At 43.9% G+C, this 67,823-nt stretch overlaps 3 protein-coding genes across 4 annotated transcripts in view; 1 reads left to right on the top strand and 2 right to left on the bottom strand.

Moving 5' to 3' along the window:
- Window positions 1-9,218: 9,218 nt before the first annotated feature.
- Window positions 9,219-16,023, bottom strand: LOC115191774 (zinc finger protein 330-like). The gene is made up of 10 exons (XM_029749678.1): window positions 15,930-16,023; window positions 15,385-15,530; window positions 15,213-15,232; window positions 14,763-14,833; window positions 14,477-14,553; window positions 13,860-13,986; window positions 13,592-13,696; window positions 13,280-13,326; window positions 10,185-10,302; window positions 9,219-9,858 (listed from the first exon to the last, which is right to left on the bottom strand). Exons 2-10 carry the CDS (start codon window positions 15,502-15,504, stop codon window positions 9,581-9,583), a joined length of 963 nt encoding a protein of 320 aa, XP_029605538.1. The 5' UTR covers window positions 15,505-15,530; window positions 15,930-16,023; the 3' UTR covers window positions 9,219-9,580.
- A 3,180-nt stretch (window positions 16,024-19,203) lies between these two features.
- Window positions 19,204-48,075, bottom strand: LOC115191773 (RING finger protein 150). Its single transcript, XM_029749677.1, has 7 exons — window positions 47,230-48,075; window positions 33,605-33,855; window positions 32,024-32,095; window positions 31,492-31,574; window positions 31,130-31,226; window positions 30,784-31,009; window positions 19,204-23,009 (listed from the first exon to the last, which is right to left on the bottom strand). The coding sequence occupies exons 1-7, from the start codon at window positions 47,684-47,686 to the stop codon at window positions 22,891-22,893; spliced, it is 1,305 nt and encodes a 434-aa protein (XP_029605537.1). The 5' UTR covers window positions 47,687-48,075; the 3' UTR covers window positions 19,204-22,890.
- A 9,706-nt stretch (window positions 48,076-57,781) lies between these two features.
- LOC115191772 (TBC1 domain family member 9-like) overlaps window positions 57,782-67,823 on the top strand; it is a 29,167-nt gene continuing 19,125 nt past the window's right edge. Inside the window, exons 1-2 of one of the 2 annotated variants that reach the window (XM_029749675.1) lie at window positions 57,782-58,741; window positions 67,022-67,132. In XM_029749675.1, the coding sequence (XP_029605535.1) occupies window positions 58,621-58,741; window positions 67,022-67,132 (232 nt within the window). In that variant the 5' untranslated portion in view covers window positions 57,782-58,620. The remainder of the gene's footprint in view (window positions 58,742-67,021; window positions 67,133-67,823) is intronic. The other variant, XM_029749676.1, reaches the window with a different exon arrangement.

The following is a 67,823-nucleotide window of genomic DNA, read 5'->3' as shown; positions in this document are numbered from 1 at the left end:
AAATACAATCAGATCCTCTCTGCTAAAATTGCTAAATCTTTTCTCTATGCCAAGCAAAAATATTTTGAGTTTGGTGACAAACCACAAACTATTCGCCAGACAACTTCGTAAGAATGTGAGTGACCGAATGATTCACAAAGTTAAATCTGCATCTGGGGAATTACTCTCTTCCCCCAAAGACATAAATGACAGATTCCGTCAGTTTTATGAGACTTTATATACATCTAAAGCGGATCCTAACCCCTTAATTATGCTAAACTTTTTGGAGGACTGTAATCTTCCTGCCCTGAACCAGGAAGACTCTAACTTCCTGAATAAGGAAATATCTCTTGAAGAAATTAGAGAAACAATAAAATCTCTAAAGAGTGGCAGATGGATACCCGGGAGAATTCTACAAAACATTCAGCAACATGCTCTCTCCCTACCTACACAAAATGTTGGTTCAGGCCAACGAGGATGGAGTGCTCCCATCCACTTTGGATGAGGCGTTTATTAGTGATATACATAAGAAGGGTAAGGATCCGGAAGAGGTAGGGTCATACAGACCAATATCCCTCCTTAATTCAGACCAAAAGATTTTAGCAAAAACTTTGGCTAACAGGCTGAGCACTTTAATTGGCAAATTGGCCCATTCAGACCAGACCGGCTTTATCCCTAACAGAAACTCATTCTTCAATCTCAGGCGCCTATTCAACATTATGTATTCTCAGAGGTTACCTAACGTGGACCTAGCCGTTATATCTCGACGCTGAAAAGGCCTTTGACCAAGTTGAGTGGCCCTATCTATTCAAGGTCCTACAGAAATGTAATATTGGAGATGGGTTCATAAGGTGGATGCAGCTTTTATATAGGAACCCCTGTGCAAGAATACTCACTAACCAATCATTGTCGCCCCGATTTAACCTTTACAGAGGGACAAGGCAGGGTTGTGCGCTGTCGCCTATGCTCTTCGCCCTAATTATTGAACCTCTCGCTCAAGCGATCAGATCTCATGCAGCAATACACGGCTATAATACTAAAGATACGCTAAATAAGATTTCCCTATGCACAGATGACATTCTCCTCTATGTAACAGAACCCCAAGATAGTATTCCAGCTATTCTGGAGGTAAATTTACCTACCTTGGAATTGTAGTAACCAAACAATACTCCTTACTATTTAAAGAGAATTTCCCCTCTCTGATGCAAAAACTTAAGGCAAACATACAATTTTGGAGAACTCTCTCTGCTCGGAAGAATTAATGCCATTAAAATGGTCTTCCTCCCACAACTGCTCTACCTATACCAGAACATCCCAATATTCATACCTAAATCCTTTCATAAACAACTGGACTCTATTATCAATCCTTTCATCTGGGATTATAAAACACACAGGATAGGTAAAAAACACCTCTGTAAATCCAAGATGGAAGGAGGATTGTCTCTCCCAAACTTTATATTTTACTACTGGGCCGCCAACCTCCGCGCTGTTACGTTTTTGCTGGATGACGCACACCCGCCACCCTGCTGGCTTAGTATGGAGCGAGCGGAGTGCCACCCCTTCTCTATTGGTGCTGTGATTTTGTCACCTGTCAATCTGGAGATGTCACTTTACCGTAACAATCCTATTATACATAGCATAGTCCGAATCTGGAAGCAAATTAAAGTCCACTTTGAGCTTAGACCAATATCATTCATGCTTCCTGTTGCCAGGAATCCCTCCTTTGCCCCCTCTAACCTTGATAACACCTTTGAGCGGTGGGGAGAGTTGGGGATAAGTACCGTAGGGGATTTATATATAGGGGGAACCTTTGCTTCCTTTGAATCGCTGAGGGAAACTTATCATCTTCCCAGAAGTAACTTGTTCAGATACCTACAGATTAGAGACTGTTAGAAAACACCTCCCAACATTTGGGAATGCTAAACCTTCCACGTTTGACGGAGGCATAAAAATAGGCCCCACCTCAGACAAACTGATATCTCGTATATATGATGCTTTTCAATCTGTTAGCGCACCCTCTACTGATGCCATTAAGGCAAAATGGGAGGAAGAACTAGGGACTGATATTTCGGTGGCAGACTGGGAGGACAGCTTGGAGTATATCCACACCTGCTCCAATTTGTAAGTCGCTCTGGATAAGAGCATCTGCTAAATGACTTAAATGTAAATGTATTAACTCCAGACATCATCTCATACAATTCAAGGTATTACACAGATTACACTATTTCAAAACCAAACTACATAGGATATTTCCTGGTACATCCCCTATGTGTGATAAATGTCAGGCTGAGCAGGGTACACTACTCCACTGCTTTGCCCTATGCTCTAACTTGCATGGGTATTGGTGTGGAATTTTTGGGGTCCTCTCTGAAGTTCTGGAGACTTCAATAGACCCAGACCCGCTTCTGATAATCCTGGGAATGTCCGATTCCCTAAACGGATTAACCAACTCCCAAAAACAACTCATCTCTTACAGTCTCATTTCGGCAAAAAAATTTATCTTGTTCTGGTGTATATCTCTCTGGTCACCCCCACACTTCTCACTCTGCCCCTACTCGGATGGTATTGCGCCGTCCCAACCTTCGCTCTCTCTCTCCCGCTACTCTCTCCTCTTCCATCCTATCATCTCTTCCCTCTGCTCAAACCTTCTCCAACCTATCTCCTGATTCTGCCTCCTCAACCCTCCTCTCCTCCCTTTCTGCATCCTTTGATTTTCTCTGTCCCCTATCCTCCAGGCCGGCTCGGTCCTCCCCTCCTGCTCCGTGGCTTGACGACTCACTGCGAGCTCACAGAACAGGGCTCCGGGCAGCTGAGCGGAAATGTGGGGAAAACTCGCCTCCCTGCGGACCTGGCATCCTTTCACTCCCTCCTCTCTACATTCTCCTCTTCTGTCTCTGCTGCTAAAGCCACTTTCTACCACTCTAAATTCCAAGCATCTGCCTCTAACCCTAGGAAGCTCTTTGCTACCTTCTCCTCCCTCCTGAATCCTCTCCCCTCCCCCCCCCCCCCCCCCCCCCCCCCCCCCCCCCCCCCCCCCCCCCCCCCCCTCCTCCCTCTCTGCGGATGACTTCGTCAACCATTTTGAAAAGAAGGTTGACGATATCCGATCCTCGTTTGCTAAGTCAAACGACACCGCTGGTCCTGCTCACACTGCCCTACCCTGTGCTTTGACCTCCTTCTCCCCTCTCTCTCCAGATGAAATCTCGCGTCTTGTGACGGCCGGCCGCCCAACAACCTGCCCACTTGACCCTATCCCCTCCTCTCTTCTCCAGACCATTTCCGGAGACCTTCTCCCCTACCTCACCTCGCTCATCAACTCATCCTTGACCGCTGGCTACGTCCCTTCCGTCTTCAAGAGAGCGAGAGTTGCACCCCTTCTGAAAAAACCTACACTCGATCCCTCCCATGTCAACAACTACAGACCAGTATCCCTTCTTTCTTTTCTCTCCAAAACTCTTGAACGTGCCGTCCTTGGCCAGCTGTCCTGCTATCTCTCTCAGAATGACCTTCTTGATCCTAATCAGTCAGGTTTCAAGACTGGGCATTCAACTGAGACTGCTCTTCTCTGTGTCACGGAGGCTCTCCGCACTGCTAAAGCTAACTCTCTCTCCTCTGCTCTCATCCTTCTAGACCTATCTGCTGCCTTTGATACTGTGAACCATCAGATCCTCCTCTCCACCCTCTCCGAGTTGGGCATCTCCGGCGCGGCCCACGCTTGGATTGCGTCCTACCTGACAGGTCGCTCCTACCAGGTGGGGTGGCGAGAATCTGTCTCCGCACCACGCGCTCTCACCACTGGCGTCCCCCAGGGCTCTGTTCTAGGCCCTCTCCTATTCTCGCTATACACCAAGTCACTTGGCTCTGTCATATCCTCACATGGTCTCTCCTATCATTGCTATGCAGACGACACACAATTAATCTTCTCCTTTCAACCTTCTGATAACCAGGCGGCGAATCGCATCTCTGCATGTCTGGCAGACATATCAGTGTGGATGACGGATCACCACCTCAAGCTGAACCTCGGCAAGACGGAGCTGCTCTTCCTCCCGGGGAAGGACTGCCCGTTCCATGATCTCGCCATCACGGTTGACAACTCCCTTGTGTCCTCCTCCCAGAGTGCTAAGAACCTTGGCGTGACCCTGGACAACACCCTGTCGTTCTCCACTAACATCAAGGCGGTGACCCGATCCTGTAGGTTCATGCTCTACAACATTGGCAGAGTACGACCCTGCCTCACACAGGAAGCGACGCAGGTCCTAATCCAGGCACTTGTCATCTCCCGTCTGGATTACTGCAACTCGCTGTTGGCTGGGCTCCCTGCCTATGCCATTAAACCCCTACAACTCATCCAGAACGCCGCAGCCCGTCTGGTGTTCAACCTTCCCAAGTTCTCTCACGTCACCCCGCTCCTCCGCTCTTGTGGGAGAAAGGCTTGCTGAGGGAGGAAAAAATAGAAGCACATAGGCTAGCGGAAAAGGAGACGGGCCGCAGGCTCTGAGTGAAGGTGACAGGTGGTTATGATGCTCTAAGCAGAAAACATGCAAAGGCTAGGAAAGCTATATGTATGACCATGACGAAATGTATACCAAGCGTAAGCATGCAATGCAAGCATTATTTCATATCCATATGAGGAGGCTAGCCCATACTATGTTAGAGCTAAAAGAAGATACGGGCGTTATCCATTGGGTGGAAAGGAAAAGATGGCAGAACCAATAGGGGGTTTTACTTCATTTGCATAAAGGATGGACCTATGTTTTGTATATGCATAAAAGCAGAGCCGGGGCCAAAAGAAGGCAGTTGTTTTTCCGCGGACCGACTCGGCTTTACTACTCTGTATTAAAGTCTATATTGAATTTACAAGTTCTTGTAAGAAGTGTTATTCTTAAGACAATTTTCCACCACACTCTCTCCACTGGCTTCCAGTTGAAGCTCGCATCCGCTACAAGACCATGGTGCTTGCCTACGGAGCAGTGAGGGGAACGGCACCTCCATACCTTCAGGCTCTGATCAGGCCCTACACCCAAACAAGGGCACTGCGTTCATCCACCTCTGGCCTGCTGGCCCCCCTACCTCTGAGGAAGCACGGTTCCCGCTTAGCCCAGTCCAAACTGTTCGCTGCTCTGGCACCCCAATGGTGGAACAAGCTCCCTCACGACGCCAGGACAGCGGAGTCAATCACCACCTTCCGGAGACACCTGAAACCCCACCTCTTTAAGGAATACCTGGGATAGGATAAAGTAATCCTTCTAACCCCCCCTCCCCTTAAAAGATTTAGATGCACTATTGTAAAGTGGTTGTTCCACTGGATATCATAAGGTGAATGCACCAATTTGTAAGTCGCTCTGGATAAGAGCGTCTGCTAAATGACTTAAATGTAAATGTAATGTAAATGTTTTGGAAAAAGAGGGAAGCGCCCTCTACCAAATTATGGCTCAGCGAATTGGCAAACACTGTACACTTAGAAAGAATGATATATATTCTGAACAATAAATTAGCAACATTTGATCAAATCTGGCAGCCTTTCCTCTCTTACTTGGACCAGGCGGCGCTGTGAATTTGCACTTAACGCACTCTCAATAGTCATACGGTAATCTACCTTTGGGCAGCATGTGCTGGCCCCGCCACCCGAGCAGCTGGGAGCGGAATAGGGTGGAATAAGGGGGGATTAAGTGGGGGGGCTACATCGACCCTTTTTTCTTTCTACCTGTCCTTGTTTTGTATGTCTTGTTTTGTAATATTTGTTTTGTGCCCAGAATTCTGGGTCTTTTGATTAATGTCTGTGCTCTTATGTTTAGATAAGAACTGTAAACTTGTCTTTTATACCTATACACCATTCGTGTATGTGTTCAATAAAAAATATTTGAACGTAAAATTATGATTGTGCCATTATGTGTCAAATCGGATGGCCTGTTGTCCGGGCCTCTGGTAGTCTCTATGGGGGTGCCACAGGGTTCAATTCTTGGGCCAACTCTTTTCTCTGTATACATCAATGATGTCGCTCTTGCTGCTGGTGAGTCTCTGATCCACCTCTACGCAGACGACACCATTCTGTATACTTCTGGCCCTTCTTTGGACACTGTGTTAACAACCCTCCAGACGAGCTTCAATGCCATACAACTCTCCTTCCGTGGCCTTAAACTGCTCTTAAATACAAGTAAAAACTAAATGCATGCTCTTCAACCGATCGCTGCCCGCACCCGCGCGCCCGTCCAGCATCACTACCCTGGACGGTTCTGACTTAGAATGTGTGGACAACTACAAATACCTGGGTGTCTGGTTAGACTGTAAACTCTCCTTCCAGACTCACATTAAGCATCTCCAATCCAAAATTAAATCTAGAATTGGCTTCCTATTTCACAACAAAGCATCCTTCACTCATGCTGCCAAACATACCCTCGTAAAACTGACCATCCTACCGATCCTCGATGATGTCATTTACAAAATAGCCTCCAATACCCTACTTAATAAACTGGATGCAGTCTATCACAGTGCCATCCGTTTTGTCACCAAAGCCCCATATACTACCCACCACTGCGACCTGTACGCTCTCGTTGGCTGGCCCTCGCTTCATACTCGTCGCCAAACCCACTGGCTCCAAGTCATCTACAAGACCCTGCTAGGTAAAGTCCCCCCTTATCTTAGCTCACTGGCCACCATAGCGGCACCCACCTGTAGCACGCGCTCCAGCAGGTATATCTCTCTGGTCACCCCCAAAGCCAATTCCTCCTTTGGCCGTCTCTCCTTCCAGTTCTCTGCTGCCAATGACTGGAACGAACTACAAAAATCTCTGAAACACTTATCTCCCTCACTAGCTTTAAGCACCAGCTGTCAGAGCAGCTCACAGATCACTGCACCTGTACATAGCCCATCTATAATTTAGCCCAAACAACTACCTCTTCCCCTACTGTATTTATTTATTTAGCTCCTTTGCACCCCATTATTTCTATTTCTACTTTGCACTTTCTTCCACTACAAATCTACCATTCCAGTGTTTTACTTGCTATATTGCATTTACTTAGCCACCATGGCCTTTTTTGCCTTTACCTCCCTTATCTCACCTCATTTGCTCACATTGTATATAGACTTATTTTTCTACTGTATTATTGACTGTAACTTTGTTTTACTCCATGTGTAACTCTGTGTTGTTGTATGTGTCGAACTGCTTTGCTTTATCTTGGCCAGGTCACAATTGTAAATGAGAACTTGTCCTCAACTTGCCTACCTGGTTAAATAAAGGTGAAATAAAAAATAAATAAAAAAAATACAATACATAGCCTGCCGCTTATTATGCATGGCAGAAAAACATAAAACAAAACAGATTTATGATGTCTTTGATACATAATGTGGAATTTCTTTCCTTAATGCATTTGAGCCAATCAGTTGTGTTGTGACAAGGTAGGGGTGGTATACAGAAGATGGTATTTTACCAAATAGGGCTAAGTCCATATTATGGCAAGATCAGCTCAAATAAGCAAAGAGAAATGACAGTCCATCATTACTTTAAGACATGAAGGTCAGCCAATACGGAACATTTCAAGAACTTTGAGTTTCTTCAAGTGCAGTCTCAAAAACCATCAAGCGCTATGATGAAACTGGCTCTCACGAGGACCACCACAGGAATGGAAGACCCCGAGTTACCTCTGCTGCTAAGGGGAAGTTCATTAGAGTTACCAGCCTCAGAAATTGCAGGCCAAATAAATGCTTCAGAGTTCAAGTAACAGACACATCTCAACATCAACTGTTCAGAGGAGACTGTGAATCAGGCCTTCATTGTTGAATTGCTGCAACAAAAAAACACTACTAAAAGGACACCAATAAGGAGAAAAGACTTGCTTGGTCCAAGAAAAACGAGCAATGGACATTAGACCGGTGGAAATCTGTCCTTTGGTCTGTTGAGTCCAAATTTGAGATTTTTGGTTCCAACCGCTGTGTCTTTGTGAGACGCTGAGTAGGTGAATGGATGATCTCCACATGTGTGGTTCCCACCGTAAGGCATGGAGGTGATGGTGTGATGGTGTGGGGGTGCTTTGCTGGTTTTATTTCCTATTCAAGCCACACTTAACCAGCATGGCTACCACAGCATTCCGCAGCGATACGCCATCCCATCTGGTTTGGGCTTAGTGGGCCTATCATTTTTCAACAGGACAATGACCCAACACACTTCCAGGCTGTGAAGGGCTATTTGACCAAGAAGGAGAGTGATGGAGTGCTGCATCAGATGACATGTCCTCCACAATCACCTGACCTCAACCCAATTGAGATGGTTTGGGATGAGTTAGACCGCAGAGTGAAGGAAAAGCAGCCAACAAGTGCTCAGCATGTGGAGTTACCGCAAGTCAGCACAAAGACAACAGGAGCACTGTCACTGTTATTCCAGCACATTTCAGCTAAAATATAAAATAATTGAATACGCTGAAAACCAACTTAAAGAGACCAAAAACAATTTAGTCCAATCAATGTTGCTAAATATTATGTGGCTGTCCTTACTGTTTTCTGTCTGTGTGTGCGTGCTCAAGTAAAACTAAACATGGACTCACCCACTTGTAGAACACCAGTCATCCTCATCTTTTTCCATGTTGGTAGAACAGTCTATGGCTTCGTCATAGAGTACACTTTTAGTTTTTGTTGTTATAGGCTACCTAGCTAAAATGCTTACTAGCCTAACTTCCTCGCATTGGCAACAACGAACCAGCTAAGTTAGCCAGCTAGTTAACATGAGCCTACATCTCAGGTCAGTGGCACAACATTCATTTATTGTTAGATCAGAATCGCTGTCATAATCATTGGCCTGTTCAGAGAATTAAGTCAAAACCACAAGTCCAAATCCACATCCATGGCTTAAAGGGCCGATTTTGCAAGCTAGTTACTGCAGGACATCAACAGAAGCAGACCAGAAACAGACATGTTTTTGTGAAAATTATGTTTTTCTTAGAAAGTGATTTGATTGGTATGAAGCCAAATCCAAACTGGCCTCCTTAGGAGGGCGTTTTGCTGCACCAGGACAATCCACAGTTGAGCTCAGCAAATGCTGATTGGCTAATTATTATTTATTTTTTAATCATCAAGGGAGGCCAAAAGCTTGCAACATGTCACACTCTTTTGGTCCAGACAGCATCAGATACATGGGCTACACATACTGAGACAGAGGGGTGCTGTTTCCCTCGCTCTGATGATGTCTCTGGTGAGATTCCAGCCCCTTTGGAATTGACGGAAAATATTGAAAACCCTGAGACGAAAAATAAATGTAATAATTTTAAATGTTTTATTAGTCAAATATTTGGGGAAGCCTGGCTTCCCTTGGCGTCCATGAATACAAGCCACTGTTAACCTGTCTGATAAGTTACATTATTTTAGCCTAAAACTTAAAAAGGATATTTCACCAATGTTAGGCAAGAGCCATACAGAAGTTCTGGATTACTGACCGTCTTTTTTAAACGGGCTAATGTCCAAATACAGAAACAATCAAGCAGTAAACATATGATGAACTATCACTTTAAACATCTTATTACAGTGTACTGCAACGCATTGCACACACCCTCCTTGTATATATCTAGCCCCCTCTTCTTTGGGAGGTGGAGAGGTGACGGGAACCAACCTCCGTCTAGGGGACTGATTCGATCAAAGGGGTCCCTTCAATTTTAAGACCGGCCAGAGAGTCAGCTACCTCTTCTTCCTCCTCCTCTTCCTCATCATCCTCCTCCTCCTCATCTTCCTCCTCGTCATCATCATCATCTCCGCCATCGTCCTCCTGGTCTCCCTCCCCTCCTCCGGACGATGACACGTTCTTCCAGTAGGAGTCGTAGCCAGAGGCTCCATAACCTCCATAGCCGTAGCTATCCTCGTCAGCACCACTCTGTCGGCCAAACTTCGTCGTACGGGCTACAGGGCAAATACAGGAATAGACATGAGCTGAGAATCTTGAGTATTAATCCCGATCCGGGGAGTGCATATACACAACAATTAAAAGGTGATGAATGTGGCGGGATATATTTGAGGTTTAAGATCTGACATCTGCTACAAGACAAGAGTATGAAAACGAGTGACTTGTAATGATGCAAAAATGACTCAATCAACAACTAAAATGATGATATTACAGTATACATACAACTGCACTGCCATCAGTACTCAGTTTTCCTCTTAATGACTGAAGAGTTTTAATCCATGACTGACTTAAGCACTGATTAGATGTTAGATGGTGGACTCACTGGACATGCTGAGGTCCTTAGTCTCCTGGGTCTCATGGCCACACTTGGGGCAGGGAGGATTTTTACCCTTGTCCTGTTTGAACACCTTACTCTTCACATGGTCATCACAGAAACAGGCCTGGGGAGGGAGAGACACAGTTCCACCCAAATGGGCCTTGTTACTATAGGTTACAGTCATGTGTCAAATCCAGGAAATGTATTCCCTGTCCCACTGGTAAATGGTTGTAACTAGAGGGAATACAGCCATGACTGGAAGTGACTTTTCATAGAAGATTAGAACATTTTATTTTAGCTAACCCTAACCCTTTTCCTAACCTTAACCTAATTCTCCTAACCTGCTGTGTTAATTCTCCTAACGTGCTGCGAAAAAGTAACCTCTAGTTGTATCTGTATTCCACTTAGTCAGAAGCCTGGTAAACAGGTACTTATTTACCGGAAAAAAAGACTAATTTAACAGTGCAACTGGGAATCTACACATCTCCCCCTGAACTAACACCCTTGCCTTTCTTGCAATAACACTTTTCTTACGAGCACTGACTTTGATGGTAGCTGCTTTATAACGGTGATATGTGGTTCTCTCACCTAGTTACCTTAAGATGAATGCACTCAATGTAATGCCGAACGTACACGACACGACTTTCAAAACTCCTAGCAACGCTGAGCCTCGAGCATTAAACAACCGTATTTCCTATAGTAAACAGAGCAGGTGGACGACACACCACAACATTCTCCACACCACGCCTTCTCGCCAAAACGATGTGAATAGGTTGTTAACGTAGCTAGCAACGAGCTGTGGCTCAAAACAGCCTCAAAAGTTCAGTCAGACATTCACACTTGCCCTACAGAGTTGAAATATCTCGCCAATACATTTTGGACTGAATAACATTGGGTGTGAACTTCAGAGCTGTAACAATTTTACATTTGGTTAAAGGCGAGTGCAAACGCATACTAGTAGTAGTCCTCGCTCCTGCACATGCTGGGTGAGGCGAATCAAGATCTTGGTCTTATTCCCTGGCTAGCTCTCATTTGGCTATTGCTGATCGCCGTTCTCCAAAACTGGTCGTTGCACATCTCACATTACAAGAGCGTTGCAGATTTTGTGCCGATAAAAATCAAACACGGGATCGATCGGTAGCCCTCAGATTGTGTCTCTGACCTGCTCACATTGCATGAGCGTTCGGTGACAGCTACGAGTAGGCAACATGGGGATTTTGTCTCCGATCTCAAAAAGTTGTCTGGGTCAGCTAAAACCAGGGCCAAAAATCATGTAGTGTTCGCACGGCTTACGTCGCTCTGGAGAAGAGCGTCTGCTAAATGACTCACATGTACGTCTCTCGGTCAATGTGTATAGAGAGGCAACAGCCGTAACACTGGCATGAGGAACAGTGGGAGAGAGACAATTGTTTACAACATAACACATTGTGTTGATTTAATGCCTTAAAGTATTCATAGCACTTGAATTTCTAAACATTTCATTGTGTTAAAAAGTGGGATTAAAAAATATTATATTTTTCTCAACAACCAAATGTCTAACATTTAAGATGAATAGAAATGATAGTTGTTGCTTAAGTATTCAGCTCCCCAAGTCAATACATGTTAAAATCACCTTCGGCAGCATTTGGGAGTCTTCTTGGGTAAGTATCTATGAGATTTACACACCTGGATTGTGCAATGTTAGCCCATTATTCTTTTCATAATTCTTCAAGCTCTGTCAATATTTTGGGGATTATGGCTAGACAACCATTTTCAAGTCTTGTCATAAATTTTCAGCAGATTTAAGTCAAAACTGTAACATTCACTGTCTTCTTGGTAAGCAACTCCAGTGTAGATTTGGCCTTGTGTTGTAAGATATTGTCCTGCTGAAAGGTGGATTTGTCTCCCAGTGTCTCTTGTACAGCAGACTGAACCAGGTATTCCTCTAGGATTTTGTCTGTTCTTAGATCAGTGGTTCTCAATCCTGGTCCTGGGGACCCTGAGGGGCGCACATTTTGTTTTTAGCACTCAACAGCTGATTCAAAATTATCAACTCACCATCAAGCTTTAATCATTTCAAACAGCTGTGTAGTGCTAAGGCAAAAACAAAATGTGCGCCACTTTGGGTCCCCAGGATCAGGATTGAGAACGACTGGCTTAGATCCATCCAGTTTCTTTTCATCCTGAAAACTTCCCTGGTATTTGCCGATGTCAAGCATACCCATAGCATGATGCAGCCTGCACCATGCTTGAAAATAAGGAGGCAGTTACTCACTGATGTGTTGTGTCGGATAGCGCGCCAAACACAAGGCTTTGTATTTAGGCCAAAAAGTGAATTCCTTGGCCTTTTTTTCTTCAGTTTTACTTTAGTGCCTTGCTGCATACAATATGCTTGTTTTGTAAATGTTTTTATTCTGTATATTTGTATTCTTCTTTTCACTGTCATTTAGTTCATTATTGTGGAGTCTCTACTATGTTGATCCATCCTCAGTTCCTCCATCACAGCCATTGAACTGAAACAGTTTTGAATCACCAATGGCCTCTTGGTAACAGCCCTCAGCAGTTTCATTCCTTTCCGGCAGCTCAGTTCAGACGGATGACTGCATCTTTGATGTGTCTGAGTGGTTTAATACATAATCCACAGCATAATTATTAACTTGACCATTCTTAAAGAGACATCCAAAGTTTGATTTGTTATTGTTACCCATCTACCAATCACTGCCCTTTATGAGGCTTTTGAAAAGCTACTTGGTCTTTGTAGTTGAATCTGTGCTTGAAATTTGACTGAGGGACCTTACAGATGTTTTATGTATGGGGGACAGAGGAAGGGTTAGTCATTGAAAAACCATGTCAACCCCTATTATTTCACACAGAGGGAGTCCATGTAACTTATTTGTGATTTGTTAAGCCAAATGTTACTCCTGAGCTAATTTAGGATACTTCTCATTTGTAATAACCTTTTTTTTTTATATATGTAAGTTACAATTGTTATTCCACTGACATTACAGAGTATATTGACTAGATTGTTGACAAAAAATTACAATTAAATCCATACTAAATCAGAACATTTTGGGGGAAGAAATCCAAGGGGTATGAATACTTGGATCTCCATTTTCCATTACCTTGCAACGCAGGCAGGAATGTTGTCCTAATCTGTTGCAGGAAGCACCTGAAATGAACATGGGGGAAAACACAGTATATATTAACACATTGAAAATGTTTATTTAAAATCACTATAGCTAGGGGTTAACCTTTCTCTAAACTTTCAACTGGCAGAATGCCTACTTTTCTATACGTTATATGGTGTTCCTCATGTCTGCCAAAGTATGCCCTAAGGCTAAACGTCAACAGGTTATAGTGTTGAAACCTCTTGATTTCTCATGATCCAACACAATGTGGATGATTCACGGGTGAGAGACACCCTAATTGCTCACATTTGTAAGTTTCTGCCTCCAGGACTTGGCAGCTGGCTTGGTGCTCAAACTGGTCATCCTCACACAGGAAGTTGTGGCAGAAGGAGCAACGGTATACTCTTCCCCCTGTGTCAGATAGGAAAAAAGGGGAAATAATTACAAAAGGGACACAAGGTGGATGGCAACCAGCATTGGGTGCATGTATTGACATAAAAAAAGCAAATTATAGGCCTTGTTTAGTTTTGCAGACCAGGCAGGTTGGATAATATTATACATTGGCATAATTTACCATGGTCCCATACACAGCGCTCACACTCGATACAGTCGGCATCCATGAGAGGACATGTGCAAGCGTGGGTACTGAGGCACTTTCTCCCGTGGCACACCCAGGCCTCACAGAAGTCACACACTGCCCCCTTGTGGACAGAGACAGCATTTCACATTACACATATCATAAAGACATCCAATGATAAACTCATGACTGTGGACAATCTGGGCACATATCACAATGTTAAATAGATGTAGGTCTACCCCAGGGGTGTATTCATTACATCTTGCAACGGAAACCGTTTGCCATTTAAGAATCAAACGGAAGCAAACAGAGCAAACGAAACGGTGAGGGACCTACCTTCAATTTGTGCAATAGAAACAAAACATTTTTCCTTTGGAGTAAATGGTTACAATTGCAGAACCTTTTGCAACAGAATCGGCATAATGAATACATCCCATGGTCATATTCACTAGAAACCAAAGGAGGCAAACTATCGGGGGCTACCTGAATTTGACCGATAAGAAACACTTGTTTTCCATTGTGAAACGTTTTGCTGTGGTGTGCATTAATGATTATTACTGAGTATGTATTACTCCCATCTCAATAAAGTTTTTCAAACGGCTCTCATCTCTTACCACCATGCCCATCCCCGTAGCGTGGATCCCTGGGTGCTTGATGACACAGTCTGATGACTTCATGCATTTGGTTTTGCCTTTAGTTGGAATACAGGAAGACAGTATCACACCACAACATAATACATGGTTCTTGCACTCCTATACAAATATCTTACATGTAACATTGTGCAATATCTTTCTTTGCCACTTGAGGGGATAAATGAAGTTGTATGGAATTAAGTTGGGCTCAAAGACCTCAAGGGATTTTAAATCAGAAACATGTGTCCCAATGCATCTTAAGACTCACCACATTGACCACACTGGGGCAGCTTCTGAACGTTTGCACAGAAGTAGCAGAAAGCTCTGTTCTTCTGCCGTCTTGGAAACAGGGGAACAAAGTGTCAAAGCCTCCATCACCTGTAGATTATAGTTGCTAATAAAGAAATAATGCATCTTGTTCAAATAGTTGAATTGTGTTCACACAATTTAACCGGGCAACTCAGTTAAGAACAAATTCTTATTTACAATGACGGCCTACCCCGGCCAAACCCTAATGACGCTGGGCCAATTGTGCGCTGCCTTATGGGCCTCCCAATCACGTCTGGTTGTGATACAGCCTGGAATTGAACCAGGGTCTGTAGTGAGATGCACTGAGATGCAGTGCCTTAGGCCGCTGCGCCACACGGGAGCCCCAATGTTAGCTAGTTAAGTTATCCATTAAGATGAATGTAAAAAATATTGATTGAAGATATCTTACCTCTGGCATTTGTCACATTCCTGCAACACAAGATGAGGACTACAGTAAGTATGAGGACTACAGTAAGTATGAGGACTACAGTAAGGACTAGGGAAATAATCATGATTTACAGTCATTGTTAGCTATCCATTTCATATTGTGCTGTGATGAGAACATGTATATTATTCCATACCATTGCTGAATTGCAAGGGGATTTTGCAACGTCAACAAACCCCTTGTTGGCTCGAGTCTGTTTCTCCCGTTCCTTGCGGTTCTCTGCCTTCTTGCGTGCACCAGTCTTCTTTTTCGGCATCTTTCAGTTTCTGTAGCTGGCTTTACCTGAATGCATGTGTGGGATTAGCAAAACATAGCAATAACTAACTAACTAACCAACCAACCAAGCCAGCTCAGTCAATGGCATCACATCTTGACAGGCTGGACACACATCATTAGTCTAGGTCCTTATGAAAATATAAATGTTGTAAAACTGTATTCGTTTGTTAAACTAGTTATCTACGTAAAATATGAAAAAAGGAAGTTATTTAGCCATCTATACTGTACGTGTGCTGAGCAACACAGTTCAAACACGCGCTAACTAGCTTGACTTCAGGGAAATACCAGATGCAGCAACGACATGTAATAGAAAGTAATTTTATAATTAACAGATAAAAGCCTTAACCGATATGTGCTGTTTATAATTTTTTTTAACACATTATAACCCAAAATGTAAAGACTTACCCAGGAATGTTGCAATGCACGGCTGGCTCAGCTGAAAACGGAAGTTACAGAACGGATATTTAGTCCGACTGAGTATTCTTCTCGCCTGAATTGTGATCCCACTTTTCGTTCCTATGTGAGTTCCTATATTTCTATTGTACATGAATTTCCCTTGCGCTCAATGTTATATTAAGGTATGAATTGTATATTACATCATGGTTTGGCCAATTAAGGCTGTTATTATCAACGCTAGTTCAAAAATAGATACTTTTTTATTTATATTGTATTCTAAAGTCACTTCAGTCACCTGCCACCATGACCCATGAATGTTGTTAAAATGAATTGGGCTTTACCAAAGAAGCCTTTGCAATGTTTCTGTAACGTCAACTACGGTGAATGGGTTCACAATGTCCCAGAACATGGCAGTAAACCATTCTTTTCATCACACATGCTTGAGGTCTTTGAGGTTTCTTTAGCCTTATCAATCAGTGGAGGCTGGTGGGAGGAGCTATAGGAGGGTGGGTTCATTGTAATGGCTGGAATAAAATGGACAGTATCAAACACATCACACATATGAAAACCACATGTTTGACTCATTCCATTCCAGCCCTTACAGTGAGCATATCTTCCTATAGCTCCTCCCACCAGCCTCCTCTGATGTCAATGTTTTACACCAGTAGTTCTCTGTACCCCCCGCCCCCCAACCCCATTTTGTACCTCGATATTATCTGATGGGGGGACAGACAACCATTGATGGCTGATGGTGGAACAGTATCTGCTTAAGAACCATACAGGGGAATGTGTGATGGAAGCACTAACCTCTGTTCTGCAGCCAGGAATGAGTGAATGTTTCACTGTATCCAGGACAACATAGGCTAACTGCAGTGGTGCAAAACAAGATCTCACCATTATAACACAATGGGTCAGCAAGGCCCTTGGAACTTAAGTCTACATCTTAATTAAGGATACGTCCCTTTTTTCAATTTTCTTCTAAAATGACATACCCAAATCTAACTGCCTGTAGCTCAGGCCCTGAAGCAAGGATATGCATATTCTTGGTACCATTTGAAAGGGAACACTTTGAACTTTGTGGAAATGTGAAAGGAATGTAGGAGAATATAACAGAATAGATCTGGTAAAAGATAATACAAAGAAAACCAAAAACGTTATTTTGTATTTTTTTGTACCATCATCTTTGAAATGCAAGAGAAAGGCCATCATGTATTATTCCAGCCCAGGTGCAATTTATATTTTGTCCACTAGATGGCAGCAGTGTATGTGCAGCATGTTAGACTGATCCAATGAACCATTGCATTTTTGTTAAATGTTGTATCAAGACTGCCAAAATATGTTTATTAATAACTTTTCATGTTCAAAATTATGCACTCTCCTCAAACAATAGCATGGTATTATTTCACTGTAATAGCTACTGGACAGTGCAGTTAGATTAACAAGAATTTAAGCTTTCTGCCAATATCAGATATGTCTATGTCCTGGGAAATGTTCTTGTTACTTACAACCTCATGCTAATCGCATTAGCCTACGTTAGCTCAACCTTCCCGTGGAAGGGACACCGATCCCAAAGAAGTCTACACCTGGTCTGCAGAACACAGGCCTAACACACCTTCACAGCAAAGGAAATAGGCTACAGTACTAGGCTACTACATGTCTGTAAATGTATACTAGACAAAAATATAGACGCAACATGCAACAATTTCAACGATTTTACTGAGTTGCAGTTCACATAAGGAAATCAGTCAATTGAAATGAATTCATTAGGCCCTAATCTATGGATATCACATGACTGGGAATACAGATATGCATCTGTTGGTCACAGATAGCTTCAAAAAAGGTAAGGGTGTGGATCAGAAAACCAGTCCGTATCAGGTGTGACCAACATATGCCTCATGCAGCGCCACACATCTCCTTCACATAGAGTTGATCAGGCTGTTGATTTTGGCCTGTGGGATGTTGTCCCACTCCTCTTCAATGGCTGTGCGAAGTTGCTGAATATTGGAACACGCTGTCGTACACGTCGATCCAGAGCATCCCAAACATGCTCAATGGGTAACATTGTCTGCAGCACAAGGTGCACCTGTGTAATGATCATGCCGTTTAATCAATAAAATAAGGTTTTTGTGCATATGGAGCATTTGGAATATTTTATTTCAGCTCATGAAACATGGGATCAACACTTTAAACGTTGCATTTATATTTTTGTTTAGTAATCACTTACACATGTATGAGTTTTAGCGGTGTTCCCATGTAGGCTAAGTAGTACTAAAACATAATTATCTCTCATTCTTTCCACTAGAAGTATCCCTCTCTTCCCATGAGTGCCCTCAAATTTCCCAGCTGGTACTCCTTTCCAGAGAGCCATTCTTATGTGTCGGGCTCCTGAGTGGCGCAGTGGTCTAAGGAACTACATGTCAGTGCTAGAGGCGTCACCACAGATCCTGGTTTGATTCCAGGCTGTATCACAACTGGCTGTGATTGGAAGTACCATAGGGCGGTGCCCAATTGGCCTAGCGTCGTCTGGGTTAGGGTTTGGCCGGGGTAGGCCGTCACTGTAAATAAGAATTTGTTCTTAACTGACTTGCCTAGTTAAATAAAAACATTTAACTAGCCGTATTAGGTGGCTCAAATTACAATGCTATGTGAGTGGGTGCGACGGCATCCGCCAAACAGATACATCCGTCGACTGCCAGATGGTAAAGCATAATTCATTACTCCAGAGAACGTCTTTCCACTGCTCCAGAGTCCAATAGCGGCAAGCTTTACACCACTCCAGCCGACGCTTGGCATTGTGATCATAGGCTTGTGCGCGGCTGGGCCGTTGTTGCTCCTAGAAGTTTCCACTTCATAATAACAGTGCTTACAATTGACCGGGGCAGCTCTAGCAAGGCAGAAATTTGACAAACTGACTTGTTGGAAAGGTGGCATCCTATGACGGCGCCACATTGAAAGTTACTGAGCTCTTCAGTATGGGCCGTTCTACTGCCAATGTTTCACTATGGAGATTGCATGGCTGGGTGCTCAATGTTATACACCTGTCAGCAATGGGTGTGTCCACATACTTTTGGCCATGTAGTGTATGCTAGTGTTCATTTCGTAACGAAGCATCAGCGACCAGCTTATATCATTGGAACATATGATGGTCATTTACATATCGGCCAATGAATCATGTCAGAATAAATCATTTCAATAGCATTGGCTCACCCTAACGGTATCAGAGAGGGTTGCCAAAAACATTATTGACAATAACGAAATAGAAACCAGACAGCTTCACCACAGCTGGAAAAACTTGCAATAAAATGTATTGTACCTCACAATCATTGACTCACACACGTGCAACATTGTACCATAGAACTGTACTGTATATCATTAACACTGGCAAAAATATTGACATATTCCTCTATATAACAAAATAGCAATACTGTAGAGTTCTGCTGGATATAGCGTACAACATTTTGGTAACATTCCCCAAACCCACAGCTGGTACACAAGTCTAGATAAAAGAACACAGACTCTTAAACAGCACACATACAGTGACAATTATGTCATGTGCCATTTCCAATATTGTAGCCCTCTCTCTTAAAAACAAGGTTGTGTCAACTGTCAACCGCATTCAAGGTCAACCGTATTCAAAAGACGTTTTGTGCCATTTCGTTGTAGTACACAGAACTCTCCTTCAAGTGAAAAAGTGCATTCTAGGTAGGGTGGGTACACAACCAGTTAAAGAAAGAGAACTAAAAGCTACATTTAAATGATGAGTTTCTATTATGTCATTTTATGTATACCTGACGTCATTATACCATCATTGGGGTAAACAAGAACCTACTATAAGATTATAATATGTGCATTCATTACTTTATATTTGGAAGAACACAACGGTTTCTATAAGTGTTCATTACGAATATAACAGATATTCATTCGAATTATGTTCAAATCAAGGCCTTTGCTTCTTCATGGTCATTAAAAAAAAGAGTTGTTGGAATAAGTGGACGTAAGGAGTTTGAGAATGAGAGAATGACCTTTCAGGAAGTGAAGTCAATTAAACACGAGCCCTTACATGAAACATGAAGCAATTAAAGGCTTTTAAATGTTCTGGCTCCACGCCAGTGAAGATGTCAGACACACACACAGTACAATCAGGATCTATCTAAACCCTCCTCTGGTACAAAATGCCCCCCAAGCTTAATTGCTTCCTCTTATCTTGCCCCCCTGTGCAATACAAACAAATGGGCACATGGAAACTGTGTGGTGTGGTGTGTGTGTGTGTGTGTGTGAAACCAACCCCCAGAGGGAAATCAAATGCTGTTAGTTGTTTCTAGGGCCCTCAGCCCATAGTAACAACTGTAGAGCTGTGTGTGGAGAGGCTAGATGAGACTACCATATTTTAATGGATCTCTAGTATTCTGGCCAAGGATGCCATGAGTTATGGTGGAGCACTTAACACCTCAATGACTCAATCACCATTCTCTTCCCTTCTCCCATACCGTGCAGGTCCCATCACTGATTTAAAAGCACTGGATTGGTGTAAACATTGGCTGGAGGGCGTTTCCACCATTATAAAATCCATTATGTGAAGTGTGCACACTTAGTGAGAGGTGTGGAGAATCGGAACGCAAAAAGTGACCATAACTGGGGAGAATATGCTTTTAACTGAGCCATGTTCAATGCATGACGCACCCACTCTTCAGTCTCCATTCAATCGATTGATCAAATATACATTTATGACGCTTATACAATATTAATCACACAAATGTAGTGTATTTCACAAACTGATACTGCAAAACAAAGCTAAACGTAATGAGTCTGACACACTAGGAGGGCATACAGATGTACCTAATGCATAAGCATGGGAGATTTCAACATTCTCCCATAGATTCTGTAACCCTTCTCTGATTGACAAGGACAGGGGGGGATTATGGGTAATATGAGCTTCTTACATAACTGGGAGTTGATTGGTTGGCGGCCTAAAGGAACCAATGATTAAATGAACGAACACATAGTAAGGAAGAGAAACCCAGTATCAAATAGTAGACGCTCGATGACAACAGTGGCCTTGTGCCATTTCATGCAGATTTTAGCCCGAAAATCAAATCTAAGTTGCATATTAAAGCAATATAAGATTATCATCTGTTAAGGATGAAAGTACACATGTGTAAATAAATCAATGTGTTGAGGACCTTGAGGGGACTCCAAAGGAGAGAGGAATCAAACTCAAATAAAAAATGGCCTTTGACACAATTCCAGCACAGTAATCAAAATCGGAGGAGGAAGGACATAAACCATGAGTTAATACGTCATTCAAAATGCATTAGCACTACCAGTGAGCTCTTGAAACCAGGCAACTATTCTCTCTGCTCCATTTCTCCTTGACTGTAAACATTTACCTCCATTTTCTTTTTCTTACAAAAATAAACTTATTTTCATACTAAAATAAATGCTGTTCGTCAGACTTTCGTTTCCCTAAGCGAATGTACAAGAAAAAAACTGCCATTTTGAAATTCATCATAGGAACAAAAAAAAGTTTTATCCTCAGAAGAAATGACTAAGAGGTACAAACTATCTGCAACAGGGTTTAGTCAACTCTTTCATAACGAATTCACAGTTAACCAAAGCCACAGCCAATGCATGGTATTCCTTCGTCAGGGGCTATCTAGTCTCTCTAGATGGACCAATTGCCTCCCACAATGCACCAATGTTCCAGCATACTAGTGCTGTTGCCCTAGGATTTCCCAGACTAGTGGCGATCTAATACACCGAGTTCAGATATAGTAAACGTTTAATTTACTTTTATCAACAGACAACTTCGATGTGCTTTTCACTATCCAACCAATGGGTGAACTCAACACCCACAATGCCATCTTGCTTTGTCTTCTAGAAACAGAAGCAACATCAATACAAAAACTAAAACTGCAAGAACTTGGCACAGAGCAAATGCAGAGCACTGCAGACACACGTTATGTTAGGTAACAGAAGACTTCACCACATGCTATTGGGTGGCTCGACTGGGAGATGACATGACATTAAAACTGAATTAGCTTCCCCATCTGTTCTTCATGAACAAACAGCCACTACTATAGCCTCCTGTGTTGTGTTACTACTGGCGGTTCTAATAAAGCTTTAGCAGTTTGAAACAGGGCTGTAGCTGACGTCATCACTACAGACCTCCATTACTATGGGCTGTGATTGTCACCTGGTAAAACAAACTCGTAGTTGGTCCGCACAACACATGGTGTACAGTACTTCAGAAGTGGAAATAAACGATAGTCCTAAAAACCTCTAAATGAAGGATAAGGATGCAATTTAACAATCTGATATTCAGAAATGCTTGACAATATGTGCATAGTATAAATGCTACAATACCAACGGCGTTGAATGTTATCGAAATGATTTCAAGCAGAGATGGTGAATATACATCAGCTTCAAGTTTACCACAAGTAAATGCTGGTCACTCAGAACACGCACTAACTGTTTTTGACACTCAAAGCCCATGCTGCAGGAGGCTTATATTGACCATATACAGTATATATAGATATTCCTATAACTAGGTGTAAAGATTTCCGTGTTTCGTTCTGAAATAGGTTGGCAGTGATGATCTCGTAGAAAGAAATCAAAATGTCACATGTCCAAAGAGTCAATAAAGTGATGGTGACGTGGAGACAACTAACAGAGGTGCTAAACTACACCCCCAGTCCAGAGGCTAATGACAAGAGCTGTGATTGGCTGCCTGGTTTCCATGGCGACTGAACGTGACAGTAGTCAGAAAAGGGAGGCAGGACAGGAGGAACCTGTAGATGAGGCAGTGGGGACAGATAGGTGTGTTGCACTGCTATGGGCTCTATTGCTTGGTTTTCTCCTATTTATCTGGAGCCACTACCTCCCATCAGGGGGCCAGGCGCTGCCCCTTCGGTCCCGTTTCTCATCTCCATGGCGACCCCGTGAGCTTCCTTCCTACTTAGCGCCGATTGGCTCAGGACTTGACCTCGTCATGGTCGTGCCCGAGGGAGAGCTCCATGTCGGACAGACCCACCTCCACAGCCAGGATAAGGGAGGTGTCCGAGTCGCTGCTCAGCGGGGGCTGGTGCTCACCTGCAGGGAGAGAGAGACCGGTCAGCACAGACACAACATGGTGGTCACCTTTAAAGAGAGGGTGATACAGGTAAACCTGAACGGACCCAAAATGGCGTTTAATGTGCAGTAGCAGAGACAAGATGAGGCGACTGATGAGGGCACAGCAGGGAATCTGACAAGAGATGTAAACTGCTCTGTAAGGGCTGTGGTGTCCACTACTAAAGACAGACTGCACTACACCAGGTCTTAGGAGATAGCAGCGCTACACCGGGTCTTAGGAGATAGCAGCGCTACACCGGGTCTTAGGAGATAGCAGCGCTACACCGGGTCTTAGGAGATAGCAGCGCTACACCGGGTCTTAGGAGATAGCAGCGCTACACCGGGTCTTAGGAGATAGCAGCGCTATACCGGGTCTTAGGAGATAGCAGCGCTACACCGGGTCTTAGGAGATAGCAGCGCTACACCGGGTCTTAGGAGATAGCAGCGCTACACCGGGTCTTAGGAGATAGCAGCGCTACACCGGGTCTTAGGAGATAGCAGCGCTACACCGGGTCTTAGGAGATAGCAGCGCTACACCGGGTCTTAGGAGACAGCAGCGCTATACCGGGTCTTAGGAGATAGCAGCGCTACACCGGGTCTTAGGAGATAGCAGCGCTACACCGGGTCTTAGGAGATAGCAGCGCTACACCGGGTCTTAGGAGATAGCAGCGCTACACAGTCAGATGAATAGAAAACAACTAGAGCAGTACAGGGGACCATCAATCTACTTCACATATGTTCTCTATGGACAAACACCACTCCTGTCCCACTTTCCAGTAGCAAATCAGGCCCTTTTTTTGGCAACACGCTGTAGCACGGTCCAAAGTGAAGGATAACCGTAATAAGTTAACAGACAGCGCTCGTTGTTTACGCTGGCGGGCACGGCATGCACCGCGATCTGTCACTGCAACACGGCAATTCAGCAGAACACTGATAGATCAGATCCTTCATCTCGGGACGGTTGTCAGGCGACACCGTGAGCTAGTTAGCGCCGCGACAAACAACAGAAATCCCATTAACTCCCAGCTAATTGATGCAGGAAGAACACAGACTGTGTGACGGGCTGATAATGAGAGTCTCGCTTGACAACCAACACAACAGAACTAAACAGTGTGTGTGTGTGTGTGTGTTAATTACACATCATCCATTTCCAAATACACTGGCATAAGCTATTTGAATTACTTAGTAAAAGTAGAACCAATTTTACAACCATACAAGTTGCAAGCAGGCACCAAACATGAGCTGCATCCTCAAGGAGGTAAATGCCAACCTAATACTAATATATAACAGTTCAATCCTGTCTGTCCATGGCTCCATTCTGTCATGGTTACATAAAGACTTGGAGGGAGAGAGGGAGGGAGGGAGGGAGGGAGGGAGGGAGGGAGAGAGGGAGGGAGAGAGGGAGAGAGAGAGGGAGAGAGAGAGGGAGAGAGAGAGGGGGAGGGAGGGAGTCTGAGGGCGTGTCCTGAAAGAGAGGGAGGGATAGGGCAGGGAGTCTGAGGGCGTGTCCTGAAAGGCTCTGGCATAGCAGCAGGAGTTCAGGCTCTAAGTGATGCCAGCTGCTATTCAGACACAGAGACTGGTGAGGTACAGAGAGAGAGACTGGTGAGGAACAGAGAGAGACTGGTGAGGTACAGAGAGAGAGAGAGACTGGTGAGGAACAGAAAGAGAGAGAGACTGGTGAGGAACAGAGAGAGAGAGACTGGTGAGGAACAGAGAGAGACTGGTGAGGAACAGAGAGAGAGAGAGAGAGAGAGACTGGTGAGGAACAGAGAGAGAGACTGGTGAGGAACAGAGAGAGAGAGAGACTGGTGAGGAACAGAGAGAGAGAAAGACTGGTGAGGAACAGAGAGAGAGAGAGACTGGTGAGGAACAGAGAGAGAGAAAGACTGGTGAGGAACAGAGAGAGAGAGAGAGACTGGTGAGGAACTAAGAGAGACTGGTGAGGAACAGAGAGAGAGAGAGACTGGTGAGGAACAGAGAGAGAGACTGGTGGGGAGCAGAGAGAGACTGGTGAGGAACAGAGAGAGAGAGACTGGTGAGGAACAGAGAGAGACTGGTGAGGTACAGAGAGAGAGAGAGAGACTGGTGAGGAACAGAGAGAGAGAGAGAGACTGGTGAGGAACAGAGAGAGAGAGAGAGAGAGAGACTGGTGAGGAACAGAGAGAGAGAGAGACAGACTGGTGAGGAACAGAGAGAGAGAGAGACTGGTGAGGAACAGAGAGAGAGAGAGAGAGACTGGTCAGGTACAGAGAGAGAGAGAGAGAGAGAGAGACTGGTGAGGAACAGAGAGAGAGAGAGAGAGACTGGTGAGGAACAGAGAGAGAGAGAGAGAGACTGGTGAGGAACAGAGAGAGAGAGAGACTGGTGAGGAACAGAGAGAGAGAGACTAGTGAGGAACAGAGAGAGAGAGAGACTGGTGAGGAACAGAGAGAGAGAGAGAGAGACTGGTGAGGAACAGAGAGAGAGAGAGAGAGACTGGTGAGGTACAGAGAGAGAGAGAGAGAGAGACTGGTGAGGAACAGAGAGAGAGAGAGAGACTGGTGAGGAACAGAGAGAGAGAGAGAGAGACTGGTGAGGAACAGAGAGAGAGAGACTGGTGAGGAACAGAGAGAGAGAGACTAGTGAGGAACAGAGAGAGAGACTGGTGAGGAACAGAGAGAGAGATGTGCGAGGAGGAGAGGTTAAGGCTTGCGTTAGGAGAGCTCTAGTCTAAGGTAGAGAGAAAGAAAAAGAGGGAGATTGGTAAAGAGAGAAACTGACAGTCTGAATGTTATTGGGAGAGAGAGAGGAAGGAGGCGGAGGGAGGAGAGAGAGGCAGGGAGGGGGAGAAAGTGTGTGCCTGCCCCTGTAACCATGACAACCCCTCCAGATGGGTTGATGTGTGTCCAGTGGGGGTAAGCCGTCACTGGGAGGAGCCAGAACCCTGTCGCAGCACTGCAGACTGTCTCTCGCAGACAGGCAAACACACATCTCATCATCTATTCCACCCACACACACACACCTCATCATCATCATAATCCTCTTAGAAGCCAGGCTGACAGGAGCCTCTGTTAGCAGTGCTACCTATCTATAATAACATCACTAGGGAGATCAAACAGTTATATATCAGGTAGGAAAGACCAGGATCACTTGGCATGACTCAGCTACTTAGAGGCTTAATTTTCCTGTATGGCTCAACATGAAAAGCTCTGCAGGTCGTCACTTCAAATCAGAGAGGTACAATACAAAACAGGATCGATGAGTTAGCCAGCTAAATATTCTGAAATATCTTTGTCGTTTTTTTTTTTTATAAAGATAAACTTGAAATGGGCGTGGTCTACTTGAGTCAACAACCAAAAACACATATCTAAACTTAGCTTTCTTAATGAACCAGAAATTAAACTGTTAAAGTCAGCTGGCTAACTCGTCCTTACTTAGTAGTGTAGCCCTAAGACGTACTGCGTTGGTCTTCGAGGGGAGTACTGGTCTAGGATCAGTTCTGCAGTTTAGATGGTAGTAAATACCATTATATGTACAGCCTTCCTATTTCCAGACACTGTGACTGTGGGCCTGGAGATTTCTTTCTCCCTACCCCAAATGTCATTCCCCTCAGCGCACGCCAACTTTGTTTTACTGCCTACACTGCAGTAAGCTATCGTGCTGGTGACAGCCAGACTACAATAAGGCTAAAAGGCCTAAAGTGGCAGTACTGCCGTGCCATTCCATAAGCAATGACTCAGCCCGATTGGGCTCTGCGTTTTGCGCAACCCACAAATCACTCTCCCTGACAATGCGGATCCATCCCGGGGTTTTAAAATAAACAGCAGGTGGGGGATTTTGAATACGCCCCGGGATGGAACCGGGAAAGATCATATTTAACACAAAGGTAGGTGTGACAAGCAATGCCAAGGCTCGAAAAGGGGACAAGCTGTGCACAGTTGAAAGACATACAGGCATGTAAACTCGGTGTAAAAAGTGTTCAACTACCTCGAAGGTAGAACATTGACTAGCATTCATGGAAGCGCAAGAAGTCAGCTTGTGTTATGGGAATGAGGGACGGATAAAAAAAGTACAAGGTTCTCCCTAGTTTTGTAATGTTTTGAAGGGGCTTAGCAGCTTGACGCTGTCCAAAGTGTTTACCAGGTCTTTAAGGTACAGTAGAGGCCTCAGGAAGCTAATAAGACGCTGTCACAAAGGCAGCATTAACTTGTTCCATTGGCACGAGAGACTCGAGAGGCGAGCGTTTTGGTCGGGGGCCCCGCCAACTGCGGGTGGAATTTCAGCATGGTGGGCAGGACAGGAAGTGGGCCGTGCCAGTGTCAGCACACTCCTGCCCCACTCTCCGGGCCGACTGCAGGCAGGCACACACACCACCTAATAAGTTCCATGTGCTAACCAGCTGTTAAACAAACAGGCTAACTCAAAAAACACAATGTGCCTATCAATGGCTCAGTGCTGTAGTGCCTTATGCTAACAACTTGCTAATAGCAAGCATGGCAACCTTAAAACATACTCTGATGCTACGTATGTAAACCGTGCCAATGCATTTGGGTTAGCTTGTGAGTTTGAAAAAAGGGAGCACTATTCCTTCTCTCCTGCTCTGGCCAGGGACTGGATTCAGGGAACAGTAAAGCAGGTGGCTGATGGCCTAGTTCTGGCCCTGGGCTAGCTAAGCCACGCCAGTACAGCAGCCCTGGGCTAGCTAAGCCACGCCAGTACAGCAGCCCTGGGCTAGCTAAGCCATGCCAGTACAGCAGCCCTGGGCTAGCTAAGCCATGCCAGTACAGCAGCCCTGGGCTAGCTAAGCCACGCCAGTACAGCAGCCCTGGGCTAGCTAAGCCACGCCAGTACAGCAGCCCTGGGCTAGCTAAGCCATGCCAGTACAGCAGCCCTGGGCTAGCTAAGCCACGCCAGTACAGCAGCCCTGGGCTAGCTAAGCCACGCCAGTACAGCAGCCCTGGGCTAGCTAAGCCACGCCAGTACAGCAGCCCTGGGCTAGCTAAGCCACGCCAGTACAGCAGCCCTGGGCTAGCTAAGCCATGCCAGTACAGCAGCCCTGGGCTAGCTAAGCCACGCCAGTACAGCAGCCCTGGGCTAGCTAAGCCACGCCAGTACAGCAGCCCTGGGCTAGCTAAGCCATGCCAGTACAGCAGCCCTGGGCTAGCTAAGCCACGCCAGTACAAGGCTGCATTTGAAATGGTACCGTATTACCTATATAGTGCACTACTTTTGACTAGAGCCCTATGACCCCTGGTCAAAAACAGTGCACTATATAGGTAATAGGGTGTCGTTGTGGACGCACATGTGAAGAACCAAGAACCAGGACTCTCTGTTCTGGTGGAGACAGAGAGGACACTGTGGTCCATTTCAGAATACAGTACCCCTTTTATACCCCACCATAGCACAGCTCTGAACATGACGGGTATGGGGGAGTGTTCCGGTGTGAGTTCACTGGTTTGTGTTGAGGAAGTACAGGTTAGTTGAAGAAGTTCTGTTAGTGCTGGGATGGAACCAAAGCATAGGTGTGTGTGAGAGAGTGTGTTACATGCATATGCGTATATTTGTGTGTGTTGATGCGCATATGTTTGTGTGTGTGTGTGTGTGTGTGTTGATGCGCATATGTTTGTTTGTTTGTTTGTTTGTGTGTGTGTGTGTGTGTGTGTTGATGCGCATATGTTTGTTTGTTTGTTTGTTTGTGTTTGTGTGTGTGTGTATGTGTGTGTGTGTGTGTGTGTGTGTGTGTGTGTGTGTGTGTGTGTGTGTGTGTGTGTGTGTGTGTGTGTGTGTGTGTGTGTGTGTGTGTGTGTGTGTGTGTGTGTGTGTGTGTTTGTGTGTGTGGATGCGCATCCTGACCGGTCTATTGTTTCAGTCCCTTGGCCTTCAGCCGATGTGGAAAACAAGAAGCCAGTTTTTAATTTTCAAAAAGTCACAGAAGATGAGGTCTTATCTGCACTATCTGCTATAGATTCTAAGAGATCATTAGGCGCTGACAATCTGGATCCATATTTACTCAAGTGTGCGGCACCTATTATTGCTAGTGCAGTGACGCATATCTTTAATCAAACATCTGTCGAAGGAAAGTTTCCTAAATCTTGGAAAACAGCTCTTGTTTTACCACTCCTCAAGGGAAGTGATAGTAGTGAATTGGATAATTATCAGCCCATCTCTAAGCTCTCCTGTTAGGCTAAAATTCTAGAGTCATTGGTGAATAGGCAACTACAATCTTTTTTAACTGTTAACAATACTCTTTCTAGTAATCAATCTGGCTTCAGACCTAAACACAGTACTTTTACAGCCACTGTACGTGTTGTAAATGATATTACTAATGCTCTAGATAATAGAAAGTACTGTGCCGCCTTGTTCATAGATTTAAAGCTTTTGACACTGTAGACCATGCAATACTTTTGGGTAAGCTGTCGTCAATAGGACTGGGATTGGATGCCTGTCATTGGTTTCATGACTATCTAAAGGATAGAGGTCAGGCTGTTAGAGTCGATGGCATCCAGTCGGAGCCATTGGAGTTGGTTAAAGGGGTCCCACAAGGTTCTATACTTGGTCCATTACTGTTCACTCTCTACATAAACAATATCGGTGATGAGATAAGAAAGTGTCAAATTCATTTATATGCTGATGACACTGTCATGTACTCTATCGCTTCAACGGCTGACCAAGCATTATCACTATTGGAGACAGATTTTAAGATATTACAAGCGTCTTTTATACAACTGAAACTTGTTTTAAATGCAAAGAAAACACATTTTATGATTTTTAATAGGTTCAAAAAGTTGGTTGAAAATATACTTGCATTTACGAGCTTAGATGGTTCTCGAATTAATCAGGTCTCTGCACATACATACTTAAGGATATGGTTGGATGATAAACTTTCTTTTAAAATGCATATTGACAAACTTTGTAAATGGCTAAAAATCAAGCTAGGCTTCCTCTATAGAAACAGGACATGTTTGTCTTCTACATATAGAAGACAAATTGTGCAAGCTACTTTTGTCTGTTATAGATTATGGGGATATTATCTACATGCATGCTACGGCATCAACACTTAAATCGCTGGATGCTACTTATCATTGCGCACGTAGGTTTATTACGGATGCTAGCTACAGAACTCACCACTGTGTTTTATATCAAAACGTTGGTTGGACTTCGCTGTCCATGAGACGAGAACAACATGCTCTCGTGTTTGTCTATAAAGCACTTCTGAATGAACTACCTTCTTATTTATCATCACTCATCAATATTAAAATTAGAATTCCTAAAACCAGGTCTCAAGCATGGATTACACTTGAGGCCCATGCGATTTCCACAGAGTTGGGTACGGCTGCCTTTTCCTGTTACATTCCTTGCCTATGGAATAGCCTGCAGACGAAACTTAAACATGAGACTCTTGTCCCCCTTGCCCATTTTAAATATTTATTGGAGGATTTTTATTTTTGTATTACTTGTAACTGTTTTGGGTAATGCAAGTTCTTGTGCTGTTAGGGGAATAACCTATGTGTAAATGTAATAATCTGCTGCTGGATTTTTTTGTGCCATCTGTGATCGTATTGTTTGTCTTGTGTAGTTTCTTAATCATTGTACCTAAACTGTATGTGTAAACATGTATACACAGGGCACAGCTGTAAAAGAGACCTTGGTCTCAGTCTGTGTTCCTTGTTGAAATAAAGGTATAATAATATGTGTGTGTGTGTGTGTGTGTGTGTGTGTGTGTGTGTGTGTGTGTATGTAGGTGTGTGTGTAGGTGTGTGTCTATACTCACTGCTGGCGATGTGCCGGCTGTCCCCGGCCTGTGGTAGTGTCTCGTGAGCGTCGTGGTAGACCTGAGGCAGCCCTATCATCCTGTCCATGTCCATCGTGTCCAGCACCACCGAGCTCTCCTCCCCATTCACCGTGATGTCACTGGCCCCTGTGATGGGGTTGGTGGGCGGGCCTCCCACTGACATCTCATAGTCTGGCGGAATGTCATCCCCACAGTCAAAGTTGGGCTGAAATCAATCAATCAAATATAAACAAGAACAAAAACTTTCCAAAAATAAAATCTCTCCAGGACCAGGGTTGGGAATGAAAGAGAGATGGATAGATTTTGAAAGACAGAAACTCCTTACTGGTATTCCCAGCGCTTTGAGGATGTTCATTTTACACATGGGACAGGTCCGGTGGTCCAGAAGCCAGGGGTCCACACAGCTTTTATGGAAGATGTGCCTGAGGACCGAGTCACACACACGAACACGCACAGCCTTGATGATGTCATCCATAGTAACAGTCTCCTTGGTAACATAGCATCACTCACCATGCTCTACTTATGCTCTCAGGTACAGAACAGAATCTTATTGTAGCATATTAATGACTACCAATCATTAGCAATAGACCTACTGCAACACATGATCTATAGGAGACAATGATAGTAATGGGTGTCATTGTGTCTGCTCTCTCTAGTTACACTGAAAAATGGGAGAGGCTGTCGTACCTGCACGGCAATATCCTAACAACATCATTCGCTTTATAGACCTCGATGCACACAGCACAGTTGTCAAAGTCAGACTCCGTTTCCTAGAACACCAAACACACAGGAGACATTTGGTTGGTTGTCTAGTCTCGTTTTAATTTCCTGGAAGGTGAATAAAGCGGAGCGGATCAAAAGCATTGCAGCGTGTATAATTCATTTAAATTAAAACACACACACACACAAAATAAAAATGAGTCAGTCATTATCATTGGGCTGATGGAAGTTCATTATCAAATGCTGCGCTTAGCGGGAGCGTGGGGAAACGGTTCGCTTCGGTTTAAAACCCTACAATCAAGGCCATTTCACTGCTACTTAAATAGGTGGTTTTGGAAACACTTTACTTGAAGAGGGTCTATACATAAGGCATTGATAACCCCTTCATGAAAGCAGTCATGAAACCTTTACGAGTGGGGCAGTATCATTCATAACAACCTTCGTAACACATCTATCCAACATCATAGAAGAGGTTAGTAAAGCATGCAGCCAGGTCTACCTTGTCTCCTTTCCTGATGGTTCGTACTTGGAGCTTACTGATGGCCTTCTTGGCTGCGTCTCCGAGACGTCTCTGCTCATAGAAGATCAAAGAACAACAAAGAAGGCGAGGGAAAGATAAGCAACCCAACCTGGCAACCCAAAAGAGAGAAAAGAATGTCTGGAATTTCCTATATATCCAATAACCACCGACAAGACAAGGAATGGACACGTTTCAAGGTTAGAGAAAGGGCCTGAGATCCACTGTCCCCTTTTGAACCAAGGTGGACCATATTACTGGTTCATAGATCTGAAGGAGACGTTCTGAGAGGCTGTGTAACGTTTTAACACGGCAGGGTGAACGGTCGCTTAGTGATGTTGACATAGCAGTGTCTCTGAGCTGACAGTTAACCACTTGTTGCAGACCAGAGCAGAAAACACAGGCCGAGTCAGGTCATTGAGTTGCGCAAGGTACGAAAAAAGGGAAAGAGAGAGAAAAAGAGAGGGAGGAAGCGATAGAGAGCTAAATGCATGAGGGAGGGAGGGAGAGATTGAGTGGATGATAGACAAATACTAAGAGACATTGAGAGAAAGGTAGGCTGCTAACCCTCGCTATCTAGGTCTACTCTCACTGTGGAAAAGAACTGCATCAGACCAGGCCACTGCCCACAGCTGCTCTCAATCAATCAAGGAAAGTCATTGTGACATCAACAGAGAACAGATTTGTGGTTTCAGGCCTGGCGAGTTCTTGGAGTGAATCGCAATTCAACTCCAGCAGGTTTGAAAAATCAAAACATTGTCACCATGGTGCCCATTCCCCTTGACAACCCATGTGGTTGTCTGTAACATTTGTGTCAACATCGGACAGTCTTAGAAAAAAGGTTTCCAAAAAGTTTCTTCAGCTGTCCCCATAGGAAAACCCTTTGAAGAACCATTTTTGGTTCCATGTAGAACCCTCTGTAGAAAGGGTTCCACATGCAACCCAAAAGGGTTTTACCTGGAACCAAAATAATTCTCCCTGCAACCAAAAAGGGTTCTTCAAAGGGTTCTCCTATGGGGACAGCCGAAGAACCCTTTAAGGTTCTAGATAGCACCTTTTTTTCTAAGAGTGTGGGCCACGGTGTGTGCATTGACTACACGGTCCAAGAGGACTACACGGTTGGCGGTCCAACAGCTGTCGCGCTATTTTTAACTTTGGCCTTCATTTCTGGAAGGAAAAAGCAGGGAAAGGTTTGGAGAAGACGAATCACCTCAGAGAAAAGCAACTGCTCTACATATAGATATAGAAAAAGTATGTTCATACTGTGGTCAGACTGCTAGTTTACGCTGCCATTACGGTCATACCGTAGCTGGTTGCGGTCACGAGCGTTGGCATATCTGAACCACTGTATATAGTAGAAGACAACCTGTGTGTGATCAGAGACAACACACTGAAATACAGTAGGATGACTTCACCAACCATGTCTTTATGTTATAATCCCTTCAGATGGTTGGTTATAATGCTACACTCACTCTGTGCCTCACATTGACCCGGTACCCCCTGTATATAGCCTCGTTATTGTTATTTTGGGGGTTATTCATGTGTCTGTACAGTGAACCGTACCTGATTGCGGTCGCGAGCGTTGGCGTATCTGAACCGCTGTATGTAGTAGAAGATGAGCCATGCCAGGGAGATGATCATCAGGACGATGAAGGAGATGGAGACGAACACCACCGACGTTCTGCTCACATACTTCTGAAGGTTCCTCGTTCCTATGGTGATGTGCACGGTCACCGTGACGTTGCGTTCTAGTAGAGCGGCGATCTCCCGACCCTTGGGCTCCGGAATCATGATCGCCACGACATCCCCCGTACCTGTTGGAACAGGAATTTCCAGGTGAAGAAAAAGAAGAGCAGTCGTTGGTAAAGTCAATCAAAATATCTATCCGGTTTATTCAAAGTTGCAAAAGGGAGACATTTCTAGAACAGAACAGAGAAAATGTCTAAACGGGCCTCTTGGAGACGGGCACTGTACATTCTAAATCACACAGCACCAAATGTTGTGTGAACAACAGGCTGGTAGGAAGTCAAGACAAACAGGCTGGGACTTTGTCAGCTGCTACAAAATGTATCCAACCAACTATTGTAAATATGTTGTAGTTCATTGGAAATAAACTTAATAAAGGATCTGTTGAGACAACCTACACATCCATATGTGACAATATTTTCTTTTGTGTGGGACAGAGATCTGCAACATGTGGCTCTGGGACTGCATGTGGATCTGGGACTGCATGTGGCTTGCTCCTTTGTGGCTTCATTTGATCCCATTCATTTGTATGGGATTTGAAACCTCTCTGTGGAGGTATCAGACCCCTATTGTGTATCAGGGTTAAGCTAAACTATAAATAACCTGTATTCACAGAACACTGTCTGTAGAACACAGTGAGTAATTAGCATTAGGCTAGCCTACTGGGAGTTCATTCAGGCAGAGACAGGACGCAGAGCTAACAAAACAAACCCCTGACTCTCCATGTCTGGGTCAGAGCCCTGGGGTCCTGTTAAGAAGGGAGAAAAATGTTACAGATTTAGAACAAATCTGTATCCGTCGAACAGAAATGATTTGTTAGTCACAGAGTAAGGAATCATATCAGCTCTATTCATTAGCTGACATTTCTATCAGAAACGTTTTCAAGATTTCACATCACTGGTGTCACAATACCAGACCACTTTGATAACACAGTCCAATTGACAATTAGGTCAGGCCCAGCTGCCACTAAAAAGGTTTGATCGGTAACTCATTTAGGGTCAAACAAAGTACAACCCCCCCCCCCCCCCCCCCCAGACACTCTACAAGGGAACATAATTTCATAGCAAAGCCATTAGTTCACACCACCAGATAGTCAACAGAGTGGAAAATTGTAACCACCAAGGATATTTTAACACTTTCACAACTGAGTCGAAGGTTGTTGAGTTGGATGTTATCAAGGTCACGGACAATAGAAATGCCACTTTTTTTAACACATCAGTTAACTCCTTTCAGAGTTGAAACCAGCAAGTTCTGACAGGGCCTCCCACCAGACATTATTCTCATCCTCACCTCTCAGCTAGCCCCTCTCCCTATGGCCTGTGACCTGACACTTCACACAATCCTCAACCGTCACACCAAAAGATACTATAGCTTCGATACACCCTTTCTTCACACAGAAAATTATAATTACAGTGATAAAATATCCTTCAAGTAGGCGAAGTCCTAAGCTAACACACTAAATAACACAATCGATTCCCCTCAAGATTTCAAAATGGCCGCCATTCACGTTCATAAGAAGCAGGCCAAAAAGCTTCAGCGAGGCAAGACTCCGAGTGCCTTAACTTGCAGCTACAGTATGTACTGCCTACCTGTCTATCGGACACGGACACACTTTAACCACTGACTGAAGCATTGGGAGGTGAGGTGAGAGTGATAGGAAGTATAGCCTATCTATCAGAGGTGTCTGAGTGGTTTAAAATCCCAGACAAGAGATTACACTCCATCTGCAGCCACACATTGAGGTGGGATGATGTCTGTGTCGTTAAAGGCCTAAGTGACTCATTAGCCTTTGGAACTCGGTGACATAATTTCCTCTAGGATTCTGCGGCCTTATTACCATGGCGTCTGTGCGGAGCCACAGGAACACAGAAGCCCCAGGGTGCTTCACGTCTTCACCTCCATCTATCAGTAATTTCTAAAGGAGAGGCTCGTTCACTCTGCCACCACCGCCGCCCGGGCTGCCCGCCAGCCACAGGGCATTGTGGGATACCCTCGGCACCCGGCGGAGGTCTGAGAGTGGCCAAGGCCATTATATCAGCATACCCTGGGGATGGATAGAGAGAGAAAGAAAAAAAGAGTGCGAGAGGAAAGTTGGCAACTAGCAGGTGGCAACACCATATTATCACTGCAGAACAGACAAAGACAGGTTGGAAAAAGCGGTGACTGAAGAAATAAAAAGTAGCTGCAAAACTTTTAGCCCAAGAAAGGCACAAAGCAAGCAGCAAAGCATTCAAAAATGGATGACTCAGTCAACCCACTCACTAATGAATTCCAGGTTTAGAGAAGGAACATTGGACTTTACTCCAGAGACTGAAATATATTCACTAACACATGCGGATTTAAAACCGCCAAAAGACTGGCATACAACACAGTCGGTGCGTCCATAAGGCTAGGAGCTAAGCTTCCCCTAAAGTAAATTATATAGCCTAATTATCTTACTCCTGTCGATACAGAAACTCATAAAATTATTCAAAATAAGCTATTACACTAGAAAGCATGATTTGGCCACAGAGGATCATTAGCTTCTTTAAAAAAATATAAGCTGTGGATCCTCGTAAAACTGACTATCCTACCGATCCTAGACTTCGGCAATGTCATTTACAAAGTAGCCTCCAACACTCTACTCAGCAAACTGGATGCAGTCGATCACAGTGCCATCCGTTTTGTCACCAAAGCCCCATATACTACCCATCACTGCGACCTATATGCTCTTGTTGGCTGGCCCTCGCTTCATATTTGTCGCCAAACCCACTGGCTCCAGGTCATCTATAAGTCTTTGCTAGGTAAAGCCCCACCTTATCTCAGCTCACTGGTCACCATAGCAGCACCCACCCGTAGCACGCGCTCCAGCAGGTATATTTCACTGGTCACCCCCAAAGCCAATTCCTCTTTTGGCCGCCTTTCCTTCCAGTTCTCTGCTGCCAATGACTGGAACGAATTGCAAAAATCACTGAAGCTGGAGACTCATATCTCCCTCTCTAACTTTAAGCACTAGCTGTCAGAGCAGCTCACAGATCACTGCACCTGAACATAGCCCATCTGTAAATAGCCCATCCAACTACCTCATCCCCATACTGTTATTTATTAATTTTTTTGCTCCTTTGCACCCCAGTATCTCTACTTGCACATTCACCTTCTGCACATCTATCACTCCAGTGTTTAATTGCTAAATTGTAATTATTTCACCACTATGGCCTATTTATTGCCTTACCTCCCTTATCTTACCTCATTTGCACACACTGTATATAGACTTTTCTATTGTGTTATTGACTGTTTGTTTGTTTATCCCATGTGTAACTCTGTGTTGTTGTTTGTGTCACACTGCTTTGCTTTATCTTGGCCAGGTCGCAGTTGTAAATGAGAACTTGTTCTCAACTGGCCTACCTGGTTAAATAATATTTAAATAAAGGTGAAATATATATATTTTTATGTTTTAAACTGCATTGCCTACAGTCAGAAGGCGCCGCAATTTGGGCAGCGCGCCTGGCAAATACCCACATAGATGATTGTTGAGTTGCGAATGTCAGTGAAAAGTAGAAGCCCAGCCAGGCATATCGCAATATTTCAAAATACAATTGAAGGAAAACATCATTTGGAAAGCAAATGTCTATTGCTGTAAAGAAAAGACAATGAAAAGACTAATCTGTCTTTTAGTCATCAAAATTCTCAATTTAATTGAGTGAACAGTATAGCCTATCTTATTAGCACCAGCTGAAAATATGGGTCATATTCCCGGTGAGTGCGCATATTCACTCTTTCATGGTTGCTACTTGAAAGTTAGTTTTTGGACAATAATTTTCTCCTCCAGGTTAGATGAACGTCATAACTGAATGTGTCTACCCTTCTCATAGGACGATTAGATGGATCAGACAACATCGTTTTAATTGATCTGTTTGTCAGTGTCAGCAGAGCAGGCTACTCTGTCATTTTTGTCGTATTAAAAAAAGATTCTGCTAATGTCTCCAGTCATATAAAGTGTAGTAGAATTGCATGAAATGTGTTCATAAAAGGCCAAGATGTTCCTGTGCAAAGAAAGAAGAAACGTATCTGTCTCAGCCTCCAGTATTTATGCTGCAGTAGTTTATGTGTCGGGGGGCTAGGGCCAGTCTGTTATATCTGGAGTATTTCTCCTGTCTTATCCGGTGTCCTGTGTGAATTTAAGTATGCTCTCTCTCTTTCTTTCTCTCTCTCGGAGGACCTGAGCCCTAGGACCATGCCTCAGGACTATCTGGCCTGATGACTCCTTGTTGTCCCCAGTCCACCTGGTCGTGCTGCTGCTCCAGTTTCAACTGTTCTGCCTGTGGCTATGGAATCCTGACCTGTTCACCAGACGTACTACCTGTCCCAGACCTGCTGTTTTCAACTCTCTAGAGACAGCAGGAGCGGTAGAGATACTCTGAATGATCGGCTATGAAAAGCCAACTGACATTTACTCCTGAGGTGCTGACCTGTTGCACCCTCGACATCCACTGTGATTATTGTTATTTGACCCTGCTGGTCACCTATGAACATTTGAACATCTTGGCCATGATCTGTTATAATCTCCACCCGGCACAGCCAGAAGAAGACTGGCCACCCCTCATAGCCTGTTTCCTCTCTAGGTTTCTTCCTAGGTTCTGGCCTTTCTAGGGAGTTTTTCCTAGCCACCGTGCTTCTACGCCTGCATTGCTTGCTGTTTGGGGTTTTAGGCTGGGTTTCTGTACAGCACTTTGAGATACCAGCTGATGTAAGAAGGGCTTTATAAATACATTTGATATAGCCTACAGCCATGCATTCAATGATTAAGTTATATTATTAGCCTAAATTATGACTATCCAATCTACTCATCACATTAGGAATAGTAGGCTATTTTACATAAATCTGCAAATATGATGATGCATGGAATGCTTTATTATAAAGGTGCATTTTTCTGGTGAAAATTTGCTTCCCCAAACTTGAAACTCACACGCCGCCTATGGGATACGGCATGCACGGTATGCTAATTTCCCTTGGCAGAGTTGCATGACTCACATCTGTACGGGTCTAGCTAACAGTGAGAATAGGGAAAAATACAGTGGGTGAAAGAGGGTGGTCAAAGGACAGAGGGAAGAGACAGAATACAACTCTTGTTTCTCTGTTCTCTTGGTCTGTCGCCATGGCGCCCAGTTTCATGACGTGGTCCTGGAAATAAACCTGGAGGTGTGTGTGTGTGTGACGCAGGGATTGGTCCCTCATGGACACCACACATTTCATATGGGAAAGGCGCAATGCATTATTATGCTCATAAATCTCCATATGTAACTAGTTCGTCGTAAGAGACATACAGCCACAGGTGTTTGGAGAGAAAGGAGAGCAGATCAATAGATCATCTACATAATAATAATCTTTACTAGCCTAACTCTTCGTATGGGTCCAAAAGCTGCACTCTTGAAGCTTTTTCTCATAGGCGTATTGTCTTGAAACGGAAGTTAAAGGGCTACTGGCAAGTGTGCTTTTTTTCAGCTTCAGATTGCCTAATTGTTTCCAAAAAACTAAAATGATTAGACTAAATCGAATAATACACAGCATTCTAATGAAATAAGCGCATCAGGAACGAAGAGCTCTGGAGCCAATGTCCTGGCAGAGACGGGGCCTAAATCACATTGTGATGTAACAGTGCACAATGGGTAGTAGGCCAGAGGCTACGATGTTATCCTGCATATAGGGTTTACACACAGCAAGGCACAATGCATTAGGTCCAAGGACGTCACATATAGGCCTATATGCAAACAAGCGCACACACACACACACAGACACACACACACAGTTGGCTGAATTAGCAACGAGCGTTGCAGCAGCACCATGGTTTGTTCATACAGAACTGTTAAGGGTAGCCGCTCCTAATGCAATCAGCGGCACAATCACCGGCAGAAAAACCAGGCTGTGTGTGCACGGTAAACAGATCTCACGGCTGCTAATACTATTACGTTAACACTGAGCCCTACACCCTGACAAAAGCTTCACAGCTTCAAAAAAACATCCTGGGCTTGCTAACCTAACCAGATACCCCTCAACTGATACGCATAAAAAAAACTGCCTGGACATGAGGGCACAATCCAACATGGATACCAAAAGTTTAGTAGCAACACATGGCCTCAAGGAGTGGATTAACATCGTCACCTCTATGAGCCTTGAGGACAATATGACCATGGTAAAAGAACACATTGACAAAGTTCTGCAGTCTGCAAAGCTGCTTTTGCTCACTGGCCATGCTTCAGCTGTTAAGTATGAGATCTTAAGTAGGTAGTGTAGAGTAGACTCAAGGTATTAGCCATCTTTACCATCTGGGTAGGATTTTGGATTACATAGACTGGTCCCTGATCTGTTTGTGCTGTCTTGCCAACTCCTATGGTCATAGAAACGTCAATAACCATAGGAGTTGGCAAGACACTACAAACAGATCTGGGGCCAGGCTAGAAATTACAACCCAGATGAAGGAGACAAGAATACAGACACAAAGACATTCCACAAGAGGCAAGATGTCATACACATTTTATCACCACTGTCTGCAAGTAGTTGGCAAATCCATTTCATTTAGAGAGAGAGAAAGAACAAAAAAACGAAATAGCTGCTTCTAAAAATCAAAGCAGTGTGTATTATCAACCGATGGCCTGACAGAGGCTGAACTGGACCAAAATCTCTCCTCTTTGCGGACACCCTTTAGCAAGAATGGTGCATAATAAACCAGGATGGTGCATAATAAGCCAGGATGGTGCATAATAAGCCAGGATGGTGCATAATAAGGCAAGCCAGGTGGAATAGAGAGCGAGTCGAGTGAGCAGTTGATTTTTAGAGGAAGGGCGCTAACCTGTTTAGTGCTGCTGAGGATTAGCTTTTGCTAGCTGCCTTGAGGGCAGCATAACCTGCTGTGTAGTGGATAATAGTATTTGGTTAGCTGTAATTAAACAGCACAAATCCTTATTCAATATCAACGGTGTTAGTCTGTCCAGCGAAAATTTGCATAAAAATATCAAATAATTAATACATGTAGCCACCAAAATTTGAATAGCCAAGATGGCCGACAAAACAATTGCCTAAAAAACCATGGTCAGGAAAGAAAAACCGAAAGGATCTGGCAGAGGGAGGGAGCCAATTCCAGCTCTCAGAAAATGTCCTCCACATGTGCATTGCTCTCCCTCAATATCAAAGCCAGACTGCAAATTTCAAGTCTTTCATAAAGATCGGCCCTGATTGGATTCATATGTGTCCTGTCCACACAGAGGTCTGAATGTTCTCATACAAAAAGGCCTTGTATGCTTTCTTTGTCACAGGTGGGGCCAACCTAATTAAGATGAGAGAGAGAGAACAAGATTCTTGGCTCTCAGTTACCCTGGCCGATACAGTCCACTTCTGTTGGCTCACCGAGAGGACTGTTCTTTCTCTCGCTTTCTTTTAGTCCCCCTTTCCCTCATCATTGCTCTCTCTCTCCCCATCTCTGAATGTTCGTCTCAGGGCTGGGAGTATGAGTCTTAGCAGCCCCAGAAATAGCACAGTCTCCTCTTTTCCGTAGGTACCCAGGGACTGCCGGCCCACTGTACCCTCTCAGCAGGAAGGGTGTGTGTGTGTGTGTGTGTGTGTGTGTGTGTGGTGTGGCTAGTATCCACATGCTTCCCTGGCAAAATAGTTTGGAAGAGTTAGTGCATATATAATGCCAACTTTTTGTGATGTTTTTGTTCACTTCAGTTGTTCAGGCAATCAACCATTTTTTTGAGGCAAGCCGAAGTCAGTAGCCGAAGTCAGTAGCCGAAGTCTACGCCCCTTCGTCTGTGATTGGTCAATAGTAGGGATTCTTCAATAAAGTCTGTTGTCATTCAATGAGAGATGACTCATTTTCATGCAAAAAATTAAACAAGAGACAAATACTGCACCAAACATCATAGTTAGATGTAAAATTGCGAGACTAAGATCTCCTCAGCAAAAACTTCAAAATGAATAACAGATTTCTTGAGTTATCTTAGATTAATTTGGACTATTTTGAAGTGTATACTGGCTACGGCATCTCAAAATGGACAAACAATACTATCGCCGCTTTTTTCTCATTTTTCAAGCGAGGGTCTTTTAAGGGAGTATATAAGCACACTTGTTCGGTTCGCCTAGCCGAGCTCGGCGCCAGCCGAACTGAAGAATGCTGACGCCTTAACAGACACATCTCCTGGGCCTGTGCCAGCCAAGCAGGGAGGGACCCAATGGGGGTCTCAGAGAGCTCGCCAGGGGTGGCCACCCACCCCCCAAACCCCTCTCCTCGGCTGGCCCCATGTGTCTGAGGCATCTGGTAGGGCCTTCCATCATCTCTCCTCACTTCCCCATTAGGAGCCAGCATGCTGGCACGCCACTGTCCAGTCCAGGAGATGATGCAGATAGGGCTTGGAATCTATCAGAGACAGCCAGTGAATGTGAACAAAGGGGTTTATATGAATGTAATTACCTGTTGTGGTCCACATGGCGTAATCCTCAGTTAAAAGAAGCCAAAACGTCCGCAATGGTAACCATTCCATTGATGCCAACCCTCATGGCAACCCGATCACCTGCACAGCTTGGATGCCCATACAGACAGACACCACTCTGTACTGGTTGGAGGTGTGTCAGTGCTTTTGCAGCAGGCTAATGCAGTTTGGCAGCATGCTAACAGGGTGATTGGCTGACCGGCAGTGCATAACCTATTGTGAAGGAGGGTGCTACATTTTACAGCACATCGTCAAACCAGTCACACAGTCAGGTTGTGTTAATTATAGGCAATTAGCAAGACACCTCCAATAAAGGAGTGGTTCTGCAGGTGGTGACCACAGACCACTTCTCAGTTCCTATGCTTCCTGGCTGATGTTTTGGTCACTTTTGAATGCTGGCGGTGCTTTCACTCTAGTGGTAGCATGAGACGGAGTCTACAACCCACACAAGTGGCTCAGGTAGTGCAGCTCATCCAGGATGGCACATCAATGCGAGCTGTGGCAAGAAGGTTTGCTGTGTCTGTCAGCGTAGTGTCCAGAGCATGGAGGCGCTACCAGGAGACAGGCCAGTACATCAGGAGACGTGGAGGAGGCCGTAGGAGGGCAACAACCCAGCAGCAGGACCGCTACCTCCGCCTTTGTGCAAGGAGGAGCAGGAGGAGCACTGCCAGAGCCCTGCAAAATGACCTCCAGCAGGCCACAAATGTGCATGTGTCTGCTCAAACGGTCAGAAACAGACTCCATGAGGGTGGTATGAGGGCCCGATGTCCACAGGTGGGGGTTGTGCTTACAGCCCAACACTGTGCAGGACGTTTGGCAAATTCGCCACTGGCGCCCTGTGCTCCTCACAGATGAAAGCAGGTTCACACTGAGCACGTGACAGACGTGACAGAGTCTGGAGACGCCGTGGAGAACGTTCTGCTGCCTGCAACATCCTCCAGCATGACCGGTTTGGCGGTGGGTCAGTCATGGTGTGGGGTGGCATTTCTTTGGGGGGGCCGCACAGCCCTCCATGTGCTCGCCAGAGGTAGCCTGACTGCCATTAGGTACCGAGATGAGATCCTCAGACCCCTTGTGAGACCATATGCTGGTGCGGTTGGCCCTGGGTTCCTCCTAATGCAAGACAATGCTAGACCTCATGTGGCTGGAGTGTGTCAGCAGTTCCTGCAAGAGGAAGGCATTGATGTGATGGACTGGCCCGCCCGTTCCCCAGACCTGAATCCAATTGAGCACATCTGGGACATCATGTCTCGCTCCATCCACCAACGCCACGTTGCACCACAGACTGTCCAGGAGTTGGCGGATGCTTTAGTCCAGGTCTGGGAGGAGATCCCTCAGGAGACCATCTGCCACCTCATCAGGAGCATGCCCAGGCGTTGTAGGGAGGTCATACAGGCACGTGGAGGCCACACACACTACTGAGCCTCATTTTGACTTGTTTTAAGGACATTACATCAAAGTTGGATCAGCCTGTAGTGTGGTTTTCCACTTTAATTTTGAGTGTGACTCCAAATCCAGACCTCCATGGGTTGATAAATTGGATTTCCATTGATTATTTTTGAGTGATTTTGTTGTCAGCACATTCAACTATGTAAAGAAAATATTATTTAATTCATTCAGATCTAGGATGTGTTATTTTAGTGTTCCCTTTATTTTTTGAGCAGTATATATAGAAAAAATGAAATATGACATTTACATAAGTCTTCAGACCCTTTACTCAGTACTTCATGAAGCATCTTTGGCAGCGATTACAGCCTCAAGTCTTCTTGGGTTTGACGCTACAAGCTTGGCACACCTGTATTTGGGGAGTTTTTCCCCCATTCTTCTCTGCAGATCCTCTCAAATTCTGTCAGGTTGGATGGGGAGCGTTGCTGCACAGCTATTTTCAGGTCTTTCCAGGGATGTTCGATCAGGTTAAAGTCCGGGCCCTCCTGTCAGGGCCACTCAAAGACATTCAGAGACTTGTCCCGAAGTCACTCCTGCATTGTCTTGGCTGTGTGCTTAGGGTCATTGTCCTGATGGAAGGTGAACCTTCACCCCAGACTGAGGTCCTGAGCGCTCTGGAGCAGGTTTTCATCAAGGATCTCTCTGTACTTTACTCCTATCGTCTTTGCCTCAAACCTGACTAGTCTCCCAGTTCCTGCCGCTGAAAGACATCCCCACAGCATGATGCTGCCACCACCATGCTTCACCGTAGGGATGGTGCCAGGTTTCCTCCAGACGTGACGCTTGGCATTCAGGCCAAATAGTTCAATCTTTGTTTCATCAGTGTTTCATAAGACCAGAGAACCTTGTCATTTTCCTTTTATTGAGGAGTGGCTTCTGTCTGGCCACTCTACCATAAATGCTTGATTGGTGGAGTGCTGCAGAGATGGTTGTCCTTCTGGGAGATTCTCCATCTCCACAGAGGAACACTAGAGCTCTGTCAAGGCCCTTCTCCCCCGATTGCTCACTTTGGCTGGGTAGCCAGCTCTAGGAAGAGTCTTGGTGGTTCCAAACTTCTTCCATTTAAAAATTATGGAGGCCACTGTGTTCTTGGGGACCTTCAATGCTGCAGACATTTTTGGTACCCTTCCCCAGATCTGTGCCTCAACACAATCCTGTCTTGGAGCTCTACGGAAAATTCCTTGGACCTTGTGGCTTGGTTTTTGCTCTGACATGCACCGTCAACTGTGGAACCATATATTGACAGGTGTGTGCCTTTCCAAATCATGTCCAATCAATTGAATTTACAACAGGTGGACTCCAAGGAAGTTGTAGAAACATCTCAAGGATGATCAATAGAAACAGGATGCACCTGAGCTCAATTGAGTCTCATAGCAAAGGGCCTGAATATTTATCTAAATAAGGTGTTTTTTATTTGTAATAAATTGGCAAAAGAAATCTAAAAACCCATTTTCGCTTTGTGTAGATTTCTCAGGAAAACAAAATATTTAATACATTTTAGAATAAGGCTGTAACGTAATAAAATGTTGAAAAAGTCAAGGGGTCTGAATACTTTCCAAGGTACTGTATATGAAGACTAGACTGCATGTGAAAAGATAAGGAATGTGGAGAGAATGTATGGATCATGGATGACCAGGGATAGAGAGGAGAGGAGGAGGGTGTTTTGTGTAGGACTCATAAGATGCCCGAACCCTAGGTTTCTCCTAAGACCTTTTCCTTTGCACCGTAGAGCCCACCACCACCAAATTGTCACTTGCAGAGCTAGGGGGGCCTACCCAGCCTAGATATGAAAGAGAGTGGTCTACAGTGGAAACTTGGCAGCCAGTTAACACCAGTTTTGTCTATTAAAGCCTTCTCTGCTTGCTCCAGTATTGGACCCGGACCAGACGGAAACACCTTCGACTGAGAGATAACATACCCAACTGATTAAAATGTCCATTGGATGTGCTTGGGGGGAAACGGCTGGCTCAGATATTCCCATGGACAGACTGTCCAAGCTGGCTCATCTTAAACATGTCCACCCACCACTACGCTGCGATAGTTAAACTAAAAAGAACAACACGAAATCAGATGTCTAACAAAAGTTGTCATAGTAACTGCCGCTTTCTGTAGATGTTCAAGTCAAGGCTAAATACACTAAGTGTATTTATGGTATTTCAGTGTCACCATTGAATTGGATAGTTTTTTCTGAAAACAAACAAACACTCTTCTACGTGCACACACACACACACACACACACACACACACACACAGTTGACAGAAGCTGTACCAATATGGATTGCCATTTGGATCTCTTGCAAAGCAGGAATCAGTTTTACAACCCAAAAATTGAAATAATTTTGGGATGAAATCGTAACTGTGCTAAATCCTTCTTCCATTAATATTTATGTCCACCTAAAACTAAAATCCTCCTACTTCCTGCCCCCTCTGCTCCTCTTTGTCCTTGATTCTTTCCTACATGGCTCAGGGTGAGAGCAGGAGAGACAGGCTCTAAATTGTACAAAAAAAAAAAAAAAAATCAGTCTCTTCATCTCCCTTGATCTGCACTGATTGGAACATACTTGACAAGTGAAAACAGTAATGGTGGAAGCTCATCGTGAGGCTGGCTTTCACCTGGTGAGTTGTCAGTGCTGAAGAAGGACAGGGAGCGAGGTGAGGTCAGATTTTGATGCGGTAAAGAATGAGCCGGAGAGAGAAATTACAGGAGAACTCTTTAGTTTACACAACAGCCTCAGCCTGGTCTGAGCCAGTACCATGCCAACCCCTGACTCAACATTTGGCCCAGTTCAGAATCAGAATCAGCAAGAATTAGATATGCATTATAATTAGATATAGGCTAAAATGTATAGGGAATGTGTAGGATATCCCAATGCAGTCAGGGAAACATGCATCAATAGTCTATACGAGTTGGGTGGATACAACTCCCAGAGTGTCATGGTGAGTTCATGCATGGGCTATGCAGCATAATATCAACATATATTTTTTACACAAGGGGCCCATTCCCTTAAAAAGTAGGCACGCAATCCAAAATCTACTTTTGTGTAGAAAAGTAGTTCATAGATAATTATCACACAGTTAGGATGAATGAGGAGTGATGCCGGTTTACTATTGAATTATAAAATGTAATACATTATCAGTTCACCAAACAATTGTCTTGAGAGACAATGATACATCAAAATGGTTTAGGGTTTGAGGACTGCATTGAGCTTACATCTTGTTATGATTTGCACTTGTAGGCACAACTGGCAGCAAATGGACAATGTGCTTCTTTGTTGATTAGTTCAATATTTAATAGTGAGTTTGACCGTTTTGAGCTTGTAGTTTACTGACATGAATGCCTTGCCAGTCTTCAACAGCCTAAAACAATGTGTGCCATTGCCATAACGACATGATAAGAGGGCAGAGCACTTGTAAACTGTCACCAAGTCACAACAGTGACAAGTACAGTGTCTCATACAAGTGACACAGTGCATCGCATACAGTCATGTAAGCTTGATAAGTATGATGCATTGCTCCCCCGAAAGTGTAGTTTACCTTGATGAGGCATTGTTATGGTATCGTTGACATTAGTGGAGCCCACGTTATAAATTATGACTGCAGAAGCGTTGTGGAGTGCAGCGACGTTGCGAATTTTATCTCTGAATGTACAATTCCCTGCAGCTATCAACGCCATCCAAGCACTGTTTTGATAAGGCAGGGGATACTTAACGTTCGGGTCGCAAGCTTGTCTCTCTTGCAAAAGCAAAGGCATCAACACTTGCCCTCTTGCTTCTTTCTTGGGGGAGTGCTCGCCATATCTTCCACACTCAGTCTTCTCTGTTTTGATTTCTGAAGTCACGGGACTCACATAAGTAATGTTGACAAACGCGGTGTACCATTCTTCTTTCTCCGCCACCGTAAAGTCCAGGCACAGCAAATGCACGAAGCAAAAGGATAGCAGCCATGTTGAGAGAGCTAGACTGCGGCAGGCTTGGATGAGGGACATTGCCATGTTCAGTCCGAGGATATAGCGAGTGTTTCCCTCTCCACCAAGCCTAAAAGCTGCCTCTCGCTGGTAGCCTCCCCCCTTTCCAAGCTCGACGACTACGATTTCGGACTACCCTGAACATCAAATACTTGAAAAGTGATGCAGCAAACCAACTGGTTAAAGGTAGTTTCTGGTTGTTGACAGAAATGTTTTTAAACAGTTGGTTGTAGTCGTGCTTCTCCACCTTGCCTACTGCTACCTAAGCGACTGGCCTGCAATGTTGTTGTTGTCAGTCAGCTGTGCGCGCTGGCCAAGCTTTCTTTAACATGTGACCTGGGCGGGGATCACGAAGATAGTCGAACCTGTCCCCCATAGTAAAGGCTAGTGTTCGGCTATACAGGGATCGGTAATAGGCGACCGCGAATTATTTATTTTCGCCCACCAAAGTTGTCAGTAAAAAAAAACAAATATATATACACTACCGGTCAAACGTTTTAGAACACCTACTCATTCAAGGGTTTTTCTTTATTTTGACTATTTTCTACATTGCATAATAATAGGGAAGACATCAACGCTATGAAATAACACATATGGAATCATGTAGTAACCAAATAAGTGTTAAACAAATCATAATATATTTTATATTTGAGATTCTTCAAATAGCCACCCTTTGCCTTGATGACAGCTTTGCACACTCTTGGAATTCTCTCAACCAGCTTCACCTGGAATGCTTTTCCAACAGTCTTGAAGGAGTTCCCACATATGCTGAGCACTTGCTGGATGCTATTCCTTCACTCTGCTGTCCGACTCATCCCAAACCATCTCAATTTGGTTGATGTCGGGAGATTGTGGAGGGCAGGTCATCTGATGCAGCACTCCATCACTCTCCTTCTTGGTCAAATAGCCCTTACACGGCCTAGAGGTGTGTTGGGTTATTGTCCTGTTGAAAAACAAATTGTATTCCCACTAACCCCAAACCAGATGGGATGGCATATCTACAGAATGCTGTGGTGGCCATACTGGTTACGTGTGCCTTGAATTCTCAATAAATCACTGACAGTGTCACCAGCAAAGCACCCCCACACCATCACACCTCCTCCTCCATGCTTTACGGTGGGAAATACACATGCGGAGATCATCCGTTCACCCACACCACGTCTCACAAAGACATGGTGGTTGGAACCAAAAATCTCCAATTTGGACTCCAGACCAAAGGACAACTTTCCACCGGTCTAATGTCCATTGCTCGTGTTTCTTGGCCCAAGCAAGTCTCTTCTTCTTATTAGTGTCCTTCAGTAGTTTCTTTGCAGCAATTCAACAATGAAGGCCTGATTCACACAGTCTCCTCTAAACAGTTGATGCTGAGATGTTTCGGTTACTTGAACTCTGTGAAGTATTTATTTGGGCTGCAATTTCTGAGGCTGGTAACTCTAATGAACTGATCCTCTGCAGCAGAGGTAACTCTGGGTCTTCCATTCTTGTGGTGTTCCTCATGAGAGCCAGTTCCATCATAGTGCTTGATGGTTTTTGGGATTGCACTTGAAGAAACTTTCAAAGTTCTTGAAATGTTCTGGATTGACTGACTTTTATGTCTTAAAGTAATGATGGACTGTCATTTCTCTTTGCTTATTTGGAACACCATATATATATATATATATATATATATATATATATATATATATATATATATATATATGCTTGCAATATGTAATCACAATATTTACCCAGCAGAGGGCAATGTTGTTTACTTGATTACAGATCACAGACCCCTCCACACACACACAATTTACATTGGGGGTTTCGAATTACAGGTTAATATTGTCTAGACACATGGCAGAAAAATAACATGATCATAGCCGTGGGTCTGTGACCTGTAATCAAGTAAACATTGCCCTCTGCTGGGTAAGTATTGTGATTACATATTGCAAGCAGTTCTTCACGTTGACCTCAAGAGAGCACTGTATCCTAGGACATGTCCATCATCATGCCAGCCTTTGGAAGAGAGAATACAGGACGAGTGCGTCATAGGCCCTACATACGTCCCAATTAATCACATTCTTTCCAATGAAAGGAAGTCTAGATAAATGCAGTCTAATAATAGTTTTACATGAACTCAAATCAAATGTTATTTGTCACACGCTTTGTAAACAACAGGTGTAGACTAACAGTGAAATGCTTACTTACTTCACTTAGCAACAATGCAGAAAGAAAGAAAATAGAGGAATAATAGAAAGTAAAACACATAATAATAAAACAAATAATAAATACACAATGAGTAATGATATACCCGGGCTACTAGTACCGAGTCAAAGTGCAGGGGTACGAGGTAATTGAGGTAGATATGTACATATAACTAGGAATAAAGTGACATATAATAAACAGTAGTATATACTACATGTACATACAGTGTGTGTGTGTTTGTGTGATAGCCAGCTATAATTAGACCCAGGAACATGTACAAATACATGACGATGGCTAATAGATATCACACACACACACAAACTGTGAATAAGAAACCCTGCTATATGTATTTTAGTGTAAACAGCAACCCCATGAACAGAGACCGTATATTATTATATGCATTGAACTGTATTCTGGAAGGTTCAATAAGTATTTCTAAGTGTCAAGCTTGTCATGTTAGGGCACCTGACCAGCCGGTTGGACTAAAGCAGTGTTGGGGGGCTCTGGGTAAATCTACATATCCACACTAGCATACCACCTGAATGCATGCCTAATATGGCTTCATGCTAAGAGATATGTCAGTGTGGATATTGGAACCGAGCCATACAGTCTCAGGCTTGTTGCATTGCCACCATTGATGTGTAATTATTCTGAACACCCAAAATACAGCAAGTTATCAATATGAAGTTAGATTTGAACACAAGACTCGTAACAAACGTTTAATTAACCATGGAGAAATATAGCCATAAAACAACAGGTGCTTCTGTGAAAAACCGGATTGACCACATATTTCGTGGACACGTTTCTGGACGAGGCTGGATAACAGGAGGATCTGAGAATGACAGACTGTTGTTTAGTACAGTAGCCTACACACACACACACACACACACACACACACACACACCACACACACCATTGTGTTCATATAGACAGATGGAGATAGATACAGTAAACCTACATGAGGTCAGATGAGATGGTATATTTCCTCTAGAGAGTATTTTTTTACAGTAATAATGTGACAGGTTGTTGCATTTCCACAGCACAGCCTTGGGAAGGGAGAGTTCACTGGAAATAACTAGGTCATGTCTCCATCTAATCACTTTCCTTACCGTTTTGAAGTAGGAAACCAAAAGTATTTTATGCCATTGCCACCACATATGAAATGACAAAATCAATTCCATTTGATCTGGATTTGCCAAGACGTAAAACTATTGACGTAATACTTTTGGATTCAATTCAATCAAACCCACAGTGCAGTATTTGCACAAGACCGTATGAATTTGGCCCTCAGTCAGTGGTCACGTCCCTTGTTAATAGTAAACAAATTGTGAAATATATATCTCTTGCAGTAGCTGACAGCTTGCTGACATTCATTATGTTGGTATCAGAGACACGGGGGAAGTTTAAGGAAATGACTCAGAACAAAGAATGACACAGAACACATCAACAACAGCACAGTTTCTGTTTGAGTCATTCCATGATACTTTGTGGTGGTGTACAGCACCTACACAAAATATCCCATAATGTCAGAGTGGAATTATATATATATATATATACTGCTCAAAAAAATAAAGGGAACACTTAAACAACACATCCTAGATCTGAATGAAAGAAATAATCTTATTAAATACTTTTTTCTTTACATAGTTGAATGTGCTGACAACAAAATCGCACAAAAATAATCAATGGAAATACAATTTATCAACCCATGGAGGTCTGGATTTGGAGTCACACTCAAAATTAAAGTGGAAAACCGCACTACAGGCTGATCCAACTTTGATGTAATGTCCTTAAAACAAGTCAAAATTAGGCTCAGTAGTGTGTGTGGCCTCCACGTGCCTGTATGACCTCCCTACAACGCCTGGGCATGCTCCTGATGAGGTGGCGGATGGTCTCCTGAGGGATCTCCTCCCAGACCTGGACTAAAGCATCCGCCAACTCCTGGACAGTCTGTGGTGCAACGTGGCGTTGGTGGATGGAGCGAGACATGATGTCCCAGATGTGCTCAATTGGATTCAGGTCTGGGGAACGGGCGGGCCAGTCCATAGCATCAATGCCTTCCTCTTGCAGGAACTGCTGACACACTGCAGCCACATGAGGTCTAGCATTGTCTTGCATTTGGAGGAACCCAGGGCCAACCGCACCAGCATATGGTCTCACAAGGGGTCTGAGGATCTCATCTCGGTACCTAATGGCAGTCAGGCTACCTCTGGCGAGCACATGGAGGGCTGTGCGGCCCCCCAAAGAAATGCCACCGCACACCATGACTGACCCACCGCCAAACCGGTCATGCTGGAAGATGTTGCAGGCAGCAGAACGTTCTCCACGGCGTCTCCAGACTCTGTCACGTCTGTCACGTGCTCAGTGTGAACCTGATTTCATCTGTGAAGAGCACAGGGCGCCAGTGGCGAATTTGCCAATCTTGGTGTTCTCTGGCAAATGCCAAACGTCCTGCATGGTGTTGGGCTGTAAGCACAACCCCCACCTGTGGACGTTGGCCCTCATACCACCCTCATGGAGTCTGTTTCTGACCGTTTGAGCAGACACATGCACATTTGTGGCCTGCTGGAGGTCATTTTGCATGGCTCTGGCAGTGCTCCTCCTGCTCCTCCTTGCACAAAGGCGGAGGTAGCGGTCCTGCTGCTGGGTTGTAGCAGTCGCGGTCCTGCTGCTGGGTTGTAGGGTTATTATATATATATATAATTTAAAAAAAAACATTTTTTGTACAAATCAATTATAAATGAAAAGTATTCAAGCCCTTTGTTCTGGCAAGCCTAAATAAGTTCAGGAGTAAGAATGTGCTTAAGTCACAGAATACAGTAGGTTGCATGGACTCACTATGTGCAATAATAGTGTTTAATACTGCAGTGGGCTAAATCAGGGTCACAGTGATTATTGGTAGTTTTAAACAAATCTACATTGAAACAAAGAATATACCTCACACACATGGTTATGGGCTTAAAACAAGTCACCTATACCAGGTCAGATATAGAGTTGATCTATTACATTTTGATTTTGCATCCCAATATTACACTTTATATACATCACAGAAGACTGAAATATAACAAAACTGTTTGACATAGAATCACTGTCATTTGTCTGTTTAAAAATAAATCTTTATTAGTAAAACTATGAATAATATTAATAACATTCCACCCATGAGGCCAAATAGGGTGCTTGGTCATTGACTGCAGAAAGGGCTACAATGATTTTTGAATGCCTACTTCATCTCTGTACCCCACACATACAATTATCTGTAAGGTCCCTTAGTCGAACAGTGAATTTCAAACAGCGCATGCACGCTGGCACGGTCGCCAAGTTGTACAGTGTTTCCTCCGGCACATTGGTCCTGCTGGCTTCCGGGTTAAGCGAGAAGTGTGTCAAGAAGCAGTGCGGCTTGGCAGGGTCATGTTTCGGAGGATGCATGGCTCTCCACATTAGCCTCTCCCGAGTCCGTACGGGAGTTGCAGCGATGGGACAAGACTGTAACTACCAATTGGGTATCATGAAAAAGGGGTAAAAACTTTATAAATAAAGCTAAGCACAGACTAAATCCTAGAGGAAAGCCTGGTTCAGTCTGCTTTCCAACAGACACTGGGAGACAAATTCACCTTTTGTCAGGTGTGCTCCCTCTCCGGCCTCTAGGTCACCAGGCTGCTCGTTATGTCGCACACTTACCACCGTCGTTACGCGCACCTGCGCATCGTCAGACTCATCTGGACTCCATCACTTCCCTATATATGTCACTCCCTTTGGTTCCTTCCCCAGGCGTCATTGTTTCTGTTTCATGTCTGTGTGCTGTTAATGTTTCTTGTTTTGTATTATGTTCTCTTTATTTTCTTAACACTCACTCCCTGAACTTGCTTCCCGACTCTCAGCGCACATTGTTACACCTTTCAGCAGGACAATAACCTAAAACACAAGGCCAAATAAACGCTAGAGTTGCTTACCAAGACAATATTGAATGTTCCTGAGTTTTGACTTAAATCTGCTTGACAGAGCTTGAAGAAATGTTAATTAACAAAAAATATTGTACAATCCAGGGGTGCAAAGCTCTGACTTACCAAGAAATATTCACAGCTGTAATCACTGTCAAAGGGTATTCTAACATGTATTAACTCAGGGGTGTGAATACTTACACTACCGTTCAAAAGGTTGGGGTCACTTAGAAATGTCCTTGTTTTTGAAAGAAAAGCACTTTTTTTTGTCCATTAAAATAACATCCAATTGATCAGAAATACAGTGGAGGCATTGTTAATGTTGTAAATGACTATTGTAGCTGGAAACGGCTGAGTTTTAATGGAATATCTACATAGGCGTACAGAGGCCCATTATCAGCAACCATCACTCCTGTGTTCCAATGGCACGTTGTGTTAGCTAATCCAAGTTTATCATTTTAAAAGGCTAATTGATCATTAGAAAACCCGTTTGCAATTATGTTAGCACAAATGAAAACTGTTGTGCTGGTTAAAGAAGCTATAAAACTGGCCTTCTTTAGACTAGTTGAGTATCTGGAGCATCAGCATTTGTGGGTTTGATTACAGGCTCAAAATGGCCAGAAACAAATAACTTCCTTCTGAAACTCATCAGTCTATTCTTGTTCTGAGAAATGAAGGCTATTCCATGCGAGAAATTTCCAAGAAACTGAAGATCTCGTACAACGCTGTGTACTACTCCCTTCACAGAACAGCGCAAACTGGCTCTAACCAGAATAGAAAGAGGAGTGGGAGGCCCCGGTGCACAACTGAGCAAGAGGACAAGTACATTAGAGTGTCTAGTTTGAGAAACAGACGCCTCACAAGTCCTCAACTGGCAGCTTCATTAAATAGTACCCGCAAAACACCAGTCTCAACGTCAACAGTGAAGAGGTGACTCCGGGATGCTGGCCTTCTAGGCAGAGTTCCTCTGTCCAGTGTCTGTGTTCTTTTGCCCATCTTAATCTTTTCTTTTTATTGGCCAGTCTGAGATATGGCTTTTTCTTTGCAACTCTGCCTAGAAGGCCAGGAATTTTAATTAGGAATTTTCTATTACGGTATCTTTACTTTTACAGAATTATGACAATTGGATACCTTTTCCACCACTGGTTAGAGGTAATAATACAGACAACAACAATAACACATAATCTTCAAACAGGCCGACTGTTCTCCTCTTTCTTCAAGGCTTCACTATTCGACCCGTTTGATCTGCATGTGGTCTTCTCCATTTCTCAAAAGCCCCCTTCATTCCTTGAATGTGGAACGAATCTGTCAATAACCAATAATAAACTGCCCTTTTTGATTTAGGTTCCCTACACCCAGTGGTGGAAAAAGTAGCAGTTGTCAGACTTAAGTAAAAGTATAGATACCTTAATAGAAAGTTCCTCAATTAAAAGTGAAAGTCACCCAGTAAAATACTACTTGAGTAAAAGTCTAAAAGTATTTGGTTCTGAATATACTTAAGTATCAAAAGTAAATGTAATTGCTAAAATATACTTAAACATCAAAAGTCAAAGCATAAGTATAAATCATTTCAAATTCAATATATTACGCAAAACAGGTGGCACCATTTTCTTGTTTTGAAAATGTACAGATAGCCAGAGGCGGATGACCACGTATTCTCTTGATAAGTGCATGAATTGGACAACTTTCCTGTTCTGCTAAGCATTCAAAATGTAACGAGTACTTTTGGGTGTCAGGGCAAATTAATGGAGAAAAAAGTACATTATTTTCTTTAGGAATGTAGTGAAGTAAAAGTGAAAGTTGTCAAAAATATAAATAGTAAAGTAAAGTACAGATACCCCAAAAACCTAGTAGTACTTTAAAGAATTTGTACTTAAGTACTTTACACCACTGCCTACACCCTAGAAAAAGCCTAAATATGACATACACTAACTATGCTATTCTGGGGTGCCCAGGTAGCCTAGCCGTTAAGAGTGTGGGGCCAGTAACTGAATGGTCTCTGGTTTGAATCCCGAGTCGGCAAGATGGAAAAATCTGGTCTTCTGCCCTTGAGCAAGGCAGTTAAACAACAACTGCGCCGATGACGTTGAATAAGGCAGCCCCTTGCACCTCTCTGATTCAGAGGGGTTGGGTTAAATGCGGAAGACACATTTCGGTTGAATGCATTCAGTTATGCAGCTGACTAGGTATCCTCCTTTCCTTATTCAGTTATATACTGGGGAAATCCTTACTTTTAGGTGTTTTCTCCTTCAAGGAGTGTTTACCGTAGCACCACTGTCTTGATTTCGGGGTTTTGACAGCTCACAACAGAACAGGGGCAGAAAAAGGAAGATTTCCTTAGAATGGGAACCCTTGTTTCAGTTCTGCATCCGTTTTTTTCTAAGGAAGGACTGCTTCTAAAATGGGGATGTGAGGATGTGTCAGATGCAAAGCTATGGAACAGATCGTTCTGTTTTGGTTCTGTGATGGTAAGAGAAGGCAGGGAGGAAGGCCCTACTGCCAAGCGGAAAGCAGCTCTCCACGATCAACTCAACCATGAAGGGTTTAACTCGACTGGGACTGAGAAAGAAGCTTGAAAGCCTCAATCCCTGATGTCTGCCTGACAGTAAAAAACATTGAAGATATCCCCATCTCTGTCAGGACAGCTTGTCTCAGTAGGAGATGGAAGTCTAAGCCATTTAAACTGACAACTATTTCAGTAATGGGATTGAAAAGATCTAACTGGTTGGATTAGTTTAGAAAAATGTGTTATTTCTTTTTGTGTAGCATAACATTTAATCAACTCTACACATAAACCTAATCCAATTATGAATTAATTTGCCCCTCTGCCCACTAAATGGCAGAAAGGTAGGCCTCACTTCAATCCTGCCCTACATTTAAGGTGCTTTTGAGTGACATCAGAAGAAAAGTTGAGGCTAGAAACACAAAAAGTTTTGTATGAAACAGGGTGAAACTAAGGGGGACTTTTCCATCTAGTGGAAGAGTATAAAAGGTATCTTTAGGAAAGAAAAGAGAACAGAGTCAACTTCAGTTGGAAATGAGATCTTGTGAACTCAATTACACGTATTTGAGTCGGCATTATGTCAGTGGGTTTGTTTGTTAGTCCTAAATGTCAAGTTTCCATCCCCCACATCTGTGGATGAAACTGTTCCTCCAGACTATGTACACAAACACTGACTGAGCAGAGCCCCTAACACAGCCCCACTGTGGTTACTGGTGAATAGGTGGAGGGTAAAAAAATAGTGCACTATGCTCATCTGCTTGTCCCTACCTTCAGCCTCAGTCTAACCCGACAAAAACAGAAAATGTAGCGACATCGGTCTCGTCTCTGCAGCTCCGAAACCCTTTTACTTAATGTGGTCTGTCGAGGGAAAGTCGAAGCAACCTCAGACAAGGTCTCCCACGAGTCGATAGAAGCTGTGAAACCTTAAAGTGCAGTCAGTTTAGCAAAACTAAACCCACACATATATATTAAAAAAAAAAGCACAGTTAAGTACAGGCCTTTAGCAGACCATGGACCACATACTGTAGACAGAGAGACGTTGTGGAATATAAACCATTTCTATCTCCATCAACTCCCACATATTTACCCAACATGTTGACACACAAACATTTGTTGACTCATGTCTGACAGGTTTTGTGGGTGTGTGGTGTTGAAGGAACTGATGTTTGAAACTGGATAGGATTCTCGTGTACCTTTTCAGCCCTCTGACTAACTGGGAATTTACAAATTCAACGTTTTCATTCTTAAACACCTCCTTCTCAAGTTTTTTAAGAAATCCCAAATGTGTGCGGCATGTCATTGTAAAACCACTATAGGCTACCCACTGGACGTAGGTGTAAGTTATGGCAATTGTAATTGCTTTGATTATATTTGCATTAAAGAATAAAGTACAGATGAAAGAAACCATGGAAACCATTACAATTGATCCACTGATTGGTACCAGGTGGCAAAAACAACAAATGCCAAACAGCTTCGCGCCTGAAGACAGCTTCGACACCGGATATTTGTAAACAGTAGCCAAGTCATATGGATGAACAACTTTAGTCATTTGAATTCATACTTTATTACCACGTAGGGCCTAGGCTATAATTATGCAACCACCTCCCACAAAGTTGACGTAACGATGTGGCCACTCTATGACGCGTGTTGTTGATACGGAGCTGTGCCGTCGCGGCGCTAGAGAGTGGGTTGCATTAAATGACATTGTTGTTCAATGTGGAGGCAGGCAGCATACATATATGTTGGATAGTAGGTTGTAAGTAGCCGAATGGATATAACGCGCTTGTGGGCACATTATTTAGCGTCGAAACCATCGCTCATTCTGAAATATCTGACGACCGATGAACGAGGACTCGTCGGCGGCATCGATATCCACCTGACAGCGGTTACAACACAGATGATAAACAACAAAGACCGAACCGAAGTGTCGCTCTCAGATCCATCCCTACAGAAATCTGTCAGATTCGGTTGTTTTAATGCGGAACCCGCTTTATTGTGCCACCTAGTAATTGAGTTCCACTGAATGTATTGCACACCATTTTTTTGCATATTTGGCGTGCACGGCTGGAATCCAATCACCTCGCACGCGGCTGTGCATGGAAGTTTGGAGAGAGCATTTTATTTTTGCGTGTTTTTAGCGAATAAATAGGGCCTTTATGCTGTCATAGTTATACTTACATTGCAACCAAGTTGTCCTTGTCCAATTGTACGTGTTATTCGGTGGACCGGCATCGAGCCTCGGCCACTGGACAGACCGAACCAGCATCCCAGTTCATTTGACAGGCACCGCCTGAATCAGCTGGATTTGATGTGCTTTTAGAATCAACTGGACGAAGATGTGGGTGCACCCTGAAGAGGTGTTGCAGGCGGGTGCGTTGTGGATAACCGAGCGAGCAAATCCCTATTTCATCCTCCAGAAACGCAAGGGCCACGGGGACGGCAGAGGAGGACTAGCGGGTGAGATTACATATAACTGTCTCTGCTCTGCGTCTCTCTCTCTGTCTCTAAATCATGGGTTATTTTAGCCAAGCATCGCTCAACTCCACGAATGTTCTATCGTCGAGTTCAGATATACTTGGCTAGGATAATTTAACGCTATTACAGCTGTGATGCAAGCAGTGCCAAGCCAAATTATTGTCCCCTGGCCGGGTCTCTCGCTTGGTTTGGGAGATTATTCATGCCTCTCAGATGTTTAGTGATGGAGAGAAGATTGCATGCGTAGTGAGGGATGGGGTCAGGTCACTCAGGTATCTAAGGGGATGTAGACCTGTATGAATGAATAGACACGTGACCCAAATAGCCCCTACTACTATATTTTATTTATTTAACTAGGCATGTCAGATAATAACGTTCTTATTTTACAATGATGGCCTACCCCTGCCAAACCCTCCCCTAACCCGGATGACACTGGGCCAATTGTGCGCCGGCCTATGGGACTCCCGATCACGGCCGGTTGTGATACAGCCCGGGATCGAACCAGGGTCTGTAGTAACGCCGCTAGCATTGAGATGCAGTGCCTTAGGCCGCTGTGCCACTCGGGAGCTACTTTAACTAGACAAATGCACGTGTGATTTTATCTGAGTGAGGTTTTAGGCTCAGAATAGTCATAGGGCCATTGTTGTAAGCTTATGGACCACCCCCGTAGAACTACATACAATGGAGCTAGTGGGCATTCAGCAGCTAATGTACCCTATTGATCAGCATCCCAAGATCTGGGCTATTTATTTAAGTAGGCCTTGTACTTTAGGTGATCCTGGAAAATTGTAACAAATATTATTGCAAAGAGTAAGCCTTCTATATACCCATTAAACCATTAACAAAACAAGGAAAGAAATGCATAGATTTGTTAAATAGATAATCATTGACTGAGCTTGGTTCACTCCAATTGTAATCTCATTAGGCTACTAGCTAGCTAACATAAGGCTGGACACATCTCCCCTGACAGGGAAGACAAATTCCAGCACTTGGGACCGTTAAAAGGCTCCAATAAATGGAAATGAACCTGTGATTGATTAGAGCCCAGCACGCTCGGGGAATGTTAAAATGGCTGGCGATGTGTCATTCCCCGTACTGAATTTTGAATGCCACCGAGACAACCCATACACAAGGAGACACGCAGAGCAAAGGCACACTCTTTCTTCCCGGCAGGAGTAGTACATGCTGAATCATCTCTCCCTCTCCTTTCTCTACTCCTCTCCTCTATTCCTCTTCTACTTCACTCACTCCATCCAAATTAGTCTACAGTCACTAGGAGGACTGCTACATCAGGGAGGAGCAATACTTTAAAGGACCATAGGTGGTGGTGACTGTCTGCATCTGAAATGGTGCACTATTTCCTATGTAGTGCACTACTTTTGACCAGGGCTCATGGGGATCTGGTCAAAGGTAGTGCATTATGTAGGGTGCCATCCCATTCAGGCTGACCTGGATTCAGTCTGTCTGTTTAATTCATCGCAACTCTGAGAATTCAAAAAGATGAAAACGGGTTACAAATGATGCTACCTTGTTATTAATAAAAAAAATTTTTAAAAAGGATGGAACATGATCAGTTGAAAAGTCAGTCAGGTTCATTATAGGTACAGTAGACTCAGTCCAAGTCTTTGACTGAGCCATAGAGATGACTCTGCATGGATATATCTTTTGCCCTCTCTATACAGTATCTATGTAGCCCTGCTTTGACTAGACTGGCCGTCGCAGTCATGGTGGGTCAGAGAGAGTTGAACTGTGTGCTGCTGTCCTCAGTGCCAGTCAGTCACTCCCTCTTCAGTGTCAGCCAGCCAGTAACATATGATAAGGGGAGCCAAAATGGCCTGCAAGTATCTCACTTCATTGGTCAGCAACAAGACATTTCGCTGACATTTAACTGAAGGACGGAGCCATTATTTTTCCCGCATGCCAGCGACTGAAAGTTAGCCCCCGAACCAACACTCTGCCTCTCCCTATTGTCTCGGGGCAGCGACACAAAGCGTGCGGTGGCGATATGTGATGATGTCATTGTTATGTGAATACTGAGCGGACCGTTTGGTGTGCCAGTTGGCCTGCTGAGGAGAGGAGAGAGCCCGGGCACAATGACTGGCACTGCCCAGTAAACACCCCCTTTCAGCTGGCAGAGAAAGCCAAGCGAGCACCTGGTCCTCCTGGGGCATATGGAAGGGCACCGGGGCCAATGCTTTTTGATTTATAGCCATATTTATGAGGCTACTTGATATGAGGAAAAGTCAACATTATCGTTTTTTTTTATTTAATTGATTTATAGAGACTGAGAAACAGAAAAAATAGTACAGTTTCATTATAGATGACTAGTTCCCCTAAAATCAATCTTAAGTCATAAGATTTGAAAAATGTCAAGCTTCAATTGTGAAATGTTGACTGATAATTTGGTAGGTGCTTATATTTGTTCTATTCCCCACTTGTACAATTGTGTATTAATACGCATGTGAATTGGAAATGTTTGTTTTTGCATATCTCCACTCTCCTTGAGACCCTCGGAGAGTGGTGTCTCTGCCAGGGTCTGCCATTATCTACAGCGACGCTGGAGCAATTTGGGTTAAGTGCTTTGCTCAAGGGCACATGGGCAGATTTTTCACCTTGTCAGTTCGGGTGTTAGAACTAGCGACCTTTCGGGTACTGGACCAATGCTCTAACCGCTAGGCTACCTTCCACCCAAAATGTTGGATTGTAGCTTATTCACCATATGATACTTTCAATGCAAAAATGACACTATCCAAGGGACAATAAGCTAACCTATATTACCTAACATTTCACAATAGAGTGTGGCATTTTGGAGTCGGTATGACCTGAAACTCTACTAGGACTACATGTGTTGGGTGACTAACATCACGTACACATGACATCGCCCTCAATAGACACTTGGACTAGACTTCTAACCATCGACCTCTTTAACCATCGACCGTAACCCACACAATCATCTGCTGCTTTACGTCACCTATCTATCTTATCTGCTGACCTCTGACCTGGAGGTACACATTGAGGCTTGGGAAAGAAGAAAAGGAATAACACTACAGCTGTGTTACAGGGGGTTAGGTTAGAGAAACATGACTTAAAATAACATGTATGGTGTTACTTCGTATCAGGTTCTTGTTATTTGAAACAATATTGATTCTCAGCCAGTGGGGTGATAAGGCGCTGTGTCAGTACTTGGGAAATATAGACCAGTGTTTCCGCTGTAGTCGTTTTGCTGTGGCGCTGCTCCACAGCAAAATCATTACCGCCACGTCCCCAAAAATATGGAACATGCTAGAACAGTCCACATTTACTTTTCCTCTGCAAACAAACAAGTCATGAATAGAAAAATCAGGTAACCCCATAGTAGAATAGTTTATTTTATAGTCGGCTTGTTTTTGTGTGTTCTATGCAAGATAAATATTATTCTCATGGCACATTCAAGTGCCATAAGGAGGGAAACATGCATTCTGACAAGCAGTCGATGCGTGCATATTTCTCAACTCCTAAATATGCACAAGCTGCACCAGGCAGTTTTTAGTGCATTGGGGAGATTTGGGATAAATGTAACACTGGTCAATTATAGGATAACTTTGAGGTAAAACACCACCCTACCTCAAGTACAGGCAGGGGGTGTGTTACCCCGGATGACTAGTTATCCTAACAGGGGTAGCTAGCTCTACATTATATTCACTGTGTTTATGCATAATTACTAGTTAAAATAATTGGCTAATGATTAGCCCAATAGGGTAACTGCAGACAGGTAGTCCCATGCTTCAGCCTATTTATTTGCTCTTCTCTGCATCAGTTGGGCTACAGGTGATGATGTTTATTGCTAATAGCATACCTGATAATATGGACCATGCATAGACTAAATGCATTGTCCAATATGTTGAAATATATTTTTCAAAATAATTTTACAAATGTGTTATTGTGCTCATTTCCAGAGGTGGACATTATATTTTAGATGGTGTCAGCATAATTGTATTTTTGTTCATTTTTGGAGTAGAAAGTCATTTTTTAATAAGTCACCAGTACTGAGCTTCTCAGTCCTCCGTACTGTATGTAGACTTGGGCTCATTTCTTTCCATCCTCCCCACAACAAAGGAAGCATTTCTCATCATTGGAGCTTAGTTTCTGTACATCTTGTTTTTTTTTGTTGGTCGTGTGTGTGTTAGTTACGTGGGGGGTATTGAAAGTAAAATCAAATGTATAGGAACATATAGTCACAGACAAATGTGTGGTTTCCCAAAGTTCATGTTATGGATTAAAGGGTCGACACTAGGCTATAGGTCTGGGGTCCGCCTTCTCTTCACCATATACTAAACAGTACAGTACCTCATGTTAACTCTTGTTATTATAGCATGGTGTAGGATCATGTGTTCTGAGGGGGAAAGTAGCCCTCTGATCAAAACAAATAATCTTGTCATGATGATGTAGGGTGCACTAATTCATTCTTCATAAAATACCATGCATACTAATCCTCTCCATTGCTGTTGATATCTAACTGTGTAGATGATTCGGAGTGAGCGGTTTGAACTGTAGGTTGCATGCAGTCGTAGAAGTCACAGGATGTTGTGGGTGTCATCCGTCAGTGGTCTCTTTTGTTGTGCTTGACACCTGTGCTTTCTGTGTTAACCCCTAACACACATCCCCGCAACACCGCCGGGTTCAGGTCATGACCTGCCTGTCCAACTGAGAGGTGCTTCACAGGTATTTGTTCAGTGTTCTGCAACTCCATGTCTTGAGGTAACCCCCATGGTTGCACATTTTGTTCCAGCCCAGCACAAGCACACTCAATGCATCTAGTCAACTCATATTTGAATGTGGTGTTAGTGCTGGGCTAGACTAAAAATGTGCAACCCTGGGGGTGCAGAACTGGACTTAACACTGTTCAACAGAAACAACCGGTTGAAGTTTGAAACTGAAAATGTCCTTTTGTGCCCACAACATGTTTGTCAGAAAGGCCCAGATCCTGTATCCTTGCATTAGCCAGCCCCAAGTAACAACAACAGCTTCGGTGTCTGTGCTAACCCTTTGAAATGGAGGCTAACACGCAAACCTTTTGCATATCGGCCAAGCTATTCTGTTCTCTCCCATCGAGTTTATTTTCTGTTTCCCTGTGATTTCGTACTGTAGCTCTGTTTTTGTTCTGCGTTGTCATTGCAGTTAACACTTAAAACAAATAAATATTGTAACTGTACAGTAACCTTATCAATGGTGACTAATGTGAAGATACAGTTGAAAGTTTGTCTGTTGGGTTTTGTTCAGGTATAGGCTACAGGTATAGGCCTAGTTCAGATGGGAAATCTCAAGCCCTGACACCTGTCAGAACCGACGGCCATATTGTTTACGACCATCCAGTGTGAAACCTGAATTTCCCTTACTGCCTCTTACAGGCCCACTCTGTGATATTTACAGCCATTTTTTATCATATTCAATTGTTAATGATATATTAATTATCTATTTGCCTTTAATCATTATTTAAGCACTTCTTATTGAATTCGTCCTAGCCTTTTATTACGCCCTGCATAGGATTAAAAGAGAGAGAACAGGAGAGAGGAGAATAGAGGGAGGGAGTGAGAGGGAAAGAGAAATGGAGCCCCAGAGATGTAATTGTATTCAGATGTCTTCATTAGAACAGCTAGTGGAGATGAGTGGTATCCCAGAAGTTCTCCAGCAGACATTATGTATGGAGGGAAGAATATCATCCAGACTGGCTGTTTTGGTTTCTCTTGCTCCATTTCTGCATGTCTGTCTCTGTCCCCCTCTCTCCGCATATCGCTCTTTTCATCTATCTCGGTCTGTGTGACTCATAGAATTGTATGCGTCTGATGCGCCATTGGCAAAAAGCTGTCGTGGCAATGGTAAAATTCCCAACCGGGAATAAAGTTTTGGGGCGACTGAGGAATATGGCAGTCAAAAAGCTTCTTTCTATCAAAGGTTGAGTTTGTTGGAAAAGGAGTGTCATTTCCACTCAAACTTTGATGACAACATGTTAGTGTAGACCCCAAGGCATAAAAAAACGAGACTTATCATTATTCACAACAAAAGCCTTTCAGCAAGACGAGCGTGTTCATCACTTCAGGTGTTTTTCCTTCACTCTATTTTTTTAGGAATTGTGGTACCAGTTTCTTCTGATTTTATGATCTTGTGGTTTACAATAGACAGTAGCTAGACACTAGCCATGTATTATTACTGTGTCAGAGATGAGAAGCATTAGAGTAATAAAACAACTCTTTAAAAGAGAAAAGTTATTGGCTTCTTTCATCTGTCATGAGTCCATAATCTGTCCATCTATCTCTCCACTTCCCGTGTTCGTTAGATTATAGGGGATTCATCCCGTGTTTGTTAGATCATAGGGGATCCATCCCGTGTTTGTTAGATTATAGGGGATTCATCCCGTGTTCGTTAGATTATAGGGGATTCTTCCCGTGTTCGTTAGATTATAGGGGATCCATCCCGTGTTCGTTAGATTATAGGGGATTCATCCCGTGTTTGTTAGATCATAGGGGATCCATCCCGTGTTTGTTAGATTATAGGGGATCCATCCCGTGTTCGTTAGATTAGAGGGGATCCATCCCGTGTTCGTTAGATTATAGGGGATTCATCCCGTGTTCGTTAGATTATAGGGGATTCATCCCGTGTTCGTTAGATTATAGGGGATTCATCCCGTGTTCGTTAGATTATAGGGGATCCATCCCGTGTTTGTTAGATTATAGGGGATCCATCCCGTGTTCGTTAGATTATAGGGGATCCATCCCGTGTTCGTTAGATTATAGGGGATTCATCCCGTGTTCGTTAGATTATAGGGGATCCATCCCGTGTTCGTTAGATTATAGGGGATTCATCCCGTGTTCGTTAGATTATAGGGGATCCATCCCGTGTTCGTTAGATTATAGGGGATCCATCCCGTGTTTGTTAGATTATAGGGGATCCATCCCGTGTTCGTTAGATTATAGGGGATCCATCCCGTGTTCGTTAGATTATAGGGGATTCATCCCGTGTTCGTTAGATTATAGGGGATTCATCCCGTGTTCGTTAGATTATAGGGGATCCATCCTGTGTTCGTTAGATTATAGGGGATCCATCCCGTGTTCGTTAGATTATAGGGGATTCATCCCGTGTTCGTTAGATTATAGGGGATCCATCCCGTGTTCGTTAGATTATAGGGGATCCATCCCGTGTTCGTTAGATTATAGGGGATCCATCCCGTGTTCGTTAGATTATAGGGGATTCATCCCGTGTTCGTTAGATTATAGGGGATTCTTCCCGTGTTTGTTAGATTATAGGGGATTCTTCCCGTGTTTGTTAGATTATAGGGGATTCTTCCCGTGTTTGTTAGATTATAGGGGATTCATCCCGTGTTTGTTAGATTATAGGGGATTCATCCCGTGTTCGTTAGATTATAGGGGATTCGTTCTTTTTATTCCAGGTGACTTTACTCTCACCTTCTTCTCTCCACATTGATCTGTGCCATCTGTCCATCCACCCCACTTCTCCATACAAGAACATTGATACCAGATTCACACATTAGTGCCAACCTGAACCGTACTGTGCTGGCTGGGATATTTTGTTCACTTTGTCTTTTCCAGCACAGTTCCAGCAACTAGGGTGGATGTGTAACCAGGCCAGCCCAGACCCCATCCACTAAATGTCTCAGAGTAGGAGTGCTAATCTAAGATCAGGTCCCCACCTGTCCATATAAACGTATCTAATTACGATCTAAAAGGCTAAACCGATCTGAGTTCAGCACTCCTACTCTGAGATGCTTTGTAGATACGGGCACAGCCCTGGTTTGTGTGGCTCGGTTTGGTCCTATAATATAAATTGGGCATGGAGCAGTTAGGACAGGAAAGCCACAGCTGCCCGTCAGCCCTAAATACCCCGTCCTCCTCCCTCTATTTCATAAGTGATCTCATAGCCGGAGGGCTCCATCAAGGGCCTTTTGAGGAGAGCATAAGTGGTCTAACAAGGGTTAATGTACCAGAACGGTCTGCTGTCTCACATGGTGCTTTGTTTCGTGTCCGAAATGGGCTAAAACAGAAAGTCTTTTGTCGGGTTTTGCTTTGAAGTCATTTTTTAGGGGGAGGATTCATGACTTGTTTGTATTTGCTAGTAAGTTCTTTGCTCTCTTACAGGTTTTATTTTCCATCCTCAAGACAATCAATGCATTATCTATTCAATGTCCAAACAATGTTGTATACACGATCATGATATTCCCACAGTGTCTCCCTCCCTAACCCAGGGTATTCCCTGCTCCTCCCACCGCAGGTCTGTTGGTGGGAACACTGGACGTGGTGCTGGACTCCAGTGCTCGAGTGGCCCCCTACAGAATCCTTTACCAGACACCTGACTCCCTAATCTACTGGATCATTGCGCATGGTGTGTACTGTGTGTCTGTGTATAGTTCTCTCTCGCTCTTTCTTTCTCTCCCCCCTCCCCCTCACACACAAGGCCCTCTCTTCCTGCACCATGTTCTCACTTCCTGCTAATGCCAAGCATGACGTCATGGCCCACTGCTCTTAAAGGGCTAGACTGGGGGGAAACGGATACCAGGAATGGGAATCGATGGTGATTCGCTCAAAATGTGAGGGGCTGTCATGCTGTTTTTAGTTAATTAGCTAGCATGGAAAATCTTACATTACATCTGCTGACTTCATCCGTTAACACTCTCTCTTTGCATGTTAACGGGTTAACCACACTAATGTCCTATATGGAAAAGCTAAAAGTTTAACTCAGGGCTGTAAATGTAAGATACTGACACGATCTCAACCGAATGGGCTATCTCATCACACCTCTTTTGGCTAACTACACTGGTTGTGACATCACAGAAACCCCAATCTTAATCTGCCTCTTTCCTTGAGCAGTTATATCACACAAATAATGTATTAGTCTGGAGGAGCCATAATGCAATCACACGGACCCAACATGACAAGCGGACGGATCATTGTGTAAGTAAGAGGCTGCAGAAAGGGCTAGCCTTGAAATGGCAACCACTCCTCCCTCCCCTCCCTATCCGCCCATCCTCCAGCACAGAGGGAGAGTGGAGCAGTCTGTCTGCCAGACGTCATCA

The sequence above is a fragment of the Salmo trutta genome, chromosome 4 (assembly GCF_901001165.1).
Source record: "Salmo trutta chromosome 4, fSalTru1.1, whole genome shotgun sequence".
NCBI classification, from domain to species: domain Eukaryota; kingdom Metazoa; phylum Chordata; class Actinopteri; order Salmoniformes; family Salmonidae; genus Salmo; species Salmo trutta.
The sequence above is the reverse complement of the archived record's forward strand: the minus strand, read 5'-3'. Positions and strand labels throughout refer to the sequence as shown.

Excerpts from the sequence above, each read along its gene's own strand:
- LOC115191774 (XM_029749678.1), bottom strand. The coding sequence starts at position 15,504 with ATGCCGAAAAAGAAGACTGGTGCACGCAAGAAGGCAGAGAACCGCAAG. Across the intron at positions 15,233-15,384 it reads CCCCTTGCAATTCAGCAATG|GAATGTGACAAATGCCAGAG; the intron begins GTATGGAATAAT and ends CTTGTGTTGCAG. Across the intron at positions 13,987-14,476 it reads CTACGGGGATGGGCATGGTG|GGGGCAGTGTGTGACTTCTG; the intron begins GTAAGAGATGAG and ends TCTGTCCACAAG.
- LOC115191773 (XM_029749677.1), bottom strand. The coding sequence starts at position 47,686 with ATGGCAATGTCCCTCATCCAAGCCTGCCGCAGTCTAGCTCTCTCAACA. Across the intron at positions 31,575-32,023 it reads CCATCAGGAAAGGAGACAAG|GAAACGGAGTCTGACTTTGA; the intron begins GTAGACCTGGCT and ends TTGGTGTTCTAG. Across the intron at positions 31,010-31,129 it reads TCAAAGCGCTGGGAATACCA|CCCAACTTTGACTGTGGGGA; the intron begins GTAAGGAGTTTC and ends GATTGATTTCAG.